Here is a 72,089-nt window from a genome sequence, read left to right on the forward strand (position 1 = left end):
CCTTTCTAACTTCACTCAGATTAATTTTAGCGTCAGTATACATGGAGAGTCTTAGCTCACTGCAGGTATGATACTAGATTCTGTGACCATACAACCCTCCTGACCCAACAACCTCACCTCCACCTAATGGAAGAAATATCAACTCTATGCGTTTTCGAATCGTATAAACACATGAGTCATCTGTTAGTGTGTGTATTTCTGAGGAGGAGATCCTGAACTAGCCATGATGTATCTAAATACGTTTTGGAAACTATCTACTCAAAATAACAGGGTTGTGTTTGGTACCAGACACACTGTGGTTAATTCGGTGCTCGGAACCGTTCCGGCTCTTGTCCGTCGCTCAACTGTAAGGGAAGATCATCAAGTTTCTGTTTGAGGGCGTTGCTGCAGCGTACATGCGCCGTAGCGCGACTCTGATGCGTGTATATAAGCACCGACGCGTATGGAAGGGATTAGTGTCACATTCCTCTCTTTCCAATACGAGTGCCGTAAATGCGGAATCGTAAATTACGTTATTACCAAATTCATCCAAACAGCGTCAGCGTGCTGTTATTCCTTTCTTGGTTGCCAAAAAGCAAATGCCGGTAGACATCTATCGGAGATGAAGAATGTGATGCGGCAGCATTTTCCGTCGAAATTCACTGTTGCGGAATGGTGAAGGACAAGAGGAGTAGCTGCTACATAGTAATGCACTTCCCATATCGAAAATGTCGTAACGTAGAAATTACGTCAACTCAAGTGGGAGACACTATAGCACCCGATCTATTGCCGTGATCTCTCACTATTCGATTATCACGCCTTCACTTCCTTAGAAAGGATCTTGGAGGATGGACGGTTCCTGTTGGACTAGGACGACTAGCAGGCAGTTAAGGACTTCTTCACACAGCAAGACACAGCCTGGTGCGTCTATGGGATGATTTTCTCAATGCACAGGGCGATTTTCCCTTATTAGCATATCGATTGTAGACCGTACGGCCTTCGAAAGGAAATATTTTTATTGCACCATATAAATGTCTCCTTACCTAGTGCTGTGAGTAACTGCTACACAATAACTAGACGAATTATTTGTCAAGATTTACAGGAGAAGATAGTTGAGAGTCGCATGGGAGCTGCCAAGATGGGCGAAACATGTGGAGAGATTGAGGAAGGGGCAGATGAGAGTCTCGAGGATGATGCTGAGATTGACAAAGCATGTGGAAATGAGGAGGCAGGTGCAGCTAAGGGTCTCATGAATGCTGCCGACATGGAAGAAGCGAGTCAATATTTAGAAGAGGAGGCAGCTGAGACTCCCATGGATGTTGCCAAGATGGGCGAAACATGTGGAGAGGTTGATGAAGGGGCAGATGATGGTGATGTGGATGGTGCTGAGATTGACACAGTATGTGGAGATGGATATTCAATTACTTCTTTCCGGGATTTAAAACGAAAAGAATGTCATTTTCCGATTTTACAAGCTTTGAAAATGTATTCATTGCAAACGGAAATTGCTTACGATCCGTGTTAAAAGACCTACAATTTGTCTCAAGTACATATGAATGATTAGCTACATCATCTTTTGATCCTAACATTACAATTCGAAGATCAGGATGAGAATATACCTGGAGAATTTTTCATCTATATCGTCTAATAGCCACCCATGCAGTTTCTTTGACTGTAACACATATCACGGCCTTTCTCTGGAACGCAAGAACAGCACTGTATGTCAGTAAGTTGCCCCAATAACTATGTACAACGTTTCACAAACGAAGGAATCGTCGTTAAGATCACGTTTGTTGGTAGGTTTCGGTATCTTACTTAAGCATTTATGGAAGATGAATGTACAAAATCACCAGTAGTGTATTTGTATTCTGGATTATGACATTGCTTCCCCAATACGGGAACGTGAAATTTTAGTGCCTATGACCACTCAACAGAGCTAAAAAAGGCCTGAATTTAAATACAGTGTTCATCAGTTATTTATTTTACTCTCTCGAAAAGTATTTCCTCACGTAAATGATGCAGCACAACGCACGCGACAGTGAAAACGAATGGAGAAAAATATAGTAATGGTGCGATTGACAAGACGAAAGAAACTTTTCATCTTGAAACAGAAACAGACGTGAGAAAGCCCAAAGAAGCGAAAAGTATTTTAAGGTCTTTGTGAGAAATTAATTTTGAGCTAATTACGCATGGCAGTTTATACGAAGTGCAAACACTCGATAACGGCAATAAAAGAGTTTAGCAACATCAACTGCCTATCAAAAAACTTCAAAATCGAGAAATAAGGAGCGAAATAAAAAGAAAGGAAAGTAATTCCCGTTTCAACGTAATAAGAGTAAAACGTCACTGGAAAACGTTACTGCTGTTCGCCGTTGATATAAACGTCGTCTCTTTCAACCAAAATATTTTACGTTATTAGAAATCGAATGGAAAATGAGATGTACTGCAGACGTCTAAGGCTCTGCGGAGCACCACATGTTCAGTGAGGAACCAAGTCGTATACAAAAATAAGAATGAAGCCGCCGACACGTGTGTTGCACTTCTAGTGTGGGTGTCTGCCAGCTACGACGATTTCTCCCTTTTAAAAGAAAGATGGTATGTAAACAAATGTGGAAAATAATTTCCCGTAAAAATCAACTTATCACAAAAGAGTAATTGAACACAAAAGAACAGTAAGAAATCATGTAAAGTACCTCAGCCCCTGCCGAAATTTTGTAGTCGTCTAAATTTTGCAGTGTACAGATACATAAATCTTTGATGTGTGTGAGGAAAGGATTTTAGCATATGTCCACCGGATTGTAATGTTATGGCAAGGAATATAGCCTGAACCTTAAACTGATTAGCGGAAACAGTGTGTGGCATGTGCGAAGATGTAATAAGCGGAATAAGTTAGGTATTCCTTTCAACTTCATCACCGCGTATGTGTAAGTGGGAGCCAAGAAACTTCACTAACAGAGGTTTACCAAGTGATGTGGCGCATTGATTAAGATTTCGCACTCGCATTCGAGACTCGCGTGAATCAAATCCCAGTCTGACTATAAACACTGAAAGCTTTCTGGCAGATTAAAATTTAATGCTGGACTGGGACTCGAACTTGCCTTTTGCAAGCAAGTGTCCACCGACAGAGATATCCCAGTACGGATCACTACCCGTTATACAGGGTGTTACAAAAAGGTACGGCCAAACTTTCAGGAAACATTCCTCACACACAAAGAAAGAAAATATGTTATGTGGACATGTGTGCGGAAACGCTTACTTTCAATGTTAGAGCTCATTTTATTACTTCTCTTCAAATCACATTAATCATGGAAAGGGAACTCACAGCAACAGAACCGACTAGCGTGACTTCAAACACTTTGTTACAGGAAATGTTCAAAATGTCCTCCGTCAGCGAGGATACATACAAAATGAAGTAAGATATTAATAAACAAAACGAAATTAAATATTTAGAAAGAAGGAAGGAAGAGAACTGAATAGAGAAGGGATAGGTATAATATTGCCCGTCACCTGGTTGTGGGCGGCGGCCCGGGTCTTGGAATGACCCTCAAGACGCTGGCCGTTGCTCACCATGCCTTTAACATCTACCATCCTAAAAATTACCTTAACTAGAAGAGATTAGGGTACGTTAAAGCTAGAAACTAAGACTAAGACCTCCATGTCCAGCCTGCTAAACTATTTACGATATACAATATAGAGGTAACTGATTTTGTGCTTGGCTCAAAGTTGCTAATGAAAGGGTTCTTGTGGTAAAAGTAATAGGGTAATGACGCTAATGGTTTGTGCTGAGCCTACAAGGCTCCTAGTAGAGTACATCAGGCGCAAGCACCTCCCGGCCCCGCCGACAGCACGACCTGAACGGTGGTTTTCCCCGATCAACCATGGGTATCCGTCGGGTTGGGCTCAAAAGAGAGGAACCACAATTAAGATCCTTCCATCCAGGACGTGCGCCGCCTCTTACCAGGGGGGCGTAGGTCCCTTGAGGAGGTGCCTAACTTTAAGCTTCAGATCAGAAGTTGTTAGTGTAGTGGAGGTTGAGGTACAGGCTGTGTAGGTTTGTTGTACAAACAGTACACGCTGAGCCAATGAGACTTACAATGATACATGGTGTGGCAGTTTGCACCTTCCAGCCCCGCCAGCAACACAGCCTGAGCGGTGGTTTTCCCCGATCTACCATAGGTATCCGTCGGGTTGGGCTCAAAAGAGAGGGACCACAATTAAGATCCTTCCATCCAGACTGTGCGCTGCCTCTTAACGGAAGGCGTAGGTCCCTTGAAGAGGTACCTAGCTTTAAGCTTTTATTAGACATGGAGATGCTGTTAACTATTTACATATAAGGTGCAATCTGTTTTTAGGATTGTGTGTGACTTGTGCACCTCTTGTCGGTTGGTCCACTCTGTTCTTTGAATCTGACTTGGTTGACACTATGGATCATCCGCGCTGGACGCTTCAATATCTGTGTTGGTGCCCTGGTCTGTATCTGTTTCTACTTCATCACTCGTGGTGCTAATCATATCTGTGTCCCCCTGGGCATCGTGACGTCTGTTTGGACCGACTTGCCTTCGGTAGGGTCTGTTGCGCAAGTATTATATTTGTTGGATCTTCGAGATTTCGTCCGTTAGTTTGTTGAGTTCAGTCCACCTTTCCGGGTCGCGTATTATGGCATGTAGCTCGTTCTGTGTGTTCAGACGTTTTATGTGTACTGTGTGTCTTATGTTCGTGCGTTGTCCGCAGAAGAAGACAGTATGTTCAGGGGAACCTTCTTCCCCGCATGTGCATCTATTAGTCTGTTGCAGACTCACGTGGTACAGGTGCGTGGGATAAGGGCCATGTCCTGTGGTGAAATGTACCATACCGCGGCTGGGATCAATATGTTTTGGTTTTAGTCTTTCCCGGATGTCAGGGAAGAAGTTGTATACCCGGCGGCCCTTATCGCTGTTGGCCCACTCGCTCTGCCAGGTATCCACTCGCCATGCCCTGAGTTGGCGTGTTGTCTCAATCGGTACACCAGCGATCTGACGAACCAGGTCTATTCTCCCCACCCTAAGCCAGTACATTGCTGCGCGGTACCTGATGGTGATATCTATGGGGAAGATTCCCATGACGACACATAGTGCGTCATTTGATGTTGTGTTTAATGCCCCTGTTAGTCGAAGTGGAACACTTCTTTGGCCTCGACGTACAATGGTTCAGTTGGTTGACAGATTTAACCTGTGGGCCCACGTACTGACAGCAAAGCATAGTACTGACTCGAAGAGAGCGCAATGGTATGTTCGTATCACTGACAGGGGTAGTCTGAATTGTTCCGAATTTAGCCTAGCCAGTTTGTGTAGTATCTTTTCTGCTTTGTTTGCGCATATTCGCATGTGTTCGTGGAAGTTCAATCGTTCATAAATATATACTCCTAGGTAGCGTGTGACTGCTAGTCTTTTTATGTTTGTGTCCCCGATTTTGACTATCGGGTTCCTGCGCAGGATACCCTATAGCAAAGTATAAGTTGTTTTGTTTCCTGCTATCTTTAATTTATTATCTGTGCACCATTGGGTTATTATCCTAAGTGTTCCATTGGCTCTTTCTTCTAGCTGGGCACGGTTTTTTGCTGAAACTACGACGAGTAGATCATCAGCATAAGCGACAACTCCATCTGTCAAGATGTGCTCCTCTAGTAACTGTAGGAGCGGTTCTATAACTATGTCCCAGAAGATGGGGCCGCAGATCGACCCTTGTGGACAGCCTTTTGTAATTCGTTTAATCACCTTCTGGTTGTCCATTTGCCAAACGACCGTTCTGTCTCTACAGTTGTCCATGAAACTATTATACAGAGACTCCGGTACCTGCAGGTGTCTGAGCCTCTTGAACAAGGCCGACCACCAGAGGTTGTCGAAGGCACCTGAGATGTCTATCATAATTGCAAGTGTGTATTTGGAAGGTGTGTCGTGTACTATTTGGAGTGCTCTGTTAATTGCGTCGTCTATAGATTTCCCTTCCATGAAGCCGTATTGGTGTGGTGTCAGTCCCCGTAGTGTTCGGTGTGCTTGTAGTCTTTTGCAGAGTAGTTTTTCTTGTACTTTACCGAGTGTATTGATAAGACAAATAGGTCTGTATGACTTGGGATCTGATGGGTCTTTGTCTGGAGCCTTTTTGATGATAACCGCCTTCGAGGTCTTCCACACTGCAGGCACACGGCCCAGCCTTAATGCATCGTTTAACAACGTTGTGAGAAACGGGGTGATCTGCGGTGCAATTTGTTTCAGTACCTCAGAGCGGATACCATCCGGTCCAGGCGCCTTTTTGTTTTTGAGTTCTGAGATCGCTGTCCCCACTTCTTCCTGCGCAAATGGACAGGTGACGGTTGGTGTGGCGTATACTGTGTCTACTTCGCGTCTCAGTGCTGCATTTGTAGTGTGTCTGTGTCTGCGATGTCGTCGGGCAGGAATTTGCTCAGCAGGAAGTCCGCTGGGCGTCTCCAGCCCTTAGTCATCTCACCATCCTCCTGTCGCAGCGTTCCCAGAACCAGTGGGCTCTTAATTTTCTCTGTCACGATTTTGTATGGTTCCCCCCAAATGTTTAGTTGTGTTTGTGCTGCTACACGGCTGTTCCAATGGTCTTTCCTGGTCTTATTCAGCTCAAGTTTATATTTGTCCTTGGCAAGCCGGCAGTCGTGTAGTCGTAATTGTCTTTCTCTATCTGAAATTGCTCGTTGGTAAAGTTTAAGTTTACGTTTTGAGTCTTGTTTGAGTCGTGTTAATTGTGTAGTCCAGGGAATATTTTGGTGTTTTCTCATTCTTTGTGTGGGTATGCAGGTGTTCTGTGTGTCGGGCCTTCCGACAACAGAAGTGCAGCAAGAACCGAGATGAAGAACAACCCGAAGAAGAAAAGCAAGCTCTGGCCTTTTTGCCGTTTGCTGGCAACGTGTCGTCAAAAATAGGGAGACTGTTAAGGTGACACAAGATTGACACAGTCTTCCGGCCACCAGCAAAGATTCGTGACCTACTAGGAACGGCAAAAGATGACGTAGGGCTGAAGAAAGCGGGCGTATACAAAATCCTGTGCGGCTGTGGCAAATCCTATATCGGCCAAACAGTTCGCACGGTCGAGGACCGATGCAAAGAACACGAACGTCACACCCGCTTACGCCAACCCAGCCATTCGGCCCTAGTAGAACACTGCATTGAAACCGGACACACAGCGAAATTCGAAGAGACAAAAATCCTGACTGCCACAAGTGCCTACTGGGACAGTATCTACAAGGAGGCCATAGAAATTCGAGTAACAGATAACCTCATCAACAGGGACACCAGGTTTCAACATAGCAAGGCCTGGAAACTGTTATTAAACACCATCAAAGAGCAACGGCACGAGCGGACGCGAGATCCTTCCACCACGGCGGACGGAGGTGGACTGCGTCTACCACCGGGCGTGGCTGCAGCTACCCCCACCCCTCCCACCACGCGGCGCCCCGCCGGCCACCCGCGCCGGGGTACGACTCGGGACCCCGCGGACATAAATACCACGGACACAGCGCAGACGACAGATCATTCCATCAGCACCAACTGATGATGGCGGAATGGTTATCCGCCGAAATATCGTGGAACTTCGACGAACGGATCCGGCTGGACACCCGAGAACCCTGGATACAGAAACCAGACTGTCGCCGTATTTTTTTATTGTCTGTCTATTATTTTACCTGTCTGCTTCATATGTATTTTATTAACATCATCATCTCTTTGTTCTATGTTTTAAGTTTCACGATTTTTTCGCCATGTTACCATTTAAGTCTCCGATTTTATCGCCTGTTTTTATTATATATTATCTTCATCTTTTTAAAAAAAAGTCTGTAGGCTGAAGAGCGGCATGCTAAGCCTCTGCCAGCCCGCTCCCTTCGTGGGGAATCAAAATTCAATAAAGGAAAAAAAACAGCCCGTATATACTACATACTATTTTTTGAGCGAGGACTATAGAGTCCTTCCCACAGCAAGCATTAAAAAGGAACAGTGCCACTACGGCTGTAACAACAAACAAAAATTACAGTCTGTGTGAGAGCTGAGTACTGTTGAGAGGTCTGTACTTTTCTCAGGTAACTCTGGGATTACTGTAATAGAATCCCCATGGCACAAAAGAGTGAGATACCCAATAGGGCACAGATGAACGTAACTCGCCTGATCAAGAGCACTAGGAGGCTAAGTAATTCAAGTGTCGGCCAAAAATGTTTCTGTACAGCATTATCCAACAAAATCGCAAGCTGTGTGATAGAATGAGGAAAAGAAGATTAGAATTCAATGATCCTTCGTCGATTAGGTTATTAGAGATGAAACAAAAGTTTGGGCTGTACAAGGTTTTGACACGTAAATGACGTAGCTCTTGTCAAACAACTCCATGAGTAATTTTTAGAATCAACATTTGAAGCACGATACCTAGTTAAATTACTTCATGTTTTCGAGTATCCACGGAACCAGTCACTTTATCTGAATATATGCTTGCGGATACATTAGAAAACAAATAACTGGTATGGCGGTTATTCTGAACACACTGTAACGTCTTTTCAGTTGAAATTGAAAGTAACATTCTAGCCATAAATTCTCTTCCACTTTGACTTCCCGAAACGCGTTTACGTCTGTCATTTTCTTACAGACCAATCTCTCTACTTATATTTCAAAAGAGCTATTCATAATTTTTCGAATATACCTGTCACAAATCAGATAATTCATCCGGATGAACTGCATTGTAATAAACCATAAGCTAGCATGTAGCCTGACTGTAGTTAAGTAATTCCAGTCTGGAAGGATTCGAGTTTTTATGCGTTCGGCCTGGGGCTAGTAGAAGCTGAAATGTCGATTCATAATTATAAGAGAGTTTGGAAAGCCTTATAAATTCTTGAGATTTAGTTACCGGAATTTTAAGTCATTATGTGTAATTCGTGGGATAAAATTGTACAGAATTGTAAACATTACGTGTCTTGTAATTCTTGCTGTTTTGTAAGGTGCTGATACAGTTTCAGCACACATGCTGACAGCCAATCTAACTACAAAATGTGTGGTGCGCAATCAAATGCACTTCAGTTACCTGCAGAGGACCATTGTTCGACAATAATCTGCTTGCAACTATTACGTCAACACCGAAAATGCAGTGTCACTGACGAATAATAAAAAACACGTAAGTCGGCCATATGGTGAATGCTGTGTTGCATTAGTGCTTCGGTGAAATCTGTGAGATACCTGTAACAGAATAAACGTAAGTGCGCCTAACTATATATTAAACGTAGATACAGGTTGTTTCAGGAAGAATATTAAGTATTTTAGGAAGTGGTAAAATGGACTAACTCGAATAAAGTTATTAGTGGACGTATTTATACGCGTCCACTTCACCTGACGATTCTTCACTCTCTGGGCTTCCGTATCATTGAAATTTCCAGTCATACAAAGATAGCGCTTCTGGGTCCTTGTGTATCAGCTATTTCACCAGTATTACTGATTTATTAATAGTACACTGTTCTAAAAATCATCCGGCTTGATATTATCCCCTGATATTATGTTGTAACGGTGCAATTTTCAAAATACGAAAGTAATTGCTGACGCATGTGACAGCTCAGAGTCTGCCACCTCTGAGACATGTGTCTTGGCGGATAAGGGGATAAATATACAAAAATTTCAATTCCTAGGTAAGTCACTTACTGGTCTTGTCAACGATTGGAAGGTTTTCATTTCAAATGTCCGAAGAAGAATAATGGATAACGGCAGACTCGAATATCAATGGAACATGGAGTCGTTCATGATCCCCGTATACTGATTATCGGATTATTTCAAGATATCCAGGAAATTTAGAGAGGGCGACTAAAAAAAGAGAGGAATTCTGGTAACTAGAAAACCCTTAGAGGGCGACTGTATTGGTTCAGTGTCCTCATTTTTCATAAACACATGGACAGACTTCATACAGATTACGACCTTCCCATATTTCGCAACACATCTGCTAATTCAAACAGCCTTCTTTTCTCACCAGTGCTTATGAAACTTTCAATTCCAGGAAGTAACGCCGAGAACAGCATCGGCAATGCAAAGCCGAGTAGGATACGCAAATTATTAGAAATGCAAGTGAATTCCAATGCAAGGCAGGGCGGGACTTGCAAATGATTACAAATGGAAGCGAATGCACATGCCTGAGCTCCAAAGTGCCCTCTGAATGATCGTGTGAGGCGTATAAACAGAGCAGCCAGACGCATAGCAGATAGCCAAGCCGCCTTTGTATGCAGAACACCAGTCTCTGCTCCCGTCCACGCGGAATTCAACTACAAAACTCAAATGAACAGAGATGATCGGGCTGAGTGTACCAGGATTTTCCAGTGGTATGCTAGTTGTTCCTTAGGAGCATAATTTCACGACTGTCATGCCCTTCTATAGACTGAAACATTGTGGAAGGAACAGAATTTTGGGAAGAGAGTCTTGTTAATCGCGAAGCAATTACTGGGACAAATGTTCAAATGTCTCTGAGCGCTATGGGACTCCACTGCTGAGGTCATTAGTCCCCTAGAACTTAGAACTAGTTATACCTAACTAACCTAAGGACATCACAAACATCCATGCCCGAGGCAGGATTCGAACCTGCGACCGTAGCGGTCTCGCGGTTCCAGACTGCAGCGCCATTAACCGCACGGCCACTTCGGCCGGCTACTGGGACAGAAAACAGCTATTTATAGTGCGAGACTGCTGCAGTACGTTGAGAATAATGACCTCCTACCTTTATGCGCGTGAATTTGTGATGCACTCTTAGCTGAGAATTAGTGTTTAACGTTTTGAATGTATGTGATGTATTTAAGGACTCTGAACTACAGATAGCTGAATAATGTAACTTAAGATCTGTAGCTACTGACTTATTACTAAAAGACGTATAACAAATAAATACGGCAGTAGTTAAACATTTTCGAACCCGATTCTTTGGTAAAAGTCTTGGTAAAGCATCTAATCTCACAGTAGCTTGTAATCACTTACATGGATTGTGTCCCATTTAGATCTTCAACCTCAAATATTTTTAAACACGGGGAGCTATTTCTCATCTGATTTCAAATAGACGAATTACCAAAAAGGGTACATAACACATCTCCCACCTAATATTATGATTTTTCTTCTCTGCACTGCATTCAGTTCCCCTCAAATGCAATACATATCCGATCATTTATCTCCCTATCTCGGCGAAGGATATTGTCAGTTTCCGGTGTTGCTCCATTCGGTTCACCATATCGCTAAAAATAAGAAGAAAAGAAATATGAAATATATTTTGCATCCGTAATTTGGATTCCAATTTGTGAAATAAATATCTCACCATATGTTTCTCACCGATAACCGCTAATTTGCAACCATAAATAATAATGCTTCCACTTGCAAAAGATATTACGGTTTGTCAATGGTTAATTGAGTTACGAAAACTAACTGGTAATTGTGATATGATAATTCTTTTGCCTACATGTTTAGGTGGAAACAAGTAAATTAGAACATTTCATTAAGAGGGATATTAATGGAAGGAAATTAATAAAATGACAAAAATATGTAGGAGTAATTTCAGTGATGGAACGTAGGCAATGGTTACGAAAGAGTTTCTGTAAATGGAATTAATAATCATATAAAGTGAACTGTCATAGACCGAAAGCACAGTGACGCATATTCTTTACGAAATAAGTCCAAATTATACGTCAAGCGATCACTAGAAGCTCCACTGTTTGAATATATTATCAGTCAGTGAAATAATCTAGGAAAACTAGATCCTGCGGAGCTTCTAATGGCTTCTCGAATTTTCGTTAATAAAAGAATTCACTTAACTAAGGAGACGGAAATAACGAAATACATAGCGACATTCTACGCTACATCTCTGATATGACAGAGTGTGGAAAGAAATACCGGAGCTAAAACAAGCTTCATCTCAACACCAAATACTTGATGACTAAGACCATGCAATTATTTGTGCACGATTGACGAGTGCGAGGGGTTTACAGAATTGATACAAACTGTTGGGTCATGTGATTTGTTGTAGGAAGAAAATACCACAGTGTACACTTAAAGAAAAGCTGTGTCCAAGGTACACGGCCAACGGGGATCCACTCATTACAAAACAGATATTTAATTTTTAATTTAAAAGATTATTTTGGGCTTCCAGGTAGAGGGATGGAAGTTATTAAAGTGAATGGCCTTTAATGTTAATGATAGTGGTGAGAGTCTTGCTACTGAGAAGAACTAGAATTTGTTGTTAGTCAGTTATTTTCCCATAGTGTTAAGCGTTTATTATGGAGATATCAGTGTATATATGAATAACTTAGATGCGACAAAAAGGTATGAAATAAATGTAAATAGGATTAACTGAATAATTGGACATATTATAGCATTTTGGTTTCAGCTACCTTTTGGTATATTGTTCATTCATATTTTCTTTTCAAGTAGTTCTGCACATCGGAAAACCCTCCCTCGTCCAATATATATTCACCTGAGAATCTTCAAAACCCTACGTGTGGAAGCGAATTCAACTGCATCAGAATTAATCGTGAAGCAGGCACACCCTTGAGAATTAGTGCTGAATTCAATGCAATCATCGGATTTACTAACGTCATAAATTATTTTGGCGTTAGCAGTGTTTAAGACGGGGAACTGAGAAAATATTTGCCATTGAAAAGGATTAAAAGTGACAATAAACTCGAGATTTATGTACACTCTTTGGTTTATTACAATAATAAACATTTGGGCCCATAAAGAATTCAAAACAGTCATGAAATTATCACCGTTATAGTAACATATAGTCCGATGAGACTCGAAAAACTGCGGCAGTCAGTTGCCAAAGTAACTCGATGGTGTAGAGATGATTAATAATCTCGCATCTGACTCTGTAAAATCCTCATATAAATGACGACTGTAGTGAATGTTTATCTGAACCCGAAACCAAAGAATCTCAAAGGTCTGAAGATGCATTGTCTAACATTACGCAATGAAACTTGTCATGAATCTGAAATACATACTATTGTTCATGCTAATACGCAGGAGCTGTAAGCGAAGCTAACCATAATCTTGAGTGGAATACGAGCAGAGTGGAGATTCTGTGACTCGCTAGCATGAAGTTCGGCGCTACGATCGGTCCGCTGAGCAGTCGAACAACATTCCTGTGATTGTGAGTGTAGTCTTTCAAGTCCACAAAAACTAGCTTGCAACGTTCTTCCTTCCATTAAAACGCGACGACCAATCCTTTCAATAGTTACTGCTGCCCACCAATGGTGTAATTCTTTCTTTAATACACACGTCAAAATTGTTTCGCATCACTCCGGTTCCCAGAACTCCTGAAGATAGATGTTGACTGTGGATATTATATCACAGACACAGTCCCTTTGACTATTCAGAGGTGTCACTAAACCCACCCAAAGATGTAAACAACCAAGCATGAGCAGTACCTATTGGAAGATGGGAGTCCGACAGCAGATCAATTCCAGTTATTCCACAAGGAAGGTGGTACACGGCTCGTGTTGTCTGTAGTTCAATCATGCCTAGACGATCAATACCACGTTTCGATCGCATCCACATAGTTACTTTATGCCAGGAAGGGCTCTCAACAAGGTAAGTGTCCAGGATTCTCGTAGTGAACCAAAGCGATGTTGTTGGGACATCGAGGCGATATAGAGAGACAGGGAATGTCGATAACATGCCTCGCTCAGGCCGCCCAAGGGCTACTACTGCAGTGGATGACTGCTGCCTACGGATTATGGCTCGGAGTAACCATGACATCAAGGCCACCATGTTGAATAACACTTTTTGTGCAGCCACAGGACGTCGTGTTACGACTCAAACTGCGCGCAATAGGCTGCATGGTGCACAACTTCAACCCCGACGTCCAGAGCGATGTCCATCTTTGTAACCACGACACCAGATGGGCCCAACAACATGCCTAATGGGCCGCTCAGGATTGGTATCACGTTCTCTTCACCGATGAGTGTCGCATATGCCTTCAACCAGGCAATCGTCGGAGACGTGTTTGGAGGCAACCCGGCCTTGCACAAACTGTCCAGCGAGTGCAGCAAGATGGAAGTTCCCTGCTGTTTTGGCGTGGTATTATGTGGGGCCGACGTATGCCACTGGCGGTCATGGAAGGAGCCGTAACGGCTATGCGATACGTGAATGCTATCCTCTGACCGATAGTGCAATCATATCTGCAGCATATTGGCCAGGCATTCGTCTTCATGGACAACTATTCGCACCACCATCGTGCACATCTTGTGAATGACTTCCTTCAGGATAACGACATCTCTCGACTAGAGTGGCCAGCATGTTCTCCAAACATGAACCCTATCGACATGGTTCAAATGGTTCAAATTGCACTAAGCACTATGGGACTCAACATCTGAGGTCATCAGTCCAATAGACTTAGAACTACTTAAACCTAACTAACCTAAGGACATCATACACATCCATGCCCGAGGCAGGATTCGAACCTGCGACCGTAGCAGCCGCGCGGTTCCTGATTGAAGCGCCTAGAGCTACTCGGCCACAGCGTCCGGCTATCTAACATGCCTGTGACAGATTGAAAAAGGACTTTTATGGATGGCGTGATCCACCAACCACTCCGAGGGATCTACTCCGAATCGCCTTTGAGGAGTGGGACAATCTGGACCAACAGGGCCTCGATGAACTTGAGGATGGTATTCCACGACGAATACTGGCATGCATCAGTGAGAGAGGACGTGTCACTGGGCATTAGAGGTACCAGTGTGTACAGCAATCTGGACCACCACATCTGAAGATCTCGCTGTATGGTGGTACAACAAGCAATGTGTGGTTTACATGAGCAATAAAAAAGGGGGAAGTGATGTTTATGTTGATCTCTGTTCCAATTTTCTGTACAGGTTCCGGAACTGTCGAAACCGAGGTGACGCAAAACTTTTATTGATGTGTGTATAATACCCTGCCAAGAAAAGTCAAAACAACAACAAGAAAATGAACATAGCTGGGCAGAAGACCATTAAGTCGTTAATCGTTAATTGCCGACGTTAAATTTCCGAGTGACGGATAACTTTAAAATTTGTTTTAGAGGACGTTAACGGACCTTTTTTAACATCCGTTAACTTTCTTTGAATCAGTCAATTGACGCCGCACGGCCCGTGGAAATCGTGTTCTGGCAAGTTCGAGTCATGCTAGTGGGTGGATGCGCCGGGGTCCAGGCGATTGATGTAAACAATCGAGTAAGAAGGAGAATAACTAGGTGTTGTCTGTTTACTGTTGTTTGTTTACAGAGTTTGCGTTAAGTACTATCGTTTGTTAGTGGATTGACTGCAGAAACTAAATCATGTATTCTAGCTCTGCAACTGGAGAAAATACGTGGCCGCATGTAAGTGATTGGATTTTGTGTCCATATCTAGAAAATAAATTAATTTCGACTGTGCTTGCCTAAAATACCAAAAATTAGGTCCCACAGCCCGAGCCTTAACAATTTGAAACAACACATAAAGGGAGCACATCGATCGCAGTATGTACAGTTCGAAGAAACAGTGAAGGCAGGATCCGGTCGAGGAAAGCCGAAAAGACAATCAACCTTGGACATTCAGATATCGACAGTGTAGCCAGTAGCAATAACTCGGTTGAAAGAAGACGACAAAGAAGCATTGGAGAGTCTTTTGGAATTGCAGGGATTGGCAGCGCTGTGTCGCAAGGTAGTGTGGACCAGTGCACAGTAAACGACTTAACGATTAACGATTACCTCTATCGTTAGATAAATCGTCTGTAAAGTAACGCCTTAACGTTTAAGGCAGTTAAGATTTTCAGTAACGGATTAACGATTAGCGAAGTTAGCTTTTCGATTAACGTTGTCCAGATATGCTAATGAATTTACTTTCTCGCCTCTTCTCTAAAATCTTCTCGCTGAGTGTTACATCCTCCTGATGTCATTTCTATCACATTGGGCCTCTTACAACCACCAGCTAGCCTCTTATCTGCTAGCCGCCAACTCTGCTGTAACTTACGGAACATCAGTAGGTCAGAGCTGCGAGGTTTTTTTTTTCCCATTTCACTCTGCAGCGGAGTGTGCGCTGATATGAAACTTCTTGGCAGATAAAAACTGTGTGCCGGACCCAGACTCGAACTCGGGACCTTTGCCTTCCGCGGGCAAGTGCTCTCCAACTGAGCTACACAAGCACTACTCACGCCCCGCCCTCACAGCCTGACGTGTCATATCAGCGCACACTCCGCTGCAGAGTGAAAATCTCATTCTGGAAACATCCCCCAGGCTGTGGCTAAGCCATGTCCCCACATATCCTTTCTTTCAGGAGTGCTAGTTCTGCAAAGTTCGCAGGAGAGCTTCTGTGAAGTTTGGAAGGTAGGAGACGAGATACTGGCAGAAGTAAAGCTGTGAGGGCGGGGCGTGAGTCGTGCTTGGGTAGCTCAGTTGGGGAGCACTTGCCCGCGAAAGGCAAAGGTCCCGAGTTCGAGTCTTGGTCCGGCACACAGTTTTAATCTGCCAGGAAGTTTCTCTTAGCATGATCCTCGCGCCTATCACCCGCTGACAAAATTCTGTCCTCCGGAACGAATAGTTTTTATCTCAGCCATCCACAGCGGACCCATGCTGTAAATTGCACATAATAGTCCCTGCACCAGCACAGCACTCGGAGCCGGCCGGAGTGGCCGAGCGGTTAAAGGCGCTACAGTCTGGAACCGCACGACCGCTACGGTCGCAGGTTCGAATCCTGCCTCGGGCATGGATGTGTGTGATGTCCTTAGGTTAGTTAGGTTTAAGTAGTTCTAAGTTCTAGGGGACTTATGACCACAGCAGTTGAGTCCCATAGTGCTCAGAGCCATTTGAACCATTTTCAACAGCACTCGGTGAAGTGGCTTTATCGTCGAAAAGCCAAGGCGGCTATATGCACTGCTCTTGTCCCCTGTATTTCAGCAAAAACCTGCTTGTTATCGCCTCCCCGGAGATCGTTTCGCCGAACCTCGCCACAAGTCACCTGCCTCATACACACAGCACTGTTGACTTGCAGAGCTAACACACAAAACTAAGCGACTATACCCAGTACCATGTTGGATTCCAGATTGTTAGAGAGAGGAAGTGAAATTAGCATACATAATCACTGTAATTTCATCAATTGCGTTAAACTAACACAATTCCTCTCCACTCTCATTATTAAAGATACGAGTAAATAAATAGAAAGAAATGAGACATTTTTCAAATGTATAAACGTCTGTTAGTCCTATATAGATGACCAATAAATTGTAACACCAAGAAACGAACGAGATTGCGCAGTGATTAACACCCTCCACTGGGAGTCGGGAGGATAGCGGTTCAAACCCACGTCCGGTCATCCAGGTTTAGGATTTTCGTGATTTATCTAATCACTCCAAGGTGGTTCCTTTGAAAGGGCTGGGCCGGTTTCCTTCCACATTCTTCACACACACCGAGTTTTTGCTCCATCTCTAATAACCTCGATGTTGACCGGATGTTAAACCCAATCTTCCTTCCTTCCTTCTTTGTAACACCAAGAAGCATACGAACTATCGAAAATGTACTTATTATGCTTGTAAAGTGTAATGGGAACAATGGATAATTAAATACACTATCTAACCGAAACTATCGCGTCACTCTTGTGTAATGCAGAATTGATTACTAGATTCCACGAAAGGAGGACCCACCAATACAAAAGGAGGTGCGGAGTATTATGTTGTCAGCAGAGAAACAGTAACAGCAGAATGCATCATTAAGGTGAGATCAGGGATTTCGAACGTGTACTAGTCACTGCATGTCACATGAGTAGCAAATACATCAGGGAGATTTCAACACTTCTACAGCTGCTCAAGTTAACCACTGATGATGTGAATGTGAAGTGGAAACGTGAAGGGACATCCACAGCTAAAACAAAACCAGGTAGACCTCTTGTACTGACGGACAGGGACTGTCGAGCTTGGCGGAGGTGTTTGTAAAAAGTCGCACGAAATCAGCAGAAGATATCATTTATGAGTTCGAAAGTGTTATCAGCAGTCCAGATAGCACAATAGCTGTGCATAGGAAGTTAAAAAGATCTGGGTGAAATTTTCCAGCAGTTCCTCATAAGTCACACGTTTCTGTAGTCAACGCTAAGAGATGCTTGAAGTGGTGTAAAGAGCCACTGGAAACGAATGATTTCAAATGATGAATGAGGCTACGCCCTGAGACAGTCCGATGAAAGGTGCAGTGCCAACATTGCAGTACAGAGCAAAGGGTTTTACGGTAGCGGGTGTTCTTCCTTACTGGGGGATGATCCCCTCATTGAGATTAAGAAAACGCTACATTGAGAAGGATATGAACACATTTTACAGCATTGTGTGCTATGTACAGCAGAGAAACGGTTCGGAGACTAAGCTTGCTTGTATCAGCATAATAAAAAATGGAAATTCCGTGTGGCTATTGCCTGCCGTCGGGTAGACCGTTCGCCTGGTGCAAGCCTTTCGAGCTGACGCCACTTCGGCGACTTGCGTGTCGATGGGGATGAAATGATGATGATAAGGACAACACTATACCCAGTCCCTGAGCGTAGAAAATCTCGACCCAGCCGGGAACCGAACCCGGGCCATTAGGTATGACATGCCGCCTCGCTGACCACTCAGCTACCAGAGACGGACAGTATAATAATGCACCTTTTCAAAAATCAGTATCCGTGGGACAATGGTTTGTGGGCAGTAGCATCTATGAAAGTTAATGACCCTTCCAGAGTCCCCACCTGAAGGCAATGGAGGATGTTTGGAAACAGTTATAACGTCGAGTGCGCCCCTAAAGGCCAACGTCCAACATCATAACCTTCGATAGTTTCGGCTCTTTAGGAAGGAAGAGCTGCCATTACTTCTGCCATTACTTCTGAGGCCATCAGTCCCCTAGAACTTAGAACTACTTAAATCTAACCAACCTAAGGACGTCACACACATCCATGCCCGAGGCAGGATTCGTACCTGCGACCGTAGCGGTCGCGCGGTTCCAAACTGTAGCGCCTAGAACCGCTCGGCCACTTCGGCCGGCTAAAGGCGAAGGGTGGACACACCCAAATTCATGTCCACTTATAGGTGTTCTTGCACATTTTATCAGATGGTGTCTGCATATGATTTGAGGGTGCACAGGGTGCCAAATTTAGTGCGTGGACCTGTCGCACTAGCCACAACAATGACTCTAACACGGCTTGCCATTCAGTCCAATTGCGCTTGGATGACAGATGCAGCTACTTCAACTCTATGCCAAAGCTCATCAGCCTTTCGGAAGATCATGACTGTGCGTTTTCAGACGGTGAGAGATCTGGAGAATCTGTTGCCCAGGAACACAGCGCAGCAACCTCTGTAGTGAGGTACGCGAGGACAGCCTGGGTGATATGCAGAGTTTTGTTGAAAGTAGACAACACAGAGGCCTCAAAGATACGGCCCAGCCATCAGTATTAGCACACTATAAATGTAAACCCTGCTGTTTAAATTACCAGCAATGCGAATCGTTATGTATACTCAGTGAAACCTCATACCATCTCACTTGGTGGTGGGCCGCATGAGGATGGCAAATGCAATCTGGGAACGTTCGCTCTCCTTGGAGCCCCAACACTCGCATACGTCAATCGTAATGCTGAACTTAGAATAGAAACTCGTCTGAGAAGAGGACGTGGTGCCACTTCTGTGTCCAATGTTGTCTTTGGGAACAATACTGTCTGTGCGCCTTCTGTGCTGCCAGTTAAGGGAAGTCGCAGTACTAGTTGCCGTACTGATAGTCCGTGGTGTTCCAGACGTCATCGTACTGTCGCTGTATACACTAGTCTTGCTGAAAAAAAATCTTTTCCTGAATCCTGGTACGTGACGTGGCTCTTGAACTCCCAAGCGGACAATACACACCATGTGATCAAAAGTGTGCAGACACCCCAAAAACATACGTTTTTCATCTTAGGTGCATTGTGCTGCCACCTACTGCCAGGTACCACACATCAGCTACCTCAGTAGTCGTTAGACATCGTCAGAGTGTAGAATGGGGCGCTCTGCGGAACTCACGGACATCGAACGTGGTCAGGTGATTGGGTGTCACTTGTTTCATACGTCTCTACGAGAGATTTTCACATTTATAAACATGCCTAGGTCCACTGTTTCCATTGTGATAATGAAGTGGAAACGTGAAGCGACACGTCCAGCGCGTTAGGGTACAGGCCGTCCTCGTCTGTTGACTGACAGAGACCACCGACGGTTGAAGAGGGTCGCAATTTGTAATAGGCAGACATCTATCCAGACCATCACTCAGGAATTCCAAACTGCATCAGGATCCACTGCAAGTACTATGACAGTTAGGCGAGAGGTGAAAAAACTTGTATTTCATGGTCGAGTGGCTGCTCATAAGCCACACATCGCGCCGGTAAATGCCAAACGACGCCTCGCTTGGTGTAAGGAGCGTAAACATTGGACGAATCTAGATATTGATGGATCCAGCTATGCACGCATCAATGTAGCTGATTTTGTATATATGGAGTGCATAGGGGCCTGAAGATGGCATTAATGAAATGCCGAAACTGGTTGTCCAAATAAAATAACTTTTGAAAACATAGACCTGTTTGGCTGTTTTTCTTTGATAAATATCTGACCGGTCGCTGTCCCGTATCCACAATGTATCAGCAGAGAACACTTAACTAGTTTGCCATTTTGTCATCCATGCCATACAATAAATAAAAATAAAATTGAACTGTGCTATGCCAGTGTAATTTTCACCCTAGTAGCGACCGCGAGCGCGTTTCAGTGTAGTACAGGTAGTTCTGTATAGAATATTTCAGTTGCTCCAGGAAATTTGTAATTATTGATTTTTTATCATTTCTTTGGTGCCTCAACGGCCGGTATACGGTACAAGTAAGATTTCTTTCCATTAAGTATTAGAAATCACTTGATGTCGTTTAGTCCGCATAAGACGTTTTCTAGTCTTTTGGTTGGTTTAGATAAAATAAAAACCCACCACAGTTTTCAAATCTTGGTCACTGCCAGTGACAACAGCTGCAATGTACCCTTCGGGTACGAAAAAGTTACAAAAACCCTTGACCCAGGGTTTGGACGTCTTCAGAAACGTCTTCCTCATCTGTGTTCTGCTCTGTGGATTTTAATCTACGAATGACGGTTACATTGCAGTTAATTATAACCCCCTGTCCCTCTCCCTTATCTTCCAGCGATTCCCATCATTTCACCTATTCTCCCTCTCTTGGCCCCTCTACCCCCCTTTATCACTTGCAAATGACGTAATTTTACATTTTATTTAATTCGTTGGTTTGTATAAACATTTTTGGGCGATAAGAAAATAAAGCGCCGCATGTGTGTCTTTTATAGTACCACACAGACACAAAGTCACTATTTTATTAACAATTTAGTCGTTTTCTAGCTGTTTCACTATTATCCTTTCCGGCACTTTTGTACACTTTCACGATATCAGTTCTCTAGTATCATTTGTGAAGCACTTTCTAATGAAAGTCAGCACGATGTTTTGGGGTTTCGTGGTCGTGGAGACGTATTTGATCTTCATTTGTGCCGTATGATTACGTATGTAACTTATCTCCACAACAACATATAGCTAGTAAGTGCAAAGAATTTTTGTAAGTCAGTGACTTGTTTTTACTTTCGCTTTATACGCATATTTTAACATCTATGTAATGCCAACAGTCTTAGGTGTTCCCAGAATGAGATTTTTCACTCTGCAGCGGAGTGTGCGCTGATATGAAACTTCGTGGCAGATTAAAACTGTGTGCGCGACCGAGACTCGAACTCGGGACCTTTGCCTTTCGCGGGAAAGTGCTCTACCAACTGAGCTACCGAAGCACGACTCACGCCCGGTACTCACAGCTTTACTTCTGCCATTTCCTCGTCTCCTACCTTCCAAACTTTACAGAAGCTCTCCTGCGGTTCTTGCAGAACTAGCACTCCTGAAAGAAAGGATATAGCGGAGACATGGCTTAGCCACAGCCTGGGGGCTGGGAGACGAGGAAATGGCAGAAGTAAAGCTGTGAGTACCGGGCGTGAGTGGTGCTTCGGTAGCTCAGTTGGTAGAGCACTTGCCCGCGAAAGGCAAAGGTCCCGAGTTCGAGTCTCGGTCGGGCACACAGTTTTAATCTGCCATGAAGATTCATATCAGCGCACACTCCGCTGCAGAGTGAAAAATCTCATTCTGGAAACATCCCCCAGGCTGTGGCTAAGCCATGTCTCCGCTATATCCTTTCTTTCAGGAGTGCTAGTTCTGCAAGAACCGCAGGAGAGCTTCTGTAAAGTTTGGAAGGTAGGAGACGAGGAAATGGCAGAAGTAAAGCTGTGAGTACCGGGCGTGAGTCGTGCTTCGGTAGCTCAGTTGGTAGAGCACTTGCCCGCGAAAGGCAAAGGTCCCGAGTTCGAGTCTCGGTCGGGCACACAGTTTTAATCTGCCACGAAGTTTCAGTCTTAGGTGTTAATCATTGGTTCCTCTGATAAAGACGTTTCTAAATACGTCGAAACATAGATCAGTGGATGTAGGTTAATTCTTACAAAGAAAAAAACAGCAACCAGCCACTATTATTACTGCTATTTACTTAGGTAAATAGCGCCGTTACCGGTTTCGAACTGGCAAGTTCGTCATCAGACGGCTGTTCCATGATTTTCAAGATACACTTTACATTATCGTCCGTTTTCGATTTTTATTATTCCACTGTGGCGAAGTATTTTTGGTGTATTGTTGCCCTACGGTAGAAAGCAGTGTTAAAAGCGCCCTATGTGAAAATAACTAACCTCCAAACGATGAAATACAGCGTAAATAAGTATGTGAGGTTAAGTGGTTATGGTTTCGACGTAAGTACCATAACCGCTCGTGGCCGTGCGGGGTCAGGGATTTTCTCTGCCTCGTGATGACTGGGTGTTGTGTGCTGTCCTTAGGTTAGTTAGGCTTAAGTAGTTCTAAGTTCTAGGGGACTCATAACCATAGATGTAAAGTCCCATAGTGATCAGAGTCATTTGAACCATTTTTGTATTTCATCGTTTGGAGATTAGTTATTTTCACATAGGGCGCTTCTAACACTGTTTTCTACCGTAGGGCAACAACACACCAAAAATACTTCACCACAGTGGAATAATAAAAATCGAAAACGGACGATAATGTAAAACGTATCTTGAAAATCATGTGAACAGCCGTCTGATGAACTTGCCAGTTCGAAACTGGTATCGGCGCTATTTACCTAAATAAATAGCAGTATTAATAGTGGCTGGTTGCTGTTTTCTTTTTGTAAGAATTAACCTACATTAATTGTACACAGCCACGGTCTCACCATGTCAGTTTTCGACAAAATAGCATATATCAATGGATTTGCAACCGATGTTGTACTATTGTAACCGATTTAGCTGTTTCTCCATCTTCACCTACACGGAAAGCACCACGGTTTCACTGTTTACTATACACTAACGTAACCAACCACCACAGCTGTATTTTAGTATTGGTTATAAACTACAAATTGCGCAATTTTAGTGCTTCTAATTCTACCATACGGTGTCATATTACACCGTGCTGTATGTTCTGTAGCTATACAGTGCTCTGTACGTGTCACGATGCGTTCTTGATTTTAGCTTTGACGTGATCAGCCGTGTGGACGACTATCGTAGTGTGTTAGCATCCTGGTGCGTATGACGCACTAGAGCGGGCCGTGCTAGGGGCAGGTGCGGCGCTGTCCTCCAGGCTGCGGCCTGCCGGTCCGCCGGCCCGCTAAGAGGATTTCCAGCCGTCTCCGTCAGGCTCAGCGCCAGACGGCTACCAATTAATGATGCTCCCTCCTCCATCTATCGTGCCACGCCACCTCCACACGCAGTCGTCCGACATATTACTTCCTCTTTTTTGTCGCATCAAAGTTGGTTTGAAGATCCGTCACCTCGAAAAACGTGATGGGTAGAATCAAAAACCTGCACCTAGCATCTTGTAATCCAATCACACCTTCTGACTTAGACCTCCCTGCCAGCTGTGTTGGAGGTAATGTCCTGAATATCTGGTCTTTCACTTTCTACACCGAAGAACCAAAGAAACTGGTATAGACATGCGTATTCAAATACAGGGATAAATAAACAGGTAGAATACGGCGCTGCGGTCGGCAACGATTATATAAAAAAATATTGTAAGGCAGAGTTGTTAGATCGGGTACTACTGGTACAATGGCAGGTTATCATGATTGAAGTGAGTTTGAACGTGGTGCTATAGTCGGCGCACAAGAGCTGGGACACAGCCCCTCAAAGGAACGATGAAGTGGGGATTGTACCGTACGACCATACCAGGAGTGTACAGTGAATATCAGGAATCCGGTGAACATTCCTGCGCCCGGAAAAAAGATGTTGCAAGAACGGGACCAACTACGACTGAAGAGAATCGTTCAACGTGACAGAAGGCCCACTCGTGTACGATTGATAACTGCACGACACAAAGCTTTACGCCTCGTCTGGGCCCATCAACACCGACAATGGAGTGTTGATAACTGGAAACTTATTGTATGGTCTGACTAGTCTCGTTTCAGATTGTACCGAGCGGATGGACGTGCACGGGAATGGAGACAACCTTATTAATCTATGGGCCCTGCATGTCAGCAGGGGACTATTCGAGACGGTGGACGCTCGTTAATGGTGTGGGGCGTGTGCAGCTGAAGAGATATGGGACCCCTGATACGTTTAGATACGACTCTGACAGATGATACGTACGTAAGCATCCTGTTAGATCACCTGCAGCCATTCATGTCCATTGTGCATTCAGACGGATTTTGGCAATTCCAGCAGGACAATGAGACACCCCACACGTCCAGAATTGCTACAGAGTGGCTCCAGAAACACTCTTCTAAGTTAAAACACTTCCGCTGGTCACCAAACTCCCCAAACGTGAACATTGTTGAGCATATCTGGGATGCCTTGCAACGTGCTGTTAAGAAGACGTCACCACCCCCTTGTACTCTTATGGATTTATGGATAGTCCTGCATGGTTCATGGCGTCAGTTCCCTCCAGCACTACTTCAGACATTAGTCGAGTCCATACCACGTCCTATTCTGGCACTACTGCATGCTCGCGGAGACCCTACACGGTATTAGGCAGGTGTACCAACTTCTTTGGCCATTCGTTGTAATGTCTCTTCTACTTAATTGTCAAAGTGCAGTTATTACTTGTATCGACTTATGCCCATTGACGTATATCAGTTATTTGTCCTGTCAAAAAATTAGATGACTGTTATGGTTAAACCTCCCGGCAGATTATAACTGCGTACCTAACCACGACTCGAAATCGGGACTTTTGACAACGTCCAAGTCTGTGGATAAGCCAAAGTATGAAGGTAACAAGTACTGGCTGAAATAAAGCTGTGAGGACGGGCTATGAGTCCTGTTCATGTAGCTCTGTTGCTACAGCACTTTCCCGCGAAAGTCAAAGATATCAGGCTCGAGTACCGGCCCGAAACACAGTTTTAATCTGCCAGGAAGTTTCGTAATGGCGTACACTCCGCTGCAGAGTGAAAATTCATTCTGGCACTATCGTGGTGTTATACTGTATCACAAATTCCTCTAAGATCTAGGAATGCGCTAAGGATCTGGAGTAACATGTAGTAGTACCAACTCATCACCTAATTAACCCGTTTAACATTACCAACGAAGTAAACATAAGAAAATTGCAAGTGTTAAGGAGAGAATTATCAGTTACAATTAGAAGAACTATTTATATGTAAAGCACATAATAATTTTAATATTACACAAATGATTGTGGGAGTACATCAGACTCAACTACTGTACCTCTATTAACGGTGAAGAGCGGGACGTATTACGGACATTCAAAACAGGGCTCAAATATTCATTTGAAGGTGTAAAGTGAAAGTATTCCGGACCCAGACATGAATTTAATGGCAAAATCCTTAGCCGAATTTCATGCATGCAGAGTACCGCTAGAACCAAAGAAATGATATAAAATAATTACTGTGGCATTGCCCGTATGTTAGTTCCATTGTGTACATGCAATATGGCTATTTTATACTCAGGTAGGAACAAATGTGCACATCTCATCCATGTAGTGACACGTCCAACACTTTAAATTATTAGTAGTTGTGCGTTTCTCAGTGGTTAATAAATCCGCCTTGGGGTTTGTGGGTTTATCCTTTACGCATCGATTTTCTGCGTATTCTGATTTTCTCAGTGTGAGAAATGTTCATGATAGCCTCAAAGGAAGCTATGTCACACGCTGGATGCTGTGATTCTTTATTATACAAATTTCAGCATCAAGTAATTCAACCAGAAAGGTATTAAGAAGTTTTCTTTGCAGCCTAATTTCACTGACAGTAGTACCATGTTTAGGTAGGAAATGTTTTGTGAAACATAGAATAATTTAGATGTGTAGCGAACCTATCTCAGTATAAATGAAAATGGACTATGTCTCAACTCGAGAACCATCTTGGCTCTGCTGACAGGTGTTTCAGCACAGGTAAAGCTTCTGAGAACTCTGCAGACTGTAATTGGAACCCGTCCAACCTGAGCCGCCAGCATGTCAGTTAAACCGCAGTATCTTATGTTTCAAGATCTGTCCAAGCTGGTAAACATCACTACTTCGAAAGGAACGGACCTCATCCAGCAACGTACACTACATCAGTTGTGAGGTAGCCAGTGCGTAGTCAGGAGAAGATTTTATTCAAATGCAAATCACTTCATCTTGTACGAGAAGCGTTATATACAGAATAATACGCATAAAATTAAAGTCACCAAGTAAAAGAGTAATTTCCCGTATGTTTTGACTTAGTATTGTGTATTTTAAATCGGCAGGCTATCACTGTTGCCAGTTTTGTGTCCCACAGACTGCTGTTTCAGGAGGACAACAAATTGTTCCTCATGATCTGCGGAACTATGAAGGCAAGCAAATGAGGTGTACCAGCACAACTAACGGGTTTATGGGAAAAGTAGCGATGGACTTAGTTCATAGCTTTTTTCTTTGACCGGGGTGGAAAAATCTCGTAGCGATACAGATTGTTTTAACCATAGCTCGAGAGTTGATTTTATAAATTCGTAAATACAATGATCTGAGTTAATAGAAATTTATACTGTAATGACTATCAATATGCATCTCGATTGTGTTCTGGTTGTGTGATAAAGAACTGGTCCACATGATTGCTCATCCTACGAGGAATCTACTCATATCGGTTGGTTTTGCTTGATTCGTGGGAAATGCATGAATCTAGGAGTGTCTGTGAAATCCTAATAGAAGCAAAATGTAATTTCAACGTCTTAACAGAAGATTTCCAAGTACGCCTGAAATACTAAATATGCTGGATCAATATTTGAGGTAATCACGGAAGTGTAACTCGGCTCAATATATCTTAAACTTTTCACATATGCACTAGATATGCTGTCAATCTTATGCCACAATCACCACCACATTACGAGAGATTTGTGAATGTATAGAAACGCCAGCTACATAGCAAAAGAAATAAGTAGACCGTATTATATCACAAACAGCATTAAGAAAATCGAATGTTTGTTGAAAGAAAATGAAAAGTTCTTGCTTAAATTCATGCGGATATCTGACCCAGTCTTACAAATATATGTATTTATCAAATTCTTTAAAGAATGCCAAGACTTTCCTTGATGGACAAACAGCAGTACGTTTATAGAATTCCAGTTTGATGTTGATGGAAGTGTTAGTCAAATATCATCAAATGTCTAAAGAAATAGGAAATTCCACACAGGAGATTAAAAGTAAACAGGTGAAAAATGTTTCGATCACGTTTGGCTGTCAAGGCACATATTCCAAGTTTCAACGTGAAAAATAGAGAAGTTCCTTCAATACAGTGTTGTAAAACAATGTAAGATGAACAAACTGTAGCAAAATTACTAATGACAGAAAATTATTTCTGTTTGAAGCAATCGATACTTCAGAGTAATCTGACAGAATTGTTATTACCCACATATACAGGGTGAACCAGAACTCCATCGACATCAGAGGTGGTAGTACGGATCAAAAAAGGAAACAGGGACTCTAAAACGCTTACCTTAAGAGCAATGAACACTTGTGCATCTTCACTACTGTGAGACACATCTCTTCTACTGAAAGCTCGTAGCTTTCCGTATTTTAAGAGGTGGTAGGACGGCCCAAAACAAGAAAAAAGTGTCCAGGGCACAAGGGCTCCAGAGAGCATACCTTACAAGCCATGAGCATTTGTGCATCTTCGCTACTATGAAACGCATCTATCGTACCGAACAAATGCTCATAGCTCTTGAAGTATACATTTTAAAGCCTTTGTGTACTATTCATTTTTTCTTGTTTTGCTCCGTACTACCTCCTCCTAAACTATGGAAAGCGAAGAGCTTCCAGTAGAGGAGATATGCTTCACAGTATCCAGTACGAAAATGTGCTTATCGCTCTTAAAGTATGCATTTTAGAACCCATGTTTACTAGACATTTTTTCTCATTTTTGGAAATACTAGCACCTCTGCAGTTTGTTGATGGAGTACTGGCGCACCCTCTATACAAATTATTTGGCAGATGAGCTCGGAAGCTCTGTGCGTGGTCGCGGATGAGGCAGTTCTATAAAAGACGCCGCATTACTAGAAAATCAGTTGTGAAAGACTGTAAGATCTGTAGATGTATTGATGCTAGGTGACCAGGCATTAAAGACAATGAAATATAACAGACATAGATTAATGTGCGTTAACATGCATAAAGACCGTATTGTTTTACTGCACGATTGTTGATGGATTTCCGAAGTCAAAGGTTAGTGTTAAATGCTTTGGATATTCATCAGCAATCATTTTCGTTGGAACGATTAATTCAGCCACATCTAATTGCGGAGAAGGAAATGCCAGATTGAAATTTATTACTTGAAAATAAAAAGCAAGTGTAATTCGTCTACGAATGAATTACTTAAAGAAACTTGCATTAGACCGATTCTTGATTATTGTTTATCAATCCTGGAGCACTATTATGTTGTAGTAATTAAAATATAAGAGAACAGTTAAAGAAGAGGTGCATAGTTCATCAAGGAATTATTTGGTAAATACTAGACCGACTGAAATATATTCAACATCCCCCATTACGACACACTACAAAAAAGTAAGTTTAGGAAGGTTAAGAAACGTATTACTTTAGTCCACACATAGCTAGCGTGAGTGTGAAATTAGAAAACGTACGACTCTGCAACGAATCTACAGTCATCCATCCTGCCATGACCTCCAACTTAAGCAACCTGAGACGAATTAATATTGGTTCATCATTTACCCTTCATAAAAATTCATTATGTAACTAATAGAGCACTGATGTACTTGCAGACACCCCGTGAAGGTATTGTGGTAGGAGATGAATAGCAAATTCCAATACGAACACAGTTATCGTACGTTAACAATGACGGCAAAAGTAGATGATTTTCAGCTCATATGAAAACTTGTAGGCAAATGGACGTCTTGACACTAACCAGTGATTCGAACAGAAAAGACTGATCACAGTGACACACCACGAACTTTTCGCCACACGCGTAAATGGGTAGAAAGCGACATAGATTTTCCACAGAAATAAGGATTACATGCTGAAAATGAAGCTAGAGATGAGAGTTATTTGCAATATTAAACACATTCAGCAGACAGCTTTTCTAGAAACTAATTTTTTCGCTATAATCACGTAAAATACAGGATTTAATCACAGTCAGACATGTTGAGAACGGCATGCAACTTCTGAGAGATTAGTGACATGAATGTGACAATTACACTGATAATGAGCAAATAACTTCCTTGTCATCGAAGTATTTCATACAGCTGATGTTCCTACAGATTGACAGGCTTTAATGACGCAAGCGAAATTCCTGCTATCGCTTCGCCACATGAGTGACAGACGGCTGTTTTCATTTGCACCACAAATTCGCTGCGGATCACGTTCCTGGTTTCCACTGCGACATCTAAACAAATTGTCTGCGGTTGCCATTAAATTTCACAATTTTTCAACTCCGCAGAAACGTAAATCAAACTGTATTTTAATGAGCTTGCGTAAGCAGCATCTATGAACGAAATACATGGAAATTATTATTATTTTTCGTACTGTAATATTTGAATATAACACTTCTTCGCATGAGCTCTCGATGATAGCCACAAATCCCGGATGTGTGTGTGGTAATGAGAACAGGAAAACAAACTGAAAGCACATGCTCCTCGCTAAATTCACCGCCCCAACCCGGAGAACGTGAAAAGTGTTATCAAGATGACAAAAGACTGACACGAAAAGAAAACACATTGTTTACAGTTTGGTTACTTTTTGTATCATAAAACATTACTTTCATTGTAACTGAAATCCTAACAAGAGATATCTGATGTTGTATCTGCTTTTTCTGATGTTTTCCGGTAAGTTTTCACTGACAATCGTAGTTGAGATCTTGCCTGTTGCGCACCAGTAGACCAGCAAGTTACGAATTAATTTTATTCTGCGTTTTTTCATAGTTCAATTCTGAATGCGTGATTTTTTATTTTAAGACGGGTTATCACGCGTTTTTGTTTCTGTGGAGTGTAGGCTCAGGCAGTCTGTAGCCTAGTTATTATTGATTTGTTTGTTTTGAAGAATAAGCAGCCTTTCGTTTCAGCCTAGTTAGTCAGGTTCCAACGCTCGTCAGTTAGACACCAGAAGACCACCAGTAGGTTTTATCTTTTTGTTTGTTTTCTTTGTAGTTTCACTCTTAGATTACGTTTTTTTTATTTTTAAGAGGTGTAATCTCGCGTTTCTGCAACTGTAAAGGGTAAATTCGTGCAACCTGTAGCACACTTATCATTTCTTTTGAACGACCAGTTACGCAGCTCTGTAGAATTCAGCCTTCGCTGGTGGCGCATCAGGAGGGTAACAAGTTTCCGGTGTTTCTATGGTTTACTTCTTCAATTAGTCTCGCTAGGATGGGTAGGATGCTGTGTGTGTACACAGGAGAACCTGCTTGCAGTTCGCGAACATCTGAATGCGCTTTTAGTTACCTTCTGCCGTCTTCATACTGCTGTCTCGGAGTGTAGCAGTGGTAGAGAATCCGGATGCGTTGCATCGAACACCTCAGGCTATAACACTACCGGCTAACACTAAATTAGCAAGTCACCGATAATGTTACTCTTGTGAAAGGATGTTAATTTAACGGTGACCGCGTGTTATGAATAAGGTGTCGGATTAAATTTCGTTTTTCGAAAGATTTCAATTGAAAGGAAGCAGTAACAAAACAAACGGGAATCGAACCAAGATTGTAAGAGTAATAAAGTAAACTACACGTGAGTAAAAGGAAGTACTCAGTAGCATAATTAGGCAAAACTGTTCCGAGTATTAGAACTTAAGTAAGGAAAGTTAATTGTGGGGACTGAATTTACTTCATACTGAAATCATCTTAGCAAATAATATGCAAGACAGTAGCACATTTTAGCAAGCAATGTAACAGTTATTTCGCATGAATAACACAGGAGACGCATTAAGAGATTTTGTCATCAACTGGCTCTCGGTAACAGTTGATATCTATACAATAAAGCAGCAAACTAATAGCCAATACAAGTAAATGGTTTACTCATGGTGATGCACTACTAACTTAGGGTTCTTTGATCAACTTAATTGCTGGAAAATATTGTCACTGAAATGGTTTTCAGAGAATTATAATATTTTTTCTTAATATTATTTGTATTCCCAAGAAGCATCCAATTTCTTATACTATGTAGCTCGAATAAGTCATGTGGTACTTGGATCTAGTATAGTCTGAATATTTGTTGAAACTTGCTTATTATAGTACACAAATGTTACACAACTGGCAAGTGCCCTACGTTAATGCTGTAGTTGTGATATGAAATTTAAATCTGACTCAGCAATTAGCATGGGGACTAAGAAACCAATCTATCAGAAAACTCAGATGTCGACAGAACATTTTTGTGGAGACACAATACGAAAAACCCTTTTTAAGTACATACAGATGAAAATATAATCAGTGTTTCAGATATGTATAGTAATTATTCCTAGTTCTTGCCCTTCAGTTTTAGTAGCCAGTAACTACTGTGAATAATCCCTGTTTTATTCATGTAACTTTAATACGGTATTTGGTTTCAATAAGAACAACATTTAAGCAAAACACTTCAGATATTTCTTCGTAAATTACAGTTGAGACAAATTTTAACTGTTCATCTATGAGAACCACATGGAGTACTTTTGTAACAGAATTCACTGAATGGTAAAGAAATCTATTGGTCCGCAAATGTTACTGAATGTCGTTCAGCTGCAAGTTACTTTAAATTCCGTAAAATATGATACTCGGAAATATTGCAGCACTTGGAGTAGGACGTGCCTAGGTAAATGATGAAGGATAAAATATAGGTTCTCACAACAACGTTTAAAGAACCCAAACATATTACTGGATAACAAGACAAATTACTGGTCCGTGCAATTCTACTACAGTACTCATCTGACTCTTTGAGACGTACGTGGTGGCGGTGGGGCGGTGGCCATTTCCTGTAGCTATTAAAAAAAAAGCATCCATGGCTTGCTGGTTTTATCGCTACTGTCGAATTTTCATAGTGTGTAGCTAACAAGTCAAATTTCTTCCTCAGCTGAGACTATGTCAGATAATCTCGCTTCTCTTCTTGTGTCGTTCAGCAAACAGGATGCTAACACTTTGCATGCTAGCCACCTACTAACTTGTGTCACACAGGTGCCTTGCAATTCCACCGTCAAACCCACCTTTTCTATTCCCACCAGGCATGTTTCATTGCAAAGGGACTCACCTCCGTGTTTTTCCTGATTATAGACCTACGTATCCTATGCTTGAACCGGTGTTACAAATAAAGTTTTAACATTTCCATTCTTTAACGGAATACTACTTTCAAAATTACATCCATATCTTAATTATATAAATGTTAGATCAAAGGGCATGGTTAGACGGATTTCACATTAAGGAAAAGCGAACAAACGAGTTATATAAGTATAGGTAATAATATCGATACTGTTATTCCAAGGCCTCGCTTCTTTCGCCAGCAGGCTCTGTTACCGAGGCACTTCCCAGTGTACTCGAAGTGGTGAATACACACTCAGCGTAGGGTGAGAGGCGGGTGGTAACACGTTCGCGTCGGTGAAGGCGGAGGGTCAGTTTGGAGACTGACCGTCTCGCCTCGCCCATTCGCTTTGTTAGTGGGTAGGTGACTGCTGCTTTAGCAGTATCCAAACAGGTATATAGGGGTATGGGTTTGCTAGTTATCGGGAGTTCAGCCTTAGGCGCCTTATAGAGTTCCTTAGCGAAACAGCGTTCAGGGCCGGAAAGAAAGCGAATGTGCGTTCGGTATGTCTGCTCGGAGGCTCCGTCCGATATAAGGCGGAGGCCTTCTCTGCGGCTATCGAGCGTGCAGGGTACGGCCGTCTGCAAGTTGTAGCTCGAAGGCTCCAATGACGCCTGTCGCTTGGGTTCTGAGGCCATCGTCAGTTCATACGAGAAGCTGGAGGAGGTAGTGAAAACTCCTGGCCTCACGCACGTGTGCAAGCTGAGCTCGCAGTTTGCAGCATTGTTCCCAGAGTAAATCGGGGTTCTTTGGTTTGCAGCCGAGTGGAGGGTCTCAACCAGAGGCTTTGACGACTCTGTGGCGGTATAGGCTGCAGATTTGTGGGCCAGAATTATATGGTGGAGAATTGTAGTAATCCCCTTGACAGAGGTCAAGTGATCACTAGGACAAAGGAAGCAGCTACACAGGTCCTAAGTACCTGTGGAGTGCCCATGGTTGGTTTACGTTTTTTTTTTAGGCTCGGCGGTAGTTTGAGGAACGCTGATGAACACTTGCTACCCGACACAAAGATAGCGAAGTCTCACTGTGTTCAGAGTAAAGACACTTCGACTGTCAAAATTTTATTAGTAAATTGTATAAGTATACGTAACAAAGATCACATATTTCCTGCATTCCAAGAAATTTGTCACGCTCAGATTATTCTCGGGACTAAGAGCTGGCTGAAACAAGAAGTAGAAAGCTCTGAAATATTTAGCGAATGGTGGAACGTATATCGGAAGACAGACTAGTCACGATAGGTGGAGGAGTGTTCATTGCAGTCGACAAAAATATTGTCTCTGTTGAGGTCGAATTTGAGTGTGACTGTGAAGCTGTCAGGACGGTCAAATAGGTCTACGTGAAATCAATCTAATTGTCAGATATTTTTACCGGTCACCCGATTTCGCCATGATAGTTTTAGAGTCATTCAAAGAACGTCTACGCTTAGTAGCTGAATTTCGCGCTTCAGAAATAGTTCACGCAGGAGGATGGTACACGTTGTTGGACCATCGCTCAGACTCCCGGAAGAAGAACATAGTAACCATGAAAAATACTCCTGTCACAGCAAAGAAACGTCGATTATGTTCCGGGCAGAGTTAGGAATGTAAACGAATGGAACTAGCTTATCAATTTATCTGCCAGTTTCAAAGACATTTAAAAGAAAACATGTTGACATATTCGCTCGTTGTGAACTGTTAGTATTAGTGCCCATATCATGTAATATAATGTATCTTGTCAAGCAATGTAGCGAGATACATTATATCATTTCCTATTACATGACACAAGCCGTCGTGTCATGATTACTGTGGCTGACGAACCTTCTGAATTTTGGACACAGGATTAGAGACATTAAACTATAAATTACAACGTACAGGTGTGCCATCACCTTGCAGCTAAGAGAGATCCATGAGCTGAGGAAGTAGGGTTGAATCCCAAAAAAGCGCGAATTCGTCAAGATGTTTTGGTTTAAATGTTTTGAAGCAGCAAGAGAAGTTGAAAAGCTAGTTCCCTTCTTTTACACCCCTGACTCTGCCTAGAACGTATTCGCCGTCCTTTGTGCTATGACAGGAGCTTTATTCTCTCTCGTTCCCAAAATTTCTCAACCATGATTTTGACATTAGACCGTCTTAGCATGACAACACATGTAATTTTTTTTAACTCGTGCGACGACTGATTCGGTGTAGGATTTTTTTCTGTCTTTGGAAGCGTGTTACTTATATCGTGACAACGGATAAGGGTTTTGCAAAACAACAGAGCTACCATTAATAACATGTATTTGCCCATCTTACCACAAAATTTGAATCGATCCGCACTAGTCTGGAACATGAAAGTGACCTGCATAACAAAAAGTCACAAAAAAGTATTTTTGCAATTAAATCGAACTGAAGCTTAATTTCTGAAAGCGAATTATCAATTTTATCTCAATAATGCATTTACGCGTATTCAATTCACGTCAGAACTAATTTTACGTGCTACATTTAGCTCTAATTTGAAACATCGTCACCGTCGCTTATGACCGAGGGGTTCTAGGAACCGCGCTGCTGCTGCTGCTGCTATGGTCGCAGGTTCGAATACTGCCTCGGGCATGGATGTGTGTGATCTCCTTAGGTTAGTTAGGTTTAAGTAGTTCTAAGTCTAGGGGACTGACGACCTCAGATAATAAGTCGCATAGTGCTTAGAGTCATTTGAACCATTTTTAAAACATCGCATCTCCAAAAAGGCTGAACAAAAAAAGTATTTTAACTATTCAATTATCTACCTTCGATCAAAGTCTGAAATGATTCGTACATGTTTAATTTATAGAAGTGGCACTCTACATAAACCTCTCAGAAAAAAGTGTTTTTGTATCTCAAAATTGGCATGTGTAAAAATACCAAAAAAACGTGCTATCTGCACTTAAAATCCGAATGAAGTTAGATTTTTGAAAGCATGACTTCAGTTTTATCGTAAGAATGCATTCTTTCGTTATTCCGCGCATCCAATTCACATAAGAACCTATGTTATGTGCTACATTTAAATCGATATCAAGCCATCATACCTCGACAACGGATAAAGTTTGTTGGATGAAATTTGTTTTCACTTTATCCACTCATCAACCTTCTTGCAAAATATGAACAGCTTAGAGGAAGCTTAAGGAACAGAAGCGGTGGGCTTCAGAAGCCTTCTTTTCTATTTGCATATCAAATCCGAACGGTGCACATACAAATGGATGGAGTCATTAGCTGAGCATTAATTTCAGCCCAATTAAAAACTTTTGCAAAAGGAATTAATCAAATCGCACAATTTTTCAGTTTGCCTCGATGCCAGCTCCGGTACGTAGTTCAAACATTGCTTAATATAGTGTGAAGTAGTTACAGTAAATTTTCAAATAGCTCTGCACATGGCTATTGGTCTGGGATAAACCAAAAAGCTTTGCCGTGCGGGGTAGCCGTGCGGTCTTAGGCGTCTTGCCGGTCCACGCGGCTCCCCCCGTCGGAGGTTTGAGTCCTCCCTCGGGCATGGGTGTGTGCGTGTTGTCCTTATCGTAAGTTAGTTTAAGTTAGATTAAATAGTGCGTAAGCTTAGGGACCGATGACCTCCGCAGTTTGGTTCCACAAGACGTCACCACAGATTTCCAAATTTTTTCCAAATTTTTTTGACTTCATGTTCCTAGCTCAAATAGGAACCGAGCACAATTTTGTTGCAGTGCTTTCCCGTTGTAACGATAGGCGTCCCTGTAATAGAGAAGCAACTGAAAGAGTTGATAACGAAGTCACCAGATCCGGATGGAATCCCAATTACAAACAGTATTCAGCGGCATTTGACCCATACTTAGTTTGCATTTATCGCGAATCTTTCGCCCAACGTATGGTCCCAAGCGACTGGAAAAAAAACCACAAGTGACTTCTGTATATAAGAAAGGTAAAAGAACGGACCCATAGAATTACAGACCAATAGCTTTATCATCAGTTTTCTGTAGAATTAATGACCATGTTCTCAGCTCCAGCATAATAAATATCCTTGAGACAAAATTTTTTTTCCACATATCGCCAAGGATTTTGAAAGCATCGCTCGTGTGAAACTTAACCTACCCTTTTCTCATATGATATCCTGCGAATCGAGGATAAAAGACAAAGGCAATAGACAGATTCTGTGTGCCATGATTTCCGAAAAGCGTATGACACGGTGATCCACTGCAGACTGTTAAGGAAGATACGAACATAAGGAGGAGGTTGCCAGATATGTGAGTGTCTCTAAGACTTCGTAAGTAATAGAACGTAGCACATTATCCTCGACGATGAGTGCTGATCAGAGACAAAGGTATCGTCAGGAATGTCCCGTCGAAGTGTGGTAGTACCGCTTTTATTCTCTATGTGCACAAATGATATGACGTATAGGGTGACCAGCAATCAGCGGCTGTTTGCTGATGACGCTGTCGTGTACGGGAAGGTGTAATAATTGAGTGACTGTATGAGCATACAAGCTGACTCAGACAAAATTTCTAATTGGAGTGATGAATGGCAGCTACATCTAAATGAATAGAAATGTAAGATAATGCAGATGAGTAGAAAGTCAATCCCTTATTGTCCGAATACAGTATTAGTAATATGCTGCATGACGCAGTGACGTCCATGAAATATCTAGCCGTAACGTTGGAAAGCGATATGAAATGGATCGAGTATATACTGACTATAGTTGGGAAAGCGAATAGATGACTTCAGTTCATTACGAGAATTTTAGGAAAGTGTGGGTCAGCTGTAAAAGAGACCGCGTGTAGAACATTAGTGCGACCCATTCTTGAGTGTCGCGCGGAGTGGCAGCGCGGTTAGAGGCGCCATTTCACTGATTGCGTGGCCCCTCCCGCCGGAGGTTCGAGTCTTCCCTCGGGCATGGGGGTGTGTGTGTCGTTCTTAGCATAAGTTAGTTTAAGTAGTGTGTAAGTCTAGGGACCGATGACCTCAGCAGTTTGGTCCCTTAGGAGTTCACACACATTTGAACATCATGCTTGAGTACTGGCCGAGTGTTTGTGATACTAACAATATCAGATTAAAGGAAGACATTGAAGCAATTCAGGGAAGGGCTGTTTGACCTGTTACCGGTAGGTTCAATCAACATGCGAACGTTATGGAAAATCCTTGGACACTCAAATGGGACTCCCCGATGGGAAGGCGCCGTTCTTTTCGAGGAACACTGTAGAGAAAATTTATAGAACCCTCATTTCAAGCTGACTGCAGATACAGTCTACTGTCACCAACATACATTTCTCATAAGGACCAAAATGACAAGACAAGAGAAATTACTGCTTGCTTGGATCATACAGACAGTCGTTTTGCCCCTGCTGTATTTGCGAGTGTCACAGCACAGACCTACATTGATGTTTTAAGCACCTTGTTGCTCCCCACTGTTGAAGAGCAATTCGGGGATGGCGATTGCACTTATCAACATGTTTGTTCATAATGCACGACCTGTGGCGGAGTGGTTACACGACAATAACGTCCCTGAATCCTATAGAACACCACTGGGATAATTTGGAAGGCCGACTTGATACTTCTTCTCAGTGCAGCACTCCGAGAAGGATGGGCAGCCATTCTCCAAGAAATCTTCCAGCGCGTGATTGAACGTATGCCTCTGAGAATGGCAGCTGTCATCAAGGCTAAGGGTGGGCCAAGACCACATTGAATTCCAGCATTTCCGATGGAGGGCGCTATGAACTTGTGAGTCATTTTCAGCCACGTGTCCGGATACTTTTGTGTAGATGTAGGTAGTCGTTGTTGTGGAATGTATTTGAAAACTACAAGTTTACTCATAAATTAAATAAATTGTCAATATCTATTGCAATATGAGAATCAAATGACTAACGCAGAAGCCGTGATGTTGTTCATCTACTGTGACACAACTGACTTAACCAATTAGTTAATCCGAGTACGCCTAAAGGACCGCTACAAACTTTCTGTGCTGCAGACGTATCCATTCTCTTACTTTAGAGCAGGGGTGGACAAACATTGCACGTGGCTCATGAGCGCACAGTGCTGCACGTGTGCTGCTCGCGTGCAATCGTCGACCGGGGCAGTGGCGATAGCCGGCAGGTTGTGGCAGTGTAGTACCAGGCTAAGCAGCGGACGTTGATGCGTAGCGACCACTTCGTAGTGAACGTAGTTTCAAGAACCAGAAAATGCAGAGTGAATCAAGGGAACGGAGAAGTGGAGATCTGCTATCTTTTAAAACGAATGGGAGAATCATTTTTTATTTGTGCAAAAACGTGAAAATTCGAAATGTTTAATATGTGACAGTATTCTCGCTGGTCAGCGGAAGTTTAGTATTGAACGCCATTATAATCATTTTCACAAGGCCGAGTGCAATTTACTTTCGGATTCTGAGCGGATGGGGAAACTGACGGAGCTTAAGATGGTTGGTTGTTTCGGGGAAGGAGACCAGACAGCGAGGTCATCGGTCTCATCGGATTAGGGAAGGACAGGGAAGGAATTCGGCCGTGCCCTTTGAAAGGAACCATCCCGGCATTTGCCTGGAGCGATTTAGGGAAATCACGGAAAACCGAAATCAGGATGGCCGGAGGCGGGATTGGACCGTCGTCCTCCCGAATGCGAGTCCAGTGTCTAACCACTGCGCCACCTCGCTCGGTGGAGCTTAAGAAGAGCGATCTGAGGAGACTAGATGAATCTAATGTAAGTTGCTCTTGTCACGAGAGATCTGCTACTTTCTTTCGTCATGTCTCTCATATAAGTGATTTAACATTTTATGGAGCACTGTTTTACATTTTTCAGGAAGACAAGAATGATAGCCCAGCGGTACGTGCAAGTTATAAGATTGCGCTTAAGATAGCGAGAGCTGGAAAACCATTTGCTGAAGATGAGTTTATAAGGGAGTGCATCAATGGCGGCTGATTTACTTTGCCCACTGAATGCAATTTGGTTTCGAGCTATCACTCTTTCTCGGCGGACTGTAAGTCGTTGTATAAGTGCCATGACAGGTGACGTTTACCGTCAATTAAGGAGTGCAGTGCAGGAGTTTATTGCATTTTCCATCGCACTTGACGAGTCCACAGATATTTCAGACACAACGCAATTAGTGATTTATGTCCGCGGCATGGACACAGAGGATTTTTTGAGATATGATATCTTTAAAAAGCGCGACCACCGGCAAGGACATCCTAAAAGCAGTTGAAGAAACTGTCGATTCACCTGGCTTAAACTGGGAACGTTTGGTGTCAGTTACAACAGACGGAGCACCTGAAATGAAAGGGGAACAAACGGGATTTGTTGGATTATTAAGAAAAAAGCTACAGCGTACAGAAGAATCATTGTACCGCATTCACTGCATTGTGCACCATCAAAACTGGGGGACGTCATGCAAGTGGTTATTCTGGCAGTTAATTATTTGATATCCCACGGGCTTACACATAGACAGTTTCACACATAATTAGCTGAAATTTGAGAAGAGTACAGGGACATACCATACGACCGTGAAGTCCGCTGGCTTAGCTGCGGTAACGTACAGTAGAAACTCATTTAACCGTCATCTTCGGGACCGTTGTCGTGACGGTTGAGCGAATAGACGGATAACAGAAACACTGTATTCCTCCAAAACATAACCTCAGTCTATTATTTTATGTATAGACACATATCACTCTCACAGTAATGTAATAATATTTCGGAGCGAAAACAAACTATTTATTACATGATAAAAACATCCGTACAGTAGCTACAAAATTTGCAAAATACGTAATGTGCAGTACTGTACTGTACTATAAACTTACAGGTGAAATAGTTTATCTAGCTTTGAAATAGTAAGTCAATTTCTTCTGCCTTTTTGATTTTCGAGCTTTCACCGCGGCAATAATTCGTATTTTTCGGAGCAGTAGTGCCTGCGTTGCATTAGTCTCTTCTTGACTTTCAAACCATTCTATACACTTGGATAGCATTGTTTCGGCCTCTGAATAGCTAATAGTTTGTTTTTCTTCATGGTTTGAACACTCGTCTTCATCAGCCCCTTCTTCTTCTTCTTTGGTGGCAATCACGCTGGCAAGAATTTCGTCATCACTCAAAATTTGAAAACCCCCGTCCACTTCGTCACACTCTAACCACTCTGATACTTCTTCTGACGTCAAATTTGTGCTGATTTGTAAATTATTGCACAAATTGACCATCTCGTCAACTGTTACACACTCAGGTTCCTCCGGTTCTTCACCTTTAGGTTGAGGCCAAAGTTTATTCCAGCCGTTCTTGAGATTTGACACTGACAAATCACTCCAAGCACTGGCAACATTGAAAGTGGCGTCTTTAATACTGTAAGACCTCCAAAACTGTTTTACAGATGTTGATTCATCAGATGAGAGCAAACTTTCGATAAATATTTTTCTATAACGACGTTCCATGTTTTCGATGATTCCCTGACCCATGGGCTGTATAAGTGAAGTTGTGTTTGCTGGAAGGAAGATACATGTTATGTTGCCGTCATCACTTTTCATTTCACAAGTAGGGTGCGTTGGGGCATTGTCTAACAGCAATAGCGCTTTCTGTGGCAACTTTTTTTCAGCTAAATGTGCTCTAACTTGAGGTACAAATTGTTTGTGAAACCAGTCAGAAAAAATTGATTGATCCATCCAAGCACTCTTCTGGGCGTAGTATTGTGCAGGGAGAGCATTCAAATTCAAATTCTTGAATGCATGAGGTTTTCTTGATTTCCCAATCACAAGTAGGGGTAGCCTATGATTGCCGGTCGCATTTGCGCAAACCATAGCAGTGATGCGATCTTTTTGTACTTTGAAACCTGGAGCAGCTTTTTCAGAGAGTGATGCTAATGTCTTTTGTGGTAAAGCCTTCCCATGAAGCCTAGTTTCATCACAATTGTAAACTTGGTCCCTAAGAAGATTCAATTAGTAGGAAGAAAAATTGCATATAGGAAAGTAGCTGGTAAGAAGAGTCTGCATGGAGCTTGTAATGACAATGGATGAGGCTGATTTTGCCACGGGTAATAACATGAGTATTAAAAGCACTTGGATGCAAACGAAGAATATAAGGAAAGATACATGGTGCTCCCCATATGAGATCACAAAAAATAAGATTGATAGTGGATAGTTGTCGTGGTGCAGATTGAGAGAATGATCACTATTTAGTAAGAATCAAATACAGAGGACAACAAACTACATACAGATTAAGAAACCTATTGTGCCAAGGTTTGATGATACCAAGCTAAGAAATTATGAAAATACAGTACAAAAGTATAAAACGATTTTCACAAATATGCTTAAAGCTGAAGATCGTGCAGGAAAGGGTTTTGAAGAAAGATGGGAAACGATCACAGGTATAATACAGGAGATAGCTGAAACTGTACTGAGTAGAAAGAAGACTGCACAGGAAAAAAGGGAATTCTATATACGGTGAAAGGTATAAAGAAAGGGTTTCAACCCAGAGCAGTTTTCTATAAAAATAAGGAGGGAAATCTGACGGGAGGAAAAGATCAGATTTTAGACAGATGGGTGGAGTACTTTAGTAAACTATTGAATACAGAATCGGAAAACGAAGGTGAATTAGATGCTGCTATGGTAGAAGAGGTGGAGCAAGAAGTAATCAGAGAAGAAGAGTACCAGGAATCTGTCAAGGAACCTACACTGGAAGAAGTTAAAGCTAATACGAAGACTTAAAAACAACAAAGGTCCGGGAGAAGACAATATTACAGCAGACATGATAAAATACGGCGGAGAAAAACTAATAAGTGTTTTGCATGAGATTACCGTGGAAATATGGCTGAAAGAAATATGCCGGAACAGTAGAACACAGCAATCCTCTACCCTATATATAAGAAACGTGACAAAATCGACTGTACGAATTATAGAGGAAGTGCACTTCTCTGTATATTAAATAAAGTACTAGGAATGATCTTGGCGGGGCTGCTCAGAATTTATGTAGAAGAGTATCTAGGAGACTACCAGTTTGGTTTCAGAACTAATAGACCCACTATACGTCAGATTTTTACAATGAGACAGATCTTTGAAAAATGTTGTGAGTATAACACCGATGTCCACCAGCTATTCATTGATTTCAAGCAAGCTTATGAAAGTATCAAAAGGGATCAACTCTTGAAGGCAATGCAAGAGGCAGGAATACCCAACAAACTAATCAGACTGATTCAAATGACTTTGAGAAGAACAGTATATAAAGTAAAGCTTTAGGGCACTTTATCAAAGGCATCTGACGTTAATAAAGGATTGCATCAGCGTGATGTGCTCTCCATTATTCTGTTTAATGCTGATTTGGATAGGGTAATGTGAAAGACAAAAAACGGCAACCCTGGGGGAACACTGTTTAATAGAGTGTCGCAGGACGTTGCATATGCAGATGATACTGATTTGCCATCCAGGAGGAAACAGAACCTGGAAGAAAAGCTTGAAAAATAGTTAGATATGGAGCGGAGATGAGGCTGACACATAATCAGTCAAAGACAAGGTATATGTTAACATCTGGAAAAGGTATAGCGAAGGAGAAAGAAGCATAACTTTGAATGGCAAAGAATATGAACGCTGTGAGAGTTTTAATTATCTTGGATCACTGGTAACTGAAAATAATGATGTGAGAGACGGAATACATGCAAGGATTACAGCTGGTAACAGGAGCTACTTTTCACTGATCAAAGTATTTAAAGCAAGAAGCCTTAGTAGGAATCTGAAGCTGACAGTGTATCGTACAATAGAGAGACCTGTGGTGATGTATGGTTTGCAGACTTGGACAATGACAGAAAATAATGAGTTGTTGCAGAGATAGGAAAGGAAGACACTTAGGAAAATCTTCGAGCCAGTGAATGATACGGGGTTTGGGCGAACCAAAAATAAAGAGGTCAGACAGTTGTATAACAAACTATATATCGTGACAGAAATAAAAACTAATAAACTACGTTTTTTGGGACATGATAGAGAGCAGCAAAATCAAGAAAGCTTTCAAAGCAACACCAGGTGGATGCCGTATAAGGGGAAGACCAAGGACCAGATGGCTAGACAACGTGGAGGAGCACTTGAGAAGAATGGGAGTTAGAAAATGGAGAGCCAAGGAAGCCAACAGAGAAGAGTGGGCGAAGATTTCCAGGAGGCCAAGTAACACAATTGTTGTGCGGCATTCACATTTTCGTACTTTTAATTCATAAGCAGGCTATATTTGAAGCAGACGGAGACTGAATATCAGTAGGCGTGTACTGCCAAAGCGAAAGAAATACCTGAGTAGAAGTAAGGCCTCGCACTCGCTTCCAGTGATGAATACAAGTGACAACATAGGTAGTGATCGGAACCTTGAATGTATGAACATGTATCAACTGTGTCTGTAAGACATTTATTCTTAGAGAAGCAGAACTGTATTTTACGGAACAAGTGTAACCCATTAGCATAATTATTTTAACAGATACATTTATTAGAGATCAACACAGATTAAAATATGACCTATAAATTCGTATTAAAGTCTAGCAGATCTCGTAAAGCATGTAACATAAATAATCAAAATATCTGAAGAACTTCTAAAATAAGTAACAGAAATAATCAAAAAGTGTGAAAAGGATCTGAGTCTCTACATCAGGTGGATTGTTTTAACCAATAAAGATAAATATCTTGAGAGGAGTGAGTGGGAACTAATAAGCAGCTTGATTCTGCAGTAAGAGAGGTCACTCCCACTTCTCTGACACAAAGTAGAGAAATTTTCTCTGACGCTATACTTCTACTTCGTTACCTGCAGCTCCATTAACTATATAGGTCCTTCTCATGTAGCACTTAGCCCGAGTACTTCTGATCCACAATGAACTTACGCGACGGTTCCTACCATTAAAGGCATAACTTCCACCACTGAAGTGTTTCTTCAGCTACGTTCATCCAAAAACACTTACTGTACTTTAAAGCAGTATTATGGCACAGGGGTGCAAACATATTTCGAATATACGGATATTTCAAGCAAACACGATCACTTAATTCAAGAACATGCATAGCTTAACCACATTCTCCGGTTACTATTTGCTTACTATTCACTAAATTTGGAAATAAATTATGTTAATTATATCTGTTGTTTGTTAAAAGTAGTAAAGAATACACGTACACAATACATAGACTGCTTAGATGCTAAACCTAGTTTCAAATGCTCCTTTCTAAATATGTCTAGGAGGATTTCCGTCAGCATCAATGAGGTGGCTTCTTTTTAAAGTAAAACACTGATATTTCTTTTTACTGCGAGAATTCGTGATTGTTATTTAAAATGTTTAACACGCGAGTAAAATTACTGCGGAACTCAAAACGAGTTGTGCTGTTTCATTCACTTAACAAGAAACAGATATTCATACTTCGACACTCTACAGAGCATTTTAGTGTATTTCAATTAACTACCGTAATCTACCTCTTACTATTTATTTGTCTTTTTGTTGTCCACAGAATTTGACTAATGAATTTTGGAACTCTTTTCGGACTGACTCTCACAGTACTATTAACTCTACTGCGTTACGAGTATTTGCTCTTTGTGTCAAGTAAAGCAATTTTCATGCAATGTCTGAATGCATGGTCCCAGAGCGAGATGAATCATCAAAATCTTCTCGGGCTTCCAGCCTTGTCAGGTGCTTAAAATCCCTCGAGCTTTCGAGCGAGCTATCCTCGGCGATTGTCAAGTGGTAAATTTACTTAATTTTCATATAGTTAAAGCGTAGGTGAGTATTAAACATTATAATATACATTTTTAAATTCAGGTTATTTCATCACAGTAATTCACTCTCACAAAACCTTCAAGTTGAGCAAGTAATTCTGGTCATAGATCTACTTTCCCAACACAAGTGTCTGAATATTTTCAGCGTCATTCTTTTCCACTTTGAGCACTAAAATCACTCATTACATTTTTTACTTTGTTGCTCGAAGTTTTCTGTAGTTCTGTCTCTAGCTAACCTCAAAATGTTTCCACCGTCTCAGGTTGTTTATGGTTGTGTTCGTTTATATGAGTGTGTACGTTGGTTGAGGCATACACTTGTTTGCACATTTTAGTGTCACAGTGGAGAACCCTCACAATTAACACATTTAAAAATCATATCAGCAACGCATACCAAGAAAACTAGAAAAACGTCGATGCACATATGAAATGGTACAACAATACAACTGTGCAAATTAGAATCTCAGTTCAGGTCAACACCAGCGATACAATCATGACGCGCCACAGCAAGTAACATAATAAAAACAGAAACATACAAAATACATGAAACACAGAAAATAAGTATACGTTACACAGAAAACAATCATAAGAGGAACCAATGTACTAAATGTAAGGTAATACAATAACAAAACACTTAAAAAAACACGCAAAACTCTGATGGCTCAGGAAGACTGTGTATACTGTACAGTGTATATATCAGGAAATGCTTGGAACGACGCACATATAACGTCATTAATGAAAGGACTAATATATATTCAAAGCGAAATACGCAATGCATAAAACCCTAACTTTAGGTCATACGTTCAGGAAAGAGAGCAATTTTTACCTATATGCATCAGGTTTTACGTATACGATTAAAACTTTTCAAGAGCGTTTTTGCCCTTTTTTCCCTTTTGCCCATTATGAATACTCTCCGGATATCTAAGAACTTGGCTGTAGATTTCAGTCTCTTAAAGGATACTGAACAGTCCCCCCTTAGTCGATTTGTACAGAGCCTATCGTGTATTATCTAAATCCTGCTCAGCACATTTGTCCACTCGAGTATGAGCATGAAATGAAAACATCACATTATCACTTGATATCGTAAATTATTTACGCCGTTTCTTGAAACTACGTTCGTTTAGCCCATATAAACTTATCATAATCACAGCAGATTATTCGATACATTTTTGAACGTGAATAATTTCAGTTCTCATTTTTAGCATGCAAGATAACCTTCTGTGGATAGTTCTCTGTCTGAAAATCAATCTAAATCTTAGCGTTCTTAAACACAGTTTATGCGATAATCTGTCCGAGATGTACCAACACACGGAAATGCCGCATATCCGGACTTCATTCTTACAGCTCTAGTGTAATCTTACCTATTAATTTTCTAGTTTGCCTACACTTCTTCGTATGCAATTCATCAATCTTCTTCAGCTCATAGTCACGCTCTAAAGCTACACCTTCAACAATCTAGTATTCTTCCTCTACTCTTACCAGCTCCTTTGGCAACCAAACTGCGCGATCAAGCATGGAATGAATAAAAGAGATTTTAGTTTTATGTATGACTTTTTCTACTGTTGTAGATCTCCGGCATGTGCTGAACTGGTGGCTATTATTACAGTTATTTCCATTTCTTATAATTATTTACTAGTTTGCTATTCTAATTCCACAGCAGATAGTTTCTAATTTTATAACGACAGTTTGATCCATGTAAGTAGTTTTGTATGTTCCTTCACTGTTTCTATGTTATCACGCTACAGCCATTTTAGCGGTATACGTTTTGTATATTGTGAAATGTGTACTATTTGACTTCGTTGTTATCTTATAGCTACACCTGATACTGGTGCAAAGATCGAAACCGACATGTAGTGCAGAATAATAGAATATATGTTCTCAGTGAATAGCCTTTGGGTAAAAGATGTGTGATTTGAAATTTAGTGAGACTGTGATTCCCGGCGGCAGGAATCACCTGAAAATACAATGACTTTGTAAATATGTGTTCTTAAAAAAAGTGCTCAATTAGTGACGATTTCCGAAATGAAAAAGCCATATGAGGTCACCCACATCTGCAGTAGATCCGTCTACAGCTCAAAACAATTCTGTAAGCCGTTTTCCATGATGATACATAGGTGCTTCACGGTTCTCGCCGTCCGGTGGAGAGAAAGAGAACCATCGCAAACTAACACGAAACCACATGTAATTTTGTTGTAATGCGAATAGTCTCATTTATTTAGTGACAGACGATGTTTTTCAGAATTCCGTAAAATGTGAAGTGGACAATGATACAGCGCACCTATTTTAATTGGAAAATATTTACGTATTACTGCAAATTTTGCTGTATCATTTATTAACACCTGGAAAATAAGTATGAGCACAGTGGTGGAAAAGGTCGGTGGTTTTGTCTTACTTTATATCTTGTTAAATTTCGGTAGCTTTTGGTATCGAATATATTTATTATTTACGTATTTTATTACTCGTAATTCAAAAAATTAGGTAAATAATGACAGTTGCAGCAAAATTTCGATTAACAGATAAGGAATGGAGAAATTGCGACCATATTGTCATCTTCGCATAAGCTTCAATTCATTTAGGAATCCACAGGATATCCAGATTTGAATGGTCAAACGGAAATTACAGATCCACCTCTAATAAGTCAGTAGAGGTTACCTAGGGGTTTTTGCCGATGAATGGAGTTTCTAGTACATCTTACACCGTCCTTCGCAGCTGCGGGGTAGAAGGACACACTGGCAAAACAACTGTGCTCCTATTTCCCCTATTACAGCCCACTGAAAAATTCCACCAAAGACTGTCATGAAGGTATTCTGAAGTTAGTGAGTGAGCTAACTGGAACATGGGGCCTTGACACTGAACTCGTTTTAGGGAGAACATGTGTTCAGTTCTTCATCTGGCCGCCCAAATTTGAGATTTCAAAAATTTCCTGAAACTGCTTGAGGAAGATGCTGAATGATGCTTTTCGACGGCTGATTTCTTACCTAATTCTTCAGCAGTGCAGTTTGTTTCTACTTCTGGTAACGCCGTCTGCGAGGGTAGGCTGAACACTAATCATCTATTTTGAAAAGGTGTAATCGAACTGGGGCAATACATTGAAAATCAGTTTTAATATTTCTAGCCAACAATACCTATTTTCTACTACATTCTAATTTGAAATTTCCTTTGGTTATAGTATCCAAGAGGTAATGTAAATTCTACCATGAAAGATTCTGCAAGATACTTGTTACCTGAAAAATCGCAGTCGCACTGATTTCGAGAACGTACCGCACATACTATTCAGCATCAACATTCATGGAGCGCTAGTTTTAATTTTATAAAGAAAATGCAGTGATTTTGTTGTGAAAGATAGCACTCTTCCTTATTTTACCTCTATTTACTATCATTTTTAATTAGACATTATCTTCCTTTCATGTGGTATCTGCAACACGCAACTGGTAACATATAATAATTATTAACTTTGTACAGTTAGTTGGCCTTTTTTTTTGCGCAGCGATACTTTGGAACCATCTTTTCTAACAGTAACACACGGATGTACAACTGCACGTGTTCATTTAATTGTCTGCTCGTACCAAACAGACTCGTGAAATTTCACTCCCCATCATAAACTCTCTTCACTTGAAACAGCACACGCTTGTTGATGGCACGGCTAATTAACGAAAGACAATTAATTACCGATTCCTTTGATTACGCATGCCACTGCCTCTCCAATAAATACACGTGTTATCTCACCACACAAATATAAGTTTGTTTGTGATTCCCTACGCACGTCGTTATGTGTACGAACAACAGCGCTTGCTGAATTTTGCATATGGGCAAGTTTTTCCAACAGGCAGTTGTCTCTTAGTTAACTATGGCACACTTAATAGTTAATAAATAAATTTGTTCGATGGGAAATCAATCACGACAAACGGTTATACTCGCACTGCACCCATCGCTTTTGACTTTTTCTTTCTCAAATACCGTCACTATGTTACACAGAGCGTACGGTTTCTGAAGTTCAAAAAATGGCTCTGAGCACTATGGGACTTAACTACTAAGGTCATCAGTCCCCTAGAACTTAGAACTACTTAAACCTAACTAACCTAAGGACATCACACACATCCATGCCCGAGGCAGGATTCGAACCTGCGACCGTAGCGGTCACGCGGTTCCAAACTGATGCGCTTAGAACCGCACGGCCACACCGGCCGGCTTCTGAAGTTCGAGTATGCATATATTTTAAAGGTTACTGCATGTGAAACCTGCTAAGTGACCATTATTTCTAACAAGCAGCTGCGAATTTAATGGTCCTGAATGCTTTGTATTCTGTTTCATGTTGGTCATTTCTGCTTTCCTATTTATCTACAGCCTATTTCATAACTATTCGTCGTCATAAACTTCATTATTTAGTCTTGTTAAGAGTGCTCCTTCTTCAGAAATTTAGAAATTGGTCTTTCCATAGTTTCTGTGATCTTTCTTTGAAACGTGTTCCCATGGATTTATTATTATAGTTTGGTTTTGGGACACGTATTATTGGCCATTATTTCAATCGACATTAAGAAATTTATTGGAGATATTTAAATTTCTGCAAGAACGCTCCTTAGATCTTACGCGAGTTTTAAATTTTTATTTTGGATAAGATGAGCTCTTGTGTATCCTGAATTCAAATGTAGAAATTTCATTTCTAGTGGCTGGATTGTAGGTTTTTGTTTTTCTGTAAGGGTCTTCCAATTGGTCTTCGTTCAGATTCTGTCTATTCTAGGGCTGAGAAGTATTTCTTGTCCTATTCTTTTAATGTGGCCAAATTATTTCAACTTATTACTCTCCTCAGTTCCTTCATTGGCTCATCACTGTGTTTGCCATTAATGGAATTTCTTATTAATTTTCGTTTATAATCCAGATAATGTTTCAATCTGTAAGTAAATTTCGCTGGATTTTTCTGAACTTAAACTGTAGCCGATGTTTCTAGGAACATTGAACTGTTCTTCAGATTGTCTCCCGTTAATACTTTTGCTTCTGTCAGTTGTTCCCTACTTAACGCAGGTAACGTAGCTTCAAATACACATATTGAAAATGATAAGATTTTGTTCTTAAATACAGTTCGTGGAATAACTTCTGTAAATCACCTTTTGACTTCCTTATAACTATATTTTTTGCAGCTGTCAAAGACGTTATCTGATTGAAAGGTAAACAATGCAGGTGGAAATGGACGCCCTTGCTTTATACCTTCGTTTAAAGTTATTTACTTGCCTTTTCAGACATTTATTTGCACTTAAGTGTTCGGTTTCCGATAATGGCTTTCCGCCAGGATATAGAAAATGGGCTGGGACTCCGTTCTCTTCCATAATTTCCCCTACTTTATATCCAACCACTTTGTCACATTAATTACTGTAAATATTTAAAAAATAACATTGCGTACCTTGTAAAATGTAGTATTCCACTTACTTGTGGATTAATTAGCAAATATATGTAATGGAAATACGAACGTAGTGGGCAGAAATTAAATACAAGACAACATGAAAGCAGCTCTTCAGAACTTAATGATATTTCCATCACAGTAAGCCTATGATGTCAACAATTGTTACACTCTATGACGCAACTATGGAAGAATATAAAATTCAATGTGTGCATTACTAACATATAAAACATACTGTGAGACCCCAATTCCATTTACGAATGGCGTATATAAATATTGTATTGTTTCAATGATACTGGCGTTTGTGCCAGTTTAAGCGTGTGCAATGATTTGATAGAAGAAATACTGATAAACTGTATGATTTACTCTTGTGTGCTACACACAATTGAGACGTGTGAGATGAGCGGTAGCCCACATGGTGTCTCAATATCTAGCTATCTGTCTGTTGAACTGGTCAACACTCGGTAATGTGTTTATACCGAGTCATCGACATTTTGGACAGTGCGTATTGACGTTAGCAAATCCGTTCAAACAAGCATAGTACCAACGAAGACAAATGTCGCTCTTTCACTTCATATCAAGGCATCCAGATTACCACAGCTGCAGATCCTAAGATATGAACAGCCTTCCTAATAGAGGTTGATCATCTTCATTTCTTTTTATTTTATTTATTGTTACTTCAATCCTTCTCTCCATACATGGGCGAGGGGTGTGCTGTCAATAGTAACACATCCGACTTTCAGCCTGAGCGATTTAAATAAAGTATGTGAAAATGAGTTGAACATTTAAAACTGTTACATTTCTAAAGGTCTGTAAATTAAGGTATCGATAACTTTCTTGAGTTCTTCCTAGAAGATAAAAACCGATATTTTTCTATTGTTACTGAAATAAACTTGGGTATCGCACTAGTGTTTCATGTAGTTTGTGATGACGCTGGTGCATGATACTCATACCGTGTGAAACTAGGCGTAGATGAGAAGTGGATTTCGTTGATTTCGGCAATTGAGTGAGTTGTGGATGATGGTGGTAATGCGGTAGAGTGTCTTGGAAGTTATGTTAGATTCGAAAGATGAGGAGGAGAACCCAAAAATGAGCTGTTTAAGAGGGATGGAGGAGTGTTAAGGAAGAGGAGGCCGGGCGTTGACAACAAAATGAGTATTCTGTTTCATCTAGACGTATGAGTAGATGCCTAAGTGAATTTTGTGATCTGCTGGGTAAGATTAAAGTTTTGTTCGGATAGTATATGCAGAGTATGCTGGTGTAAGCCTGGAGCCGCTGTGAGGATGCAAATCAGGTCTGATTTAAATACGCGCTGCAACGGTCATGAGTGTTAGTTACCTTTGAGATTGGACATGGTGAGTTGATGTTAGCCTAGAATGTCTTTAAGACGACAAAGCACACTTATCAACGTCTCATTGAGTTTGAACGAGGTCAGGTAATACGGCTACAAGAAGCTGTATGTTCCTTCTACGATCTTGCAGGAAGACTTGGCAAGCATGGTGTGTTTTCCAACAGGATACCGCTCGTCCACATACCGTTGCTGTAGCTCAATAAGCTCTACAGAGTTTCGACATGTTAACTTGGCCTGTTCGATCACCAGATATGTCTCCAATCTTATACATATGGGATATCATCGGACGACACATGATTGCTGGCAGCGGCGGTCGTGAGAATATACATGCACAAGAAGACCGGGCTTCAGAGGACCGGTTGGACCTATCGAGAGGAGAAAGCATTATTTTCCGCGTGTGGTTCTGGCGCATCGTATTGCATCTACAGGAGCAATTTTACCACCAACTGGAACCACAGTGACACAACGACCTCTTACAAATCGGCTGTTTCAAGTGCAGCTCCGAGCCAGCGTGCATTCCACTGACCCCAAGCTGTCCGCAGCTCGTGGTCGTGCGGTAGCGTTCTCGCTTCCCGCACCCGGGTTCCCGGGTTCGATTCCCGGCGGGGTCAGGGATTTTCTCTGCCTCGTGACGACTGGGTGTTGTGTGATGTCCTTAGGTTAGGTTTAAGTAGTTCTACGTTCTAGGGGACTGATGACCTTAGATGTTAAGTCCCATAGTGCTCAGAGCCATTTTTTGACCCCAAGCTACCGCCATTTTCGACTTCAGTGGTGTCAAGTAAGTGCTCATTTGAGGGCAGGGTGAAGGTCTGTTATGTTTTCTGATGAAAACTGGTTCTCTCTCGGTGCCATTGACGGTTAGAAGGAAGCCACTTGTGGACCTGCAACCAACCTGTGTGCTAGACACACTGGATCTTCACCAGCAGTTATGATGTGGGGTGCAATTTCGTAAGATAGCAGGAGCACTCTCGTTGCTGTCCCACGCATCCTTACTGCAAATCTGTAAGACAGTCTGGTGATTCGACCCGCTGTGCTGCCATTCATGAACAGCATTCCATGGTGTGTTTTCCAACAGGATACCGCTCGTCCACATACCGTTGTTGTAGCTCAATAAGCTCTACAGAGTTTCGACATGTTAACTTGGCCTGTTCGATCACCAGATATGTCTCCAATCTTATACATATGGGATATCATCGGACGACGACATCAGCGTCATCCGCGAACAGCATTATCCAACCTTGTATTGACCGACCAAGTGCGACAGGCTTAGAGGTTCATCCCAGAAGCTGACATCCTGTACCTGTACGACACAAAGGAAGCATGTTCGCATGCTTGCATTCAGAGTTCTGGTGCTTACGCCGGTTATTAATGTAGCAGCATTTCACAATTGCAATGTCTCATCTCACGCTTACATTAACCTGTGATCTTTCAACGCTAATCACTTTAATATGTCATCTAAACAACTATATTCCAGATATTTCATTACATTACCTAATTTTTGGTGCTACTACTTTTTTCCATCAGTGTAATTTTGGTGGGACGTAAGTTGAAGCAAATCAATGAAAAAAAGAGACAAGAAGTCATGTTAAGGCTTTGTGTAAGTAAGTAATATAGAGTGCCCGTTGGCGAGAGCAACTGCTTTCAAAGTAGGAGAATGAAAACAGAAGACAGATCTAGATCTTTCTCTTGACATCAAGATCTCCAGATTACCACAGCTCCAGATCCTAAGATACGGCCAGCCTTCCTGATAGACAAACATAGATGGCTATACACAAGAGCACTTCACAGTTGACGGAGACGAGTTCAAGTCTGTTGAACAGTTAAAGCACCTGGAAAGTTTGTACAGTTGTTGGAATCAAATACCCATAGTTGTAAACGAAAGGGTTTCTGTTGGCTCCACATGTCTAGATGCCCTGAGAAATGCGTTCAAGTCTCAGTCCATAGCACATTATGTGAAAATGAAATTCCACAATGCCATTATGCGCGTTATTGTCCTCTGTGGTTCAGGAAGCTGGACACTAACTGAAAGAGAGACGCAAAAGTTTTTAGTACTTGAAAGAGAGGCAACGGGAAAAACCTGGAGCCCTGTAAGAGACGAAGGTGCTTGGAGAGAAAGAGAGAATAATGGAATTCATGAGATCATGAACCACCCCAACGTCTTACAATATCAAACGATCAAACGACTCCAATGGGCAGATCACGTAATCCATATAACAGAGATCCGGCTTCCTATGAAAATTTTCAGTGCCCACATTACAACTAAAAGACCACTGGGTAGGCCAAGAAACAGATGAGAAGGCGACGTAAAGAAAGATTCGGAAGCTCTGAATGTAGACAGTTGGGAAGAAACAGCAACAGACAGTATGCAATGCAGACTGATTGTTGATGCTGGACATGGTCTACACTGCCGGTGACGCCTGGATATGTAAGTAAAGTAAGTAAGTACGTATTATGGTGGAAAGTGGCAGTCCTTGTGTTTAGCTACTTACTAGCTTTAGTATACCGAGAGTTTATTGTCCTGTTAGTATGGAAAACGTTTCCATATTAGTTTATAATCGATCTCAGATCTGATGTATTTGAGTACGTAAGTTGATTGAAGGGTATAGATCTAAATTCTGAAGATGAGGTTAAGGGGGCCGAAGATGTATCCCTGTTTGCCAGCAATCCTGGCGCGTGTTTGCATTTAGTAGATTTTTTTATGTTTGTCTGCAGTTGCCGGTGGTGTTAATGTGCCTTAGACACAAGTCTACCGAAAGGAGACGTATAAACGATGGGACTTACAGGGAAGAGGGAGTAGACTTCACAGATAGTTAGGGTGTTCTAAGGTTAATGGATCACTTCCGATTTGAGTATTTACGTATTCAAAGTTCTGGGATTGTGTGGGGGAGGATGGGCTATGTGTTGTTGGGTAGGGGATGAGTAGTAGGATCGAGAATGCAGTCAAGGACGTGTACAGTAATGTACCTAAGGAGTTACGAGATCTTATGATAACATCAGAGATAGAATTGTTTTCTGGGCGGATATGATGTGTTATTGGCACTGCATCACTGATGTCACTGATACAGCTCAGCTGAAGATCAGCTTTGGATATTCAAGGCAGCATACTTCAACAGCATTTTTCGTCGCTGCTAAGCAGAACATGACAGTAATATTCACAATGTTTTGCAAAATTGTAATTCTTTGTAATTTATTGGTCGAAAATGAAATTGTTACACCACGAAAGACTATTCGGTATTCACTAAATTTGTAGAGACTTTCGTAACACGAAGGCTGTTAAATCATTACACTTTCATTCTGTTCGAAACTGATGTCCATCATCCACTTTAGTATGAGGTGTGATGCCCATGGGTACGAAAATACTCGTTGTGGCATGGAAGCAAACCACCTAAGTACGTCATCTTGAAGAATTTCTTGACATACTTGAAATACATGTTGTGTCAGTTCATGAAATTGTTGGCTGAAGCCTTGTATGAAAATAGATGTCTTCCAGTCACAGGTCAGCTATGAATCCATAGATTGTCATGGTGTTCTTGGTGTGAAATACGATGTGTGTTCCTTAACTGTCCTGCTGAAATATGCCATTTGTTACGTGGTCGTGAGATGTATTATTTGAGGGAAGAACATTCTTGCCACATACTGGTGAGGATTCGGCCTCCCTTTGGCAGTCCTTTTGCCGTAGCCAACAGCTCCCAGCACCATGATTCCGTGAGCTTGAGGAATATTGGTCTCGAGAATCGCGGCTTCCGAAAACTTTCAGCAGGTCGTCTACGGACGCGTTGTCGTTGATCTGACTGGTACAGTCAGATGCGAAACACGTGGCTGACGACCACAGAACGCTACACCACCCAGTCTCTTTTATCTGTGCTGAGTAGTCATCTGTTAACGATGCATGGCAACTCGTGATCTCAGTCCATCTTCCAATAATCTGTTCGCGACGGTTCGTGGTGACACTCTGCCTGTAACCCCTGTCAGGATGTCAACTGTTGTCATACATATATTTGTCAGAGTCAGTCAAAGAACGTTACGATGTTCTCGTGGCTCAGTCCCTCTGGAAGAATCCGTTACCTACTCTTCCTGCCACACTGTTGGCCTAAGTTCATAAGTTCATCTTGTTATCTGTCGTTATGTAGCCTTTGAATTACAGTTAAGAGTCTGTGCAGTCTGTTGGTATAAAGCTCACCTATCCCTCATTCTAATGATTCGACCGTTCTAGAAGTCCAAAAGATAGCAGTAAGATATGTGCACGTCTTCTGTGCATGCTGTATTTCGATGCTTACCTGAAAAGTTTCAGTAATGTAAGACACGCCCAAGAGTCATCATAAACTCTTCATCCCGAGAAATCACTTTTTATGTACTGAAAAGAATGAAAGTTATCTCTCGAAATAATGAAATCTTAAATATCCCAGAGGCATTGAAATACAGGAACGTAAGTCTGACAAGGCTCGACCACGTTGTTCATAGTGTGACACTTTCATGTCCTGCACATTCGGTTTAACATAAGTGAGGAAGTCATAGAAAAAGTGATGGTGATAGATGGATATATAAAGGGGCTCAAATAATTGTTGAAATTTGAAACAGAAATGCAGTGATAATGAGGCTCTCGGCGAGAGTATTATACAGGGGCTGTGGCAAAAGAGAAATGTTCTTTATTGTTGAATAGCCACTCCACCAACTGCCACGAGATGTACACTGTTGATATGGTTTAAAACATAGAGGGAAAATTGGATGGTGTGGCAGGCTTGAAGAGAGATTTCGTTTAGGATGAAGGGATAGACTTAGCGTTGGGAGAGGATATGGATGATTGAAGATCTGTTTTTTGGCAGCGAACGGATATTTAGCTAACGGTATTGTACTGTTGCTACACTATGGTGTAAGGTTAAGGTTGCATGAGGTAAGAGTTTGGGAATGACTTTAGACTAAAGTGTCGAAGAGACTGGAAGAACTGTACTTACACGAGGAGCAAGTAGTTTGGGAGTTGAGATAAATCACACAACATGCGGTAAGGGAGACTTAATTGATAGGATTTCGACTTTGGAATAGGTGGAAATTTTTAAGGACAATATTGTGGTGTCTGCATCAATGGGGAGGGTTTGGAGAGAGTTGTTGGGATGAATAGTAGTGTCAAGAGGTTTAATAGGATATATTAGTTCAGGTTTAGTTTTTGGGATTTAGCTTTACAGTTTGGGAAATATGTAGTGTGGACCAAGCTACAAGTGTTATCTGTAGAGGAACGGGAGTTGTTTCCTAGTTGTTTGAAAAAGTATTTGGTTTTGCAGTCGGGGCAGGTGGAAGAGTTTTTGCAGTTTGTAGTCAGGTGGTCACTTTATATGAGGTGCTTTCGGCAAATTTGAGGTTGGGCATGGGACTCGGAAAGTTAAAAGTTTTGTTAGCAGTGATTTGTCATGGTTCCATGAAGTATTAGGTGAGCTGTGATGGATGACGTTTCTCTGCAGACTGGGACGAATAAAGATGGTCTGATGACATAGTGTATTACAGGACTTGTACAAGTTCAATGTCAGGATTGTAACAGAGCTGTCTGCACCCTGTCCAATGAGATTTCAGGCTTAACTGCTCTGGTTGCAGTAGTGAGGGCTGGAAAACAACCTGCAGGTTAGAGTCGCTTTTTTCAGGCCTGTTTCAGGAAAGTTGTGAGGATCGCATGAGGATCAAATGTAATACAGGGCTTTCGTGGAGGGAATTGAGTAGGAGTCAGAACTGACTAAGTATTTGCATGGAGAGGCCTGGTTTGTGAGTAACGAAGTGATATGTAGCTGTACTTCTCATATGATGTTATTCCTGTTGCTAATGTTACTGACAGTGAATTGAGTGATTGCTAATGACGCAGAGGGTGTCGCACCAGGAGAGGGAAAAAACTGGTAATAGAGGGTATTCTTAGGGGAAACTTACTGCTTCTGGTTTTGGTTGTTGATAGTTGTCTTTCCTGACGCAACGTTACGTAGTGGACAAAAATGAAGGGCTAAAGATGAAATTACTGTGTCATGGATGATTAAAGGAGAAACAGACAAGCAGGCAGTTGATTGGCTGTTGAAATGGTGATAGATGACAATGAAGACGATGACAACTGCAGGTGCTCGAACGATGACGCGGCTTTCGGAGACGGCAGTGGACGACCGCTACATAACACAGTACGACGACAAAGACGACAGATAATAAGGGTGGCAATAACACAGCAGCCGAAAGCAGCAAAGATGTACTGTAACAACACAGATTCTCTACAAGAGTGGTATCATCGAAGCGGCATCAATCGGTCTTGCTTTAGAGTGTTGCTTTAGACTGTTTATTCAGTAGCTGCAAGTACGTATTTCACTGATGTAAAGGACATCTTTCATCACTTCGCTAACTCGCTAATTGGATGGTAGTCACTTGTCATACATCGTTGTTGTTGTTGTGGTCTTCAGTCCTGAGACTGGTTTGATGCAGCTCTCCATGCTACTCTATCCTGTGCAAGCTTCTTCATCTCCCAGTACCTACTGCAACCTACATCCTTCTGAATCTGCTTAGTGTATTCATCTCTTGGTCTCCCTCTACGATTTTTACCCTCCACACTGCCCTCCAATACTAAATTGGTGATCCCTTGATGCCTCAGAACATGTCCTACCAACCGATCCCTTTTTCTGGTCAAGTTGTGCCACAAACGTCTCTTCTCCCCAATCCTATTCAATACCTCCTCATTAGTTATCTGATCTACCCATCTAATCTTTAGCATTCTTCTGTAGCACCACATTTCGAAAGCTTCTATTCTCTTCTTGTCCAAACTATTTATCGTCCATGTTTCAGTTCCATACATGGCTACACTCCATACAAATACTTTCAGAAATGACTTCCTGACACTTAAATCTATGCTCGATGTTACCAAATTTCTCTTCTTCAGAAACGCTTTCCTTGCCATTGCCAGTCTACATTTTATATCCTCTCTACTTCGACCGTCATCAGTTATTTTGCTCCCCAAATAGCAAAACTCCTTTACTACTTTAAGTGTCTCATTTCCTAATCTAATTCCCTCAGCATCACCCGATTTAATTCGACTACATTCCATTATCCTCGTTTTGCTTTTGTTGATGTTCATCTTATACCCTCCTTTCAAGACACTGTCCATTCCATTCAACTGCTCTTCCAAATCCTTTGCTGTCTCTGACAGAATTACAATGTCATCGGCGAACCTCAAAGTTTTTATTTCTTCTCCATGGATTTTAATACCTACTCCGAATTATTCTTTTGTTTCCTTTACTGCTTGCTCAATATACAGATTGAACAACATCGGGGAGAGGCTATAACCCTGTCTTACTCCCTTCCCAACCACTGCTTCCCTTTCATGTCCCTCGACTCTTATAACTGCCATCTGGTTTCTGTACAAATTGTAAATAGCCTTTCGCTCCCTGTATTTTACCCCTGCCACCTTTAGAATTTGAAAGAGAGTATTCCAGTCAACATTGTCAAAAGCTTTCTCTAAGTCTACAAATGGTAGAAACGTAGGTTTGCCTTTCCTTAATCTTTCTTCTAAGATAAGTCGTAAGGTCAGTATTGCCTCACGTGTTCCAGTGTTTCTACGGAATCCAAACTGGTCTTTCCCGAGGTTGGCTTCTGCTAGTTTTTCCATTCGTCTGTAAAGAATTCGTGTTAGTATTTTGCAGCTGTGACTTATCAAACTGATAGTTCGGTAATTTTCACATCTGTCAACACCTGCTTTCTTTGGGATTGGAATTATTATATTCTTCTTGAAGTCTGAGGGTATTTCGCCTGTTTCATACATCTTGCTCACCAGATGGTAGAGTTTTGTCAGGACTGGCTCTCTCAGAGCCGTCAGTACTTCCAATGGAATGTTGTCTACTCCGGGGTCCTTGTTTCGACTCATGTCTTTCAGTGCTCTGTCAAACTCTGCACGCAGTATCGTATCTCCCATTTCATCTTCATCTACATCCTCTTCCATTTCCATAATATTGTCCTCAAGTACATCGCCCTTGTATAGACCCTCTATATACTCCTTCCACCTTTCTGCTTTCCCTTCTTTGCTTAGAACTGGGTTTCCATCTGAGCTCTTGATATTCATACAAGTCGTTCTCTTATCTCCAAAGGTCTCTTTAATTTTCCTGTAGGCAGTATCTATCTTACCCCTAGTGAGATAAGCCTCTACATCCTTACATTTGTCCTCTAGCCATCCCTGCTTACCCATTTTGCACTTCCTGTCGATCTCATTTTTGAGACGTTTGTATTCCTTTTTGCCTGCTTCATTTACTGCATTTTTATATTTTCTCCTTTCATCAATTAAATTCAATATTTCTTCTGTTACCCAAGGATTTCTACTAGCCCTCGTCTTTTTACCTACTTGATCCTCTGCTGCCTTCACTACTTCATCCCTCAAAGCTACCCATTCTTCTTCTACTGTATTTCTTTCCCCCATTCCTGTCAATTGTTCCCTTATGCTCTCCCTGAAACTCTGTACAATCTCTGGTTCTTTCAGTTTATCCAGGTCCCATCTCCTCAAATTCCCACCTTTTTGCAGTTTCTTCAGTTTTATTTTATATTTATGTTTTATGTCATTGCTGCAGGTGAACAGAAGGCATAATGATCAGCTGTAACATTCATTCTACTATTTGAAACTCCCTAAGAGGCTTCTCAACCAATACCAATTAAATATTTTCTCCTGGTGATTACCTGTTCGTCTATACAGTGTGTATTGGTGTGTTTTCGGCATTGTCAACATAAGTTGCTGCTGCTTGCTTTCGTCTTTTCTTCATATTCTTATGCCTTTGTCCAGCATAGGTACTTGGTGCATATGGTTATTAACGGATTTGGCATCGTTAATTTAAGGGATAGCCGGATGCCCTTCATGCCGCCACCCGTTTTCCCCCTCGGCATGGAAAACGTGTACCGTAACTGTCTGCGTGTAGTGTTATTCATGAGAAAGTGAGAGAAAGTTTTTTTTCCCTTAATGTTGGCGAGTCGTGAAACTTGGTTGGAACCAAGGCACTATCCCGATATTCACTTAATGGGTCGTTGGAAACCGCCTAAAAACCATATTCAAGTTTACCAGCACCCTATCCTAGCCGTTAATCCGGACCAGCGGGCGTATACTGCTACTTGCTCTGCTAATTGCATAATGCGGGGAACATTTGTGTCTGTCTTTCAACTTCGTGTTTCTCTGTAACTGACCAGCTCAGTGTTTCCACTCTGGGTCAGATATGAGAGCTCTTAAGGTCAGGATCTCATTCGAAATGATTGCATTATTTGAAAGTTATTTGTGTGTAGAATGTTGGGTCGAAAAGATTTTTTACTCTGTGCGTTACAGAAGTATGTACAGCCGGTTGTTCGAAGCAGTATCACGGCCGCCGTGGGCGCTCCCAGCAGGAGATGCCCGGCTCAGGTAGAAAACTCGTCGCTCCGGGACGCACGTTCACCAAATGATTTATATTGCACCACGTATGCAAACACATTCGCCGAAAAAGCTGACGAACAACGTGTGTAGGCTGCCGAATGAACCATATGCAGCTCACCCAGATCGGCTTTCCCCGCCAAGAAGAAAGAGAAAACTGCTCTGCAGGAACAATTCAAGTCAGAGGAACGGTTGATATACGTTCCTGGAATTGCAGAATAAACGAAAGTAGCGAAAACATTTTTTTGGTCAAATTATTGTCTATACTGGTCAGACGCAATTTTTGGTCCGCCATATTGGTTTATCCATTTTGAAGTTTGAAAATCTAACTTCTGATTGGTGTTCAGCAACATCAAAAATGTACACACATCAAAAAAAGGTTTGCATCACCCCGGTTCCCACAACTCCTGAGGATAGACGTTGACTGTGGATATTGTATCACAGACACAGTCCCTTAGACTGTTCAGAGATATCACTATACCCACCCAAAGATGTAAACAAGCATGCATGAGCAGTGCCTAATAGACGGAGGGGGTCCGACAGCCGATCAGTTCCAATCATTCCACCAGGAAGGGGGTACATGGCTCGTTTTGTCTGTAGTTCAGCCATGCCCAGACTGTCAATACCGCTGTTCGATTGCGTCCGCATAGTTACTTTGTGCCAGGAAGGGCTCTCAACAAGGGAAGTGTCCAGGCGTCTCGGAGTGAACCAAAGCGATGTTGTTCGGACATGGAGGAGATACAGAGAGACAGGAACTGTGGATGACATGCCTCGCTCAGGCCGTCCAAGGGCTACTACTGCTGTGGATGACAGCTACCTACGGATTATGGCAAGGAGGAACCCTGACAGCAACGCCACCATGTTGAATAATGCTTTTCGTGCAGCGACAGGACGTCGTGTTACGACTCAAACTGTGCGCAATAGGTTGCATGATGCTCAACTTTACTCCCGACGTCCATGGCGAGGTCCATCTTTACAACCACGACACCATGCAGCGCGCTACAGATGGGCCCAACAACATCCCGAATGGACCGCTCAGGATTGGCATCACGTTCCCTTCACGGATGAGTGTCGCATGTCCATTCAACCAGACAATCATCGTAGACGTGTTTGGAGGCAACCCGGTCAGGCTGAGCGCCTTAGGCACACAGTCCAGCGAGTGCAGCAAGGTGGATGCTCCCTGCCGTTTTCGGGTGGCATTATGTGGGGCCGTCGTACGCCGCTGGTGGTCATGGAAGGCGCCGTAACGGCTGTACGATACGTGAATGCCATCCTCTGACCGCTAGTGCAACCATATCGGCAGCATATTGGCGAGGCATTCGCCTTCATGGACGACAATTCGTGCCCCCATCGTGCACATCGTGCTTGTGAATGACTTCCTTCAGGATAACGACATCGCTCGTCTAGAGTGGCCAGCATATTCTACAGACATGAATCCTATCGAACACGTCTGGGATAGATTGAAAAGAGATTTTTGTGGACGACGTGACCCACCAACCACTCTGAGGGATCTACGCCGTATCGCCGTTGAGGAGTGGAACAATCTGGACCAACAAAGTCTTGATGAACTTGTGGATAGTATGCCATGATGAATAGAGGCATGCATCAATGCAAGAGGCTGTGCTACTGAGTATTAGAGGTACCGGTGTGTACAGCAATCTGGACCACCACCTCTGAAGGTCTCACTGTATGGCGGTAGAACATGCAATGTGTGGATTTCATGAGCAATAAAAAATGCGGAAATGATGTTCATGTTGATTTCTATTCCAATTCTCTGTTCAGGTTCCTGAACTGTTGGAACAGAGGTGATGCAAAACTTTTTTGGTTTGTGTATAATAACATGTAGTTTTTATGCACATCAGGTTAATAATACATATAAGAGCTTTCCCTAAACTTTAAACACGTTTCTCTCGAGAAACGACTTTTCAAAACTACGTGCTGCATAAAATAAGAATGCCGCGCGGGATTAGCCGAGAGGTCTATGGTGCTGCAGTCATGGACTGTGCGGCTGGTCCCGGCGGATGTTCGTGTCGTCCCTCGCGCATGGGTGTATGTGTGTTTGTCCTTAGGATAATTTAGGTTAAGTAGTATGTAAGCTTAGGGACTGATGACCTTAGCAGTTAAGTCCCTTAAGATTTCACACACATTTGAACATATTTGAAATAAGAACGGTTCAATCTGTTAACTTCTACCCTTACATCTACATCTACATCTATACTCCGCGAGCCACCTTACGGTGTGTGGCGGAGGGTACTTATTGTACCACTATCTGATCCCCCCTTCCCTGTTCCATTCACGAATTGTGCGTGGGAAGAACGACTGCTTGTAAGTCTCCGTATTTGCTCTAATTTCTCGGATCTTTTCGTTGTGATCATTACGCGAGATATATGTGGGCGGTAGTAATATGTTACCCATCTCTTCCCGGAATGTGCTCTCTCGTAATTTCGATAATAAACCTCTCCGTATTGCGTAACGCCTTTCTTGAAGTGTCCGCCACTGGAGCTTGTTCAGCATCTCCGTAACGCTCTCGCGCTGACTAAATGTCCCCATGACGAATCGCGCTGCTTTTCGCTGGATCATGTCTATCTCTTCTATTAATCCAACCTGGTAAGGGTCCCATACTGATGAGCAATACTCAAGAATCGGACGAACAAGCGTTTTGTAAGCTACTTCTTTCGTCGATGAGTCACATTTTCTTAGAATTCTTCCTATGAATCTCAACCTGGCGCCTGCTTTTCCCACTATTTGTTTTATGTGATCATTCCACTTCAGATCGCTCCGGATAGTAACTCCTAAGTATTTTACGGTCGTTACCGCTTCCAATGATTTACCACCTATGGCATAATCGTACTGGAATGGATTTCTGCCCCTATGTATGCGCATTATATTACATTTATCTACGTTTAGGGAAAGCTGCCAGCTGTCGCACCATGCATTAATCCTCTGCAGGTCCTCCTGGAGTACGTACGAGTCTTCTGATGTTGCTACTTTCTTGTAGACAACCGTGTCATCTGCAAATAGCCTCACGGAGCTACCGATGTTGTCAACTAAGTCATTTATGTATATTGTAAACAATAAAGGTCCTATCACGCTTCCCTGCGGTACTCCCGAAATTACCTCTACATCTGCAGATTTTGAACCGTTAAGAATGACATGTTGTGTTCTTTCTTCTAGGAAATCCTGAATCCAATCGCAAACCTGGTCCGATATTCCGTAAGCTCGTATTTTTTTCACTAAACGTAAGTGCGGAACCGTATCAAATGCCTTCCTGAAGTCCAGGAATACGGCATCAATCTGCTCGCCAGTGTCTACGGCACTGTGAATTTCTTGGGCAAATAGGGCGAGCTGAGTTTCACATGATCTCTGTTTGCGGAATCCATGTTGGTTATGATGAAGGAGATTTGTATTATCTAAGAACGTCATAATACGAGAACACAAAACATGTTCCATTATTCTACAACAGATTGACGTAAGCGAAATAGGCCTATAATTATTCGCATCTGATTTATGACCCTTCTTGAAAATGGGAACGACCTGCGCTTTCTTCCAGTCGCTAGGTACTTTACGTTCTTCCAGCGATCTACGATAAATTGCTGATAGAAAGGGGGCAAGTTCTTTAGCATAATCACTGTAGAATCTTAAGGGTATCTCGTCTGGTCCGGATGCTTTTCCGCTACTAAGTGATAGCAGTGGTTTTTCAATTCCGATATCGTTTATTTCAATATTTTCCATTTTGGCGTCCGTGCGACGGCTGAAGTCAGGGACCGTGTTACGATTTTCCGCAGTGAAACAGTTTCGGAACACTGAATTCAGTATTTCTGCCTTTCTTCGGTCGTCCTCTGTTTCGGTGCCATCGTGGTCAACGAGTGACTGAATAGGGGATTTAGATCCGCTTACCGATTTTACATATGACCAAAACTTTTTAGGGTTCTTGTTTAGATTGTTTGCCAATGTTTTATGTTCGAATTCGTTGAATGCTTCTCTCATTGCTCTCTTTACGCTCTTTTTCGCTTCGTTCAGCTTTTCCTTATCAGCTATGATTCGACTACTCTTAAACCTATGATGAAGCTTTCTTTGTTTCCGTAGTACCTTTCGTACATGGTTGTTATACCACGGTGGATCTTTCCCCTCGCTTTGGACCTTAGTCGGTACGAACTTATCTAAGGCGTACTGGACGATGTTTCTGAATTTTTTCCATTTTTGTTCCACATCCTCTTCCTCAGAAATGAACGTTTGATGGTGGTCACTCAGATATTCTGCGATTTGTGCCCTATCACTCTTGTTAAGCAAATATATTTTCCTTCCTTTCTTGGCATTTCTTATTACACTTGTAGTCATTGATGCAACCACTGACTTATGATCACTGATACCCTCTTCTACATTCACGGAGTCGAAAAGTTCCGGTCTATTTGTTGCTATGAGGTCTAAAACGTTAGCTTCACGAGTTGGTTCTCTAACTATCTGCTCGAAGTAATTCTCGGACAAGGCAGTCAGGATAATGTCACAAGAGTCTCTGTCCCTGGCTCCAGTTCTGATTGTGTGACTATCCCATTCTATACCTGGTAGATTGAAGTCTCCCCCTATTACAATAGTATGATCACGAAACTTCTTCACGACGTTCTGCAGGTTCTCTCTGAGGCGCTCAACTACTACGGTTGCTGATGCAGGTGGTCTATAGAAGCATCCGACTATCATATCTGACCCACCTTTGATACTTAACTTAACCCAGATTATTTCACATTCGCATTCGCTAATAACTTCACTGGATATTATTGAATTCTTTACTGCTATAAATACTCCTCCACCATTGGCGTTTATCCTATCCTTGCGGTATATATTCCATTCTGTGTCTAGGATTTCGTTACTGTTCACTTCCGGTTTTAACCAACTTTCCGTTCCTAATACTATATGCGCACTATTTCCTTCAATAAGAGATACTAATTCAGGAACCTTGCCCTGGATACTCCTGCAGTTTACCAATATTACGTTAACTTTTCCTGTTTTTGGTCTCTGAGGACGGACGTTCTTTATCAACGATGATAATGTCCTCTCTGGTAAGCCGTCAGGTATTTTATCGTTTCGCCCAAGGGGGGGTCCCTCTAACCTAAAAAACCCCCGCGTGCACGCCACACGTACTCTGCTACCCTAGTAGCTGCTTCCGGTGTGTAGTGCACGCCTGACCTGTCTAGGGGGGCCCTACAGTTCTCCACCCAATAACGGAGGTCGATGAATTTGCAAATTAACCCCCGAAAAGTAGACACTTTTCTAGGGAGCTTATAGCTATAATGTATGAAATTTATTAATATTAACTAATTCTTGTGAAGCCATAAAAAGTGAAACAAAACCCCAGAAATCGAATTCAAAGTTCGAGTTAGCATCATTTCGTTAAATTTAACGTTACTTCATTGTTGTTGGGTATAAGCTTCCATAAAATTAATGTATTATTGTCTGATGTTATCCATTTCTTATTTCAGATAACTCGTGAGGGGTTACACTGCACGCACTCTGCGTACTTCAAACTTGCAGGCCCTCGATAAAACCATAATTAGGGGCGCCATTTTCTTTTTCTTCCCAAACAAATCCTTTGTATGTCGTTTTATTGTCTCAAAAAAGTTCCAAACTTTGCCTATTTTTGCTCATTTGAATGAGAATCTCGCCTTAGCTGATCAGAAAGGGATTTGAAACCCACTTCTTCAGAATTAAGGTACAGTGTCTTAAGCATTCGATGAGTGGCTTTGAACTTGTCTCCACAGTTATTAATAATTTTCTGAATGATTCTATACCTCAAGGAACTTTCAAATTTTGGCAGATTTAGACAGTGTAGTCGATGGTTGACCATAAACGGACAGTTGTGGTCAGTATGGAGTCTTAAACATTATGCCACGTCTCACGCATCTCGGTGGTAACAATGAAGGCCGGCATGCTGTATTCAATGGTTCCCACCCCTACACATTTAGTGATCGTGCAGTACGTATCTCAACAGTTTATGCTGCCAGACAGCTCTTTCCACGGTGTAATTTTTATTGCGAATGAATGTTGTGCCATTGATGTTTACACCAAGTGAACGAATGGCAGGAAAACTGCTAATGAACGATGTTCAGGGTTGATGCTTCCTGCAAGAACGTTGCCGTCTCGAAGACTGTAAGCACGAGTAGTAGGCAGTTCTTAGAGGAACGTGATGCAGACTCTGATTCTGATTTACAGATATTCCAGAGCAGGTGCAGAACTTAACAAATCGCTGAAAACGTATCTCCGCAGTCTATACGGAACGATTCGTTGGTAAAAGAATCAGGCTATGGTAAACAGCTGTCTCTCCCTGGATCCATTCTGGCACTCTTCGTCATGCTGCTTCCCATTCTTTTGTGCCGTTTCTCATAGATCCTAAAATCTGCTGCATTATTCATCCTCGGCACGTAGGGTCGAAAAAATAATGTAGCTGTTTCCCTTGCATATGACATAACATTTTTTTTCTTGTTTCATAAGCTCTTTGTTTCAAATTTGCCTGCTCAAATCAGGTGTATGGGCATGGAGAAAACGTCTTGGCAGATACTGTGAAACCATACTGATCATAATGATGTTCCTGCTTTCAGAGAACATCCAGTTTAGCACGCCCTTAACACATCGATTCTATAACGACAGAATCGATCTCTTACATTTTCTGCAGATTGTTAAATTCTCAGGAACCAAGCACCATTTACGGCAGCCGCAAGAATCAAACCATAAGGAATGTCGTTCCTAAATAGACAATAGCACAACTGAAATGGCATATAAATCTGATAAGATGAAAGATGTAGTCCTACTCTTGTACTTACAACATTTATTAGCCTTTAGCCCTCGGTGCCTGGAATAAATTTCTTGACAAGTGCTACTGAAGGACAGAAAAAAATTCTTTATTAATTAAATATAAATCGAATAAATATCCTGAATGTTGATTTAGCCGGCCGCTGTGGCCGAGCGGTTCTAGGCACTTCGGTCCGGAACCGCGCGCCTACTACGGTCGCAGGTTCGAATCTTGCCTCGGGCATGGATGAGTGTGATGTCCTTACGTTAGTTAGGTTTAAGTAGTTCTAAGTCTAGGGCACTGATGATCTCTTATGTTAAGTCCCATATTATTTAGAGCCATTTGAATTTTTGAATGTTCATTTCGATAGTCTAAAAATTAATTCAGATAGGTATAAATCGAAGAAAAGTTTAATTTAATGGCAGTATATGATAGGAAATTAGCATAGAAATCTGTACATATCTAATTATTATTACGTTTAACAGTTATTTAAAAGTAACTAATTCTAACTAATTAATAGAAACTGCAAAACAGAGTGCCCAAGTTGAAAATTAAGGACATAACATAAATTCTGGTGAATATATTATCCAGACTGATGCATATCACTCGTAGCAGCAATTAGTTTTCATATCGTTTTTATCCAGTAAAAGGTTCGCTCACGTCGAACGAGAGATGGTATGCAGGATTTACCATGTAATCTCAGTGAAATATACCAGACAGTTAGCGTGTAAGTGAGTGTTACGTGATGCATTTTGAGGTATACTGTGAGTAGTAGTAAACACAACAAATACATTTTCGTCTTTTTGTCGACTACAGATTGATGAGATACATAAGGGATGTGGAGACTTTGGTCGAAGCATTTTGTAGCCTGTGCTTGACGTGATAACCAGGGGAACTTTGTGTATTTATGAGGCATCAGTCGGTCCTAAAAGAGTTTGCCACAGGTATCTAGAAAACTTTCTGCCGGTAGTTTTAGGAGACTATAACGCTGAACTGCAATGTTCCGCTCACGATCCGGTAAATCCTTGCATTGGTTCACAGTTCCGTAATATTTTCCTGCAGATCAGTGCGTTTAACGAACTTCGATTATTTCATGAAACACCCGGAATATTCCAATCGTTAAATTATTTTTAAAAAATCAGAACTGTAAGTTGAGCGCTGAACTCTTGATAACATGGAAAGCCTATCAGTTGGGCGTTGCAGGACCAGTTCGTATTAACATGTGGATTAAACAACTTATTAAGTAAATCATAAGTACAGTATGTGGGAGAGGATTATTTTCTGCCAGACGTACACTGCCTGCAATTTTATCGGTTTCGTGGGGGTTATCAGAACAACAATCGTTCGATGCGACGGCTGTGTAACCACCCCCTAAAACCAGTCACATACTTTACTTAGCCTTTCAGTAGAATCAAACGTTTGTTTCGACCGTTCCTCGAATCTTTCATAAGTTCACGCCATGTTCCACTTGCGACCGCATCCAGAATCCACGTACCCACGGCGATGTGCGACGGTACACACAAATTACGTTAACCTGTAGAATCAGTACAAGTAAAGGTTGAGAGTCTCACTTTGATCTGTGAAACAAGTTAAACTTCGCAACACTTCACAGTAAAATATTTAAAAAAACCTCATATTTATCAAAATGGTTCAAAGGGGTCTGAGCACTATGGGACTTAACTGCTGAGGTCATCGGTCCCCTAGAACGTAGAACTACTTAATCCTAACTAACCTAAGGACATCTCACACATCCATGCCCGAGGCAGGATTCGAAACTGCGAACCTAGCGGTCGCGCGGTTCCAGACTGTAGCGTCTAGAAGCGCTCGTCCACTTCGGCCGGCCCATATTTATCCAGCCACATCTATTTGTACTATACCCAAACAGAACAAATAGTCCTGTCACGGGAAAAGCAAGGTATAACCTCACCACTACTGTTGTAATTTAGTATGCTTTTAGCTAAATAACAGAAACCCTGTCTCTATGTTGCAATGTATAACCGTCTCCTTAAAATTTAGTTTAATTTTCAAATAAAATACACTATGGGAGGATAGACCTGTTTATAGGAAAACCTAATCAATATAGTTACCCTTTTTACAGGATTTGACAGTGCGTTGTGTCTAATGGATAAGTAAATCAGACTATTCACTTCTCTTCCTAAGATCTTACCCAGCGGTTAGATAGAAACGCAGTATGAATAATATTATACTCAAGCTAGGACAACTCAGTTCCAAGTTCATTTAGTGGTTTAAAGCATGTACTAATGGTCATCAGCCTATCCAAGCAATGAAACAGTGAAGTATTGGAAAAGCAGAAGTATAAATTTGGCCTACTTTCTAGCTACTGTTTAATTTGGTTCTTCAAATAAATATTAGTCATCTTAAAAAATGTTGGATTACATCCTTATACATTCCGTTCTTAAAAGAGAAAAAGCCCAGTAGATAGCTTCAAGGAAATTAAAAAAGATTTGGCCAAGGGGGACCTTTAGAAAAGCACTTCCCATAATCAACAAACTTAAATACTAAAATACTTAGTTACTAAAGCGCACAGTTTTTTATTGAACATTTCACTTCAAGAAAACCTCTTTCTTACTGGAATTACTTTCAAAAGCTATTATTGTTTGAACTAATTCTGTACAGTCATTTAACAGAATATAATATCTTGGCCTCGCTCTTATTGAATTTTACGTAAGCAAACTTTTACTATAACACTTTGCAATAGTTAAGAAATCTTTTCACTATTTACGCAAAAACTATTTAAATGGTGCCTCCTTATATTAACTTGGCACTTCATAAGTCTGTAAAACAGGATACTCGAATTAATCAAACATCATGAAGGAACCCTATATAGGTGTATGATTAGGATGAAATAACAGGGTGAACCAGTTTCTTTAAAGTTCAAGAATGATTACTAAAACACATTTTAAATGAATGATTCACGCTGTACAAAAGTAAAAATACAAAAAAAAATCTTGTGGCTGTAGGCTTGGGTGTGGCGAACAATTATGACGGCTACACCCCCCACAGTACGGCCTGCAAGTATCTTGCTGTATGGGCTCAAATTATCCTTTTGGCGTCATTCAGTTTTACATACAGTAGCCCAAAAACTCGCAGCTGTGCTGTAAACCATATGCAGTCTTAATCCGAGGCATTTTTGTGCAAATTTGCAGGCAAAGCTTGTCCTGCTCGACAAAGGTGTTGCCTCAGTCACTGCTGCCTACAGACTGTGTGACTTACTTCCCGCGCTTGCTCTAGGTAGCGCGCCAATTCGTCCTTGGCACCTTTTCCACACCCCAGAGCCACTTTCGTTTGAAACAAAGCACACTGGCTTCTGTATGACACTTATTTCTTACGTTGTTCCTAAGCGTGACCATTACCTACAATTGTCAAATGTACGTCAACATGAATAATTTATACAAACAAATATTTTAAATACAAGATATCACCAGAAAATTATTTAACGTAACAAACAATTTACATGAACCATAAACAAATAATGTTATATATTGGGTTGGTTCATAGGTTCGTAGCGTTTTTCTGTAAGTTTAATAAACACAACAGGTACACATAACAGAGACTTTAGTCATCAATAATATATTCTCCTTCACTGTTTGTAACGGTCTGCCAACGCTGGGGTAACTTTCCGATTCCGCTACTGCAGAAACCACATGATTTTGAGGCGAAAAACTCGTTGAGCGGTGCTCGGAGTTCATTTCCATCTATAAAGGATGTTCCTTAAAGGTTGTTCGATAGACAGCAGAAAAGGTGAAAAACTGACGGTGCAAGATCAGGTGAATAAGTTGGGTGCGGAATGGC

Source organism: Schistocerca americana, chromosome X (genome assembly GCF_021461395.2).
Source record: "Schistocerca americana isolate TAMUIC-IGC-003095 chromosome X, iqSchAmer2.1, whole genome shotgun sequence".
NCBI lineage: Eukaryota > Metazoa > Arthropoda > Insecta > Orthoptera > Acrididae > Schistocerca > Schistocerca americana.